This window comes from Clytia hemisphaerica, unplaced genomic scaffold, assembly GCF_902728285.1.
Source record: "Clytia hemisphaerica strain Z4C2 unplaced genomic scaffold, Clytia hemisphaerica genome assembly, whole genome shotgun sequence".
Taxonomy (NCBI): Eukaryota; Metazoa; Cnidaria; class Hydrozoa; order Leptothecata; family Clytiidae; genus Clytia; species Clytia hemisphaerica.
Window position 1 is genome coordinate 227374 of NW_027104047.1, and position 68605 is coordinate 295978.

The 68605-nt window shown below is 35.8% G+C and overlaps 3 protein-coding genes, 3 long non-coding RNA genes and 1 pseudogene across 6 annotated transcripts; 1 reads left to right on the forward strand and 6 right to left on the reverse strand.

The window, feature by feature from the left end:
* Positions 1-3295: 3295 nt before the first annotated feature.
* On the reverse strand, positions 3296-4687 carry LOC136811871 (uncharacterized). The gene is made up of 2 exons (XM_067068497.1): positions 4565-4687; positions 3296-3936 (listed from the first exon to the last, which is right to left on the reverse strand). The coding sequence occupies exons 1-2, from the start codon at positions 4671-4673 to the stop codon at positions 3380-3382; spliced, it is 666 nt and encodes a 221-aa protein (XP_066924598.1). The 5' UTR covers positions 4674-4687; the 3' UTR covers positions 3296-3379.
* A 21006-nt stretch (positions 4688-25693) lies between these two features.
* On the reverse strand, positions 25694-26224 carry LOC136811865 (SRRM2 protein homolog rsr-2-like). Its single transcript, XM_067068492.1, has one exon. The coding sequence runs from the start codon at positions 26222-26224 to the stop codon at positions 25694-25696; it is 531 nt and encodes a 176-aa protein (XP_066924593.1).
* Positions 26225-26809: 585 nt separating this feature from the next.
* On the reverse strand, positions 26810-28335 carry LOC136811866 (uncharacterized). The gene is made up of 2 exons (XM_067068493.1): positions 27465-28335; positions 26810-27138 (listed from the first exon to the last, which is right to left on the reverse strand). Exons 1-2 carry the CDS (start codon positions 28333-28335, stop codon positions 26810-26812), a joined length of 1200 nt encoding a protein of 399 aa, XP_066924594.1.
* Positions 28336-38965: 10630 nt separating this feature from the next.
* On the reverse strand, positions 38966-51325 carry LOC136811875 (uncharacterized; annotated as a pseudogene).
* Positions 41192-42156, forward strand: LOC136811872 (uncharacterized). Its single transcript, XR_010847287.1, has 3 exons — positions 41192-41333; positions 41524-41621; positions 41951-42156. It is a non-coding gene; the product is annotated as an uncharacterized lncRNA (long non-coding RNA).
* Positions 44321-45122, reverse strand: LOC136811873 (uncharacterized). Its single transcript, XR_010847288.1, has 4 exons — positions 45064-45122; positions 44696-44755; positions 44508-44567; positions 44321-44379 (listed from the first exon to the last, which is right to left on the reverse strand). It is a non-coding gene; the product is annotated as an uncharacterized lncRNA (long non-coding RNA).
* Positions 45901-47126, reverse strand: LOC136811874 (uncharacterized). The gene is made up of 4 exons (XR_010847289.1): positions 47093-47126; positions 46312-46353; positions 46046-46093; positions 45901-45916 (listed from the first exon to the last, which is right to left on the reverse strand). It is a non-coding gene; the product is annotated as an uncharacterized lncRNA (long non-coding RNA).
* Positions 51326-68605: the final 17280 nt, after the last annotated feature.

The window sequence follows — 68605 nt, forward strand, 5'->3', positions numbered from 1 at the left end:
GGCATGGTTCGACTCTGAAGCTACATATCCCTGCACCCTTTTTGAAAGTCTTCGTATATACATGCTATGATTTGGGAACAGTTGAACATATTTTTCATGTACCAGTTTGTTTCGTGATGGATGGACATAGCTGCATTTTTTACAGTGGTATGGATATGCTGCTGTAAGAAGAACTGTTTACATTTTATTTACGTTGTTAACTTGAGTGAACGTGGAATATTGTGACTGATGTTGTATGAAGTGATGATAAATACATATACTCAATGATAAAATTTTAAGATATTAAGAACATTTTCTGCTAAAAAAAGGAAGTATTTTTTCACCAACAGTTTTGATAAAATTTTATTTACTAGGCAACTTTTTTCCCTATGAAGTGCTACTGTGTGAAAAATTCTGAGGGTGCTTTAATTGAAAATTTTCTTTTGAATGGAAAGAAATATTTTGGAAGGCAACTTCAAAGAGGAGGTCATATTATTATTCAAATACTTTTGCATCACTCTTGATAAAAGTGAAGCCATAAAGAATTTGTGAATACTTTATATAGTTTTCAAAATCCAAATGTATATACAGGAATTTTGTAATGTGATTTTTTTTCAAAAAATGTTTATGCTTTATTTACTATTTGTTATTTTGTTCATCTGCTCTTGATGAAACACAAAGAACACAGGAAAACAAAAAAGAACTGTTTATATCTTCTCATCTCACAATCTCTTTGTGTATAGAAAAACTCTTGTGTAGTATTTACATTTGTGAATCAATTTTGGCATAGCAAAACAGAAAATTTCCTTCATATAAGTATGATACAAGACAGAAGAAATTACACGAAAGATTTTTCATTCCCCTCCCAACTTCGAACTTTTTTATGTCGCAAAGTATTTTTCGGTTTGTTTGGATTACGAAAACGAAAGTGAAAATCCCGTTCGACCAATCAAATTGTAAACTTTTATCGCGCTCGACCAATCAAATTCCAGACACGTGACCATAATATTTTGATTTGCGTAGTATTGGATTATCCCTTTAAATTTGTCATTTCATTCTTCTCTTTCAGTCGTACGGCCACTCGGATACGGCACGCCGAACCGGGCTCTAGGCCAACTTTTCAATATTGCGTCTTTGTTTCCTAATCTCTTCTCTTCTAGATTGTGCTTGGCGATGACTTAAGTAACAGGGTATGCTTACTCATGGCCACACCTGATGCCAGACTTGGTTTTCATCTATCCACATTCATCCAGCCATTTATGCCATTTTTATCAACTAGCCGTATTGTATAAAGGGTTGCGAAGCAATCCAGACTCCACCTCAATTCGCAAGTTGCTAGCAAAATAAGGAGAAACTATTTAAATTTATTTTTAGCGTTAATAAGAAGATAATTTGAAACATGGCAGAAACTCTCTTGAATCGTTAAATCTAATACACGAATCCTATAAAACCCACTGGAACCCAGTGGAAACCTTGTGGAACCCAATGCAAAACCAGTGGAACCCGATGCAAAACCAGTGGAAACCGGTGGAAACCAGACGAAAACCACTGGAATCCAGTTGTCAAAACCGGAATGCAAAACCTTTCTAGGCACATTTCGACGACTTGTTTTATCTAGTTCAGTCGACTTGTCTTAGGGTAGGGAATAAGAAATAAAGAAGAAATTTTAAAATTCATTGCCGTAGAGTGTCTGTTGTCATTGTCTTTTCTCAAATTTGATTTTTTTTTTCAAACAGACCGCTGCGATGAACTGTTGGTTAGAGAAGGGAGACGATAAGAGCTATTTATAAAGTCAGAGTGTACTGCGAAGCGATAAAAAGATCTCATAATTCTTGTCAAATTTGGTGGGGATTTAATATGGCGAACGTTTCGTTCTGATAGGGTCCCAATTTTCTGAAATTCTTATCTGACAGGTTGATGATGTTTAAACCAATGAAGTATAAGCCCGAAGGGCTAGAAGTCAATCTCCTTGGTAGGATTTGAAGCCAACAAATCCTACCAAAGTGGCCTTGAGCGGCTCGCCTGGTTTTTACACAAATGACAGATTGAAACTATAATTTACCGCTAGCTAATTTATCTAACTCTAGCCCTTCGGGCTTTAAACTCAATGGTTTAAACGGCCATGTACTAAATTTGGTAGAACGTTTCTCTTATTATCCTACTTAGGCCTTAAAAAGGCCCCTTAGAAGCTTATTCCCACATGTACTTAAATATCCAGAAAGTAGTAAAGGGAGCAAGATACAAGACAAATCAATTGATTTTATCTTTAATATAAAAGTTCCTAAATTTGAAATAAAACGGTAAATAAAAAAGTAACAATTTACAAAGTATGTACAAGTAAGAATAGGCATACATAAGAGCTTCGGAAATATAAACAAATACTGTAAAATGGAAATAGTAAAGAATATAGTTAAGTATGGTTAATAAATTAATAAAATAAACGGAAGAAGTAGCGTGTGATCAGAAAATAAAAAAGCCATTATATCATCTTACACAATTCAGATTAATATTATACTGAACTTTAAAATGGCATCAAATTACAAATAAATTCAACTTTCTTATCACTGATAATACAAAGCCTGTATTTTCCAGCTGCTTATAAGGACCCCATCTACGTGGAAAAGATTCAGAAAAATATGAAAAATATGATTTTTAGTTGGAAGGATAACTTTGATTCGTTTACCATCAGAAATAAAGAAAGTTTAACTAGGGTAATAATAGTTCACCACCAATGGTATACTAAAAAATAAAGAGCAAAGATTTACAAAAATAAACATAATGGGTATCGAACTTTAAAAATAGTTCGTTAGTCAAACAGTGTGGTTGATTACTCTTGTCTCCCGAACGGGGGTGGGGGGGGGGTCCGAATAAGCAGGGGTAGGAAAATTTTCTAAATTCTAATAAGCGGGGGGGGGGGGTAATTTGAAGACAGAATTTTTTTAACTCTTATCAATTTCAACAACAAAAAAGAAACTTTAACAAATGACTTCGTAAAACAAGAACCAATACTAACAAAAGGGAAAATTTTAATAAGTTTAAGGTCTATCTTCACTGTTATAAAATATTGAATTATTTGAATTTAATTAGCGGGGGTGGGGGTCTTACTAAGTGAGGGGGTAAGAATTTTTTCTCTTAACAATTAGCGGGGGGACGTCCATTCCGGAGACAAGAGTAAATGGCACAATACAAACAAAAGTAGCAATAAAAATCGTTTAACTAAAGATTTACAAAGAACACCAATTCAGTAGCAAATTATAAAAATTTACAACCTTTTGCCTTGGTGGCTTTCAAGTTTCCTTCAGAAAGTCCTCGCTGCGTGACTTTTGGTACCAATAGTTTATCATAAGAAAATTTTGGGTCAAACCCTTTTAAACACGAGGTGAGATAATGCAGGTAAATGTTACATTTGTTTTCGTTGAGTTTTAGTCTTCTTACAATAAAATTGCCTTTCGCCATAAGTCTTGACAACTGCCAATTCGCTTGTATATCGTTTTTCACAATACCCACACATGCTGACCTGTTTTGGGCAAGATTGATGATCACTACGTAACACTAGGGTCCAGTCATTTGGCCGATCGATATCTGGATCAAGTAGTTCCTGATCAGCAAAAGGATCTACCGATTTTTCACTTGCAACTTCCCACGAAGAATTTTGCTTTTTCAGTTTCAATGGAATCGTTGGCACTGTTTTCGCATTAAGGTTGGTGTTTTCAGCAAAAAGTTCGGGTTCCTTTGTGCGCCTTTTGTTGTTTTTGCGTGGCTTCTTCCCAGCCATATCAGGTTTCTTCCATTTGTCTTCCGGCTCTTCCGTGCTTTTATCCCCATCACCAGCGACTCTGTATTTGAGAAAGTTCTGTAGCTTCTTCTCTGTCTCTTTGTCGTCCAGCTCTCGGTATTCGCTTGGTTTTACTCCACATCTTTCATACCCACTGCTCAACCTGTATTTTCCATCGCGGCCTGAGAGAAAACGGAGTGTTCTTTTGTAGTAAAGGTAAAATTATGCATGGAAAGAAATACCATTTTTGCCCAACAATATTCACTGGAGAATACATGTTTTTTCTTTTATAAGCATAACGTTTATAAGCATACGCCGGCTCAGTTTTGGGTACCTAAACAATGGCTCTATTGTTTGAGAACAATAGAATGCTAAGCATATTGCGAGCCTGATGTAGGGGCAGAAACTTGCTTATAAAAAAAAACATGTATTGATTCACAGATTCACAAGAGATTTGGGTGGCAAATATATTTTCGTATTAGTATTAAAATTGTAAAAAATTTTCACAACCCCTTAAAAATTCATTCTCTTTTACTTTCACAAGTCTCGCGTTGTTGGCCTATTTTGAAAATTTTCCCGTGTATTTTGCGATTTCTTGTTTTAGAAAGTAGTACTAAATTTTGCGAAGTTTTGCCTAAAATAACTCGCGAAAATTTAGTATCCACGATAATATAACATATACACTTAATGTATTAGTTCTATTGCAACAAACCTTAGTTCTGGAAAAAAAACAAGGGGAAATCAGGAGGTGATAGAATCGAAACAAAAGTGAATTTATTCCAGCTAAAAAAATTTGAGGCAAAAGCATACCTCTAATGGCATGTTCCATTTCTTGCAAGTAGTTTTCCGTTACCCATTTTTCGAGGACGTCAAGGCATTTTTGAAGGTTGCCTTTAACCATACCAAGTTCCTCCCTCATTTTCTTTTTCTGTAGCTTATGTTGGTTTTCAATGTTATTATTGTAAAATCGATCAGAAATTCCAAGCATTTTGCGCGATTCCAGATTTAAACATGATTGGAAGACTGGGTATTGGTGCTTACGAAACCAATTTCCAAACCATGGGATGTAATCTTTCCATGTGGATTCAAGGCTCCGAAGTTTTGCTTCAAGATCTTCAGCGTCGTCTGCGTCAGCAAGACCATCTTTATGAAGATAATAATCTTGTGCTCCATATAAATCGGCCATTACATTATTTTGAATGCGCTGATTGGCACCCATTTTAGTAAGTTTAAATTCAGTTCTTTCTTGAAGGTGCTGTGTGCACCAAAGATTTTCAGCAGTTGTGAAAACACTTTTCATGCCGTTGACTGTTGCCTTGTCAAGGTCATGTCCAATCTTTTTGATTAGGGATAATTCAGGGTATTCTTTGATAATCTCGAGTCCAAAGCAGCGGAATTGCGGTTCATCTTTTCTAAAGTGCAGCATCATTGGTCCTGGAAATGACGGGTGATTACCCTTCAAATCAACCAATGCCAAATTGTGATAGGAGGTGTCTGTTAACCAAAGTCCTGGCACGATGTTAAAGGTTGTGTCTATGCAAAATATGCTGTTACCCTCAACACAAAAACGCTCTATGTCAGACATCATGTAGTCCAGGTAGAGAAAAGCCGTGTAGCGGTCGTCTGAGATATTGACAGACTTTACAAAGTTATTCTTTCGTCTAACTGCTCTTTTGAGGATATCAAGCTCTGACATCATGCCATCGTCTTTGTTCATTGAATATCTTAAATTTGTGATGCTTTTCAAGCTCAATATAGAGTTCGGTTCCTCGTTTTCCTTATTGTGCTGGAAATATACTTGTTCACACGATTTTCCTGATTTGAGGTTTTCTTCTACTTCGCGCAATGCCTGTGGATCTTTCCTTGCGTAGTTTCCTAAAGTTAAGAAATAATGAAATTAAGTAACAAAGATAGTTTGCTTATTACTCTGGTTGGCAGTTAGGGTTTGAAATATGTCGTTCTTTGATAGTTAGGGTTAAGGTTTGTTGTTCTTTTTTCAATATAGTTATTTGTAATTCTTCTTAGATTGTCTGGATAGTATTTATACTTTAACTACTAATATGGTAGATTTACAATATCTACACATTACTTTAATGGGATAAATTTTCGCGGGGATTAATTTTCGCGGATGGCACTATTGAGGGGCATTATTTTTTCGATTTTGTGACTTTTACTGTCAAATCATGCATATTGGTTGTTGAAATACACATTATTTGCGCCTCTTTGATGCAAGTAACCATTCAAATAGTATTTATTTGACATATTTTGAGTTTTGTTTAGAAATATTTCGCGGATGGGCCTTTTTCAAATTTCCAACGGGACTTATTTTCGCGGATGACACCCAAATCCGCGAAATCCGCGAAAATTAATCCCCGCGAAAATTTATCCCGTTAAAGTAGTAGATTTACGATTTTTACATATCTACACATATGGTAGAAATAAGTGTGAGAATGGCCTGCATCAAAATACAATGCGTGTGTCTAAAATTTTAATTGAATTAATCTTTTTTCAGGGGGACTTCTTAAGTTGATTGTACAAGGCATCTCATAAGGTGGGAGCTGAATAAGGTGAGGCCTACTCTCGCAGCACTATCCAAAATCCCATAATTACAGACTTTACTTGAATTTTTTCAAACGGTTAGGTTAGTAAATTTTCAAAAAAAATTAATAAGCAGAGGAGGGGTGCTTATTAGTTACCCGAGGTAACAACGCTTTGAATATTTGTGTTAGACTTGTTATCCCAGCCTAAAATAGGAAATTTACAAAAATTGAGTCAATTACCTAGGAGAGGGTTCTTTGTGTTGCCATGCGGTGATTCAATGAACTTCTCAACACCATTTTTCCATCGATAAAGCACATAATAAAAATCAAGCATATTACCATCCTTCTCCAGTTCGACAATTAAATGTGTGAAATCATTGTTTTTGTTGTATCGATAATGTCTTATGAGTTTATAAATACAATTTTTGTCTACATACTTTTTCTGCCATGTAGAAGCTGGATTCTGTCTAGTGTTAATATAAACATTCCCATTCTCTTCTTTGTGGGCATAAAAACAAGCTAAGCCATCAAAATAATACAACTTTTTATTGTTCCCCCATTTGTGATAGGCACCTGTCCCATCAGCTTTACTGGAAAGTAGACTGATCTTCCGCCGGTCAACTGTAAACATTGTGTTGTGTTGAGGTGGTTCTGTGGGTATTGATTCCCTTTCAAAATCTTGAGGTCCATTCACAAGTAAGGGAATGATGAATTCTGCCTTGTCGAAATCATTACTAAATGAATAAAGATATGATAAATGTAAGCCTGATGATAAGCAAATGAAATAACAAAATAAATGCTTATATACAGAGCAGGTCTTCCAACATTGAAGTGTTTCATCTGGTCAGAAGTGAATTATAGCCATTTTGTAAGTATTCAATAATAAAATCTTGTGAATCGTGTTAAGGATGGCCTTAAATTGTATGCAACAGCTGGACCTGGAGACACAGGGGTTTTCTTGTTGTATTTTGGTGTGGTTGTGTTACAAAAATACAAGCTAGCAAAAATATTGAATATTCAAGATCTCAAAATTAAATACAAACTAAAAAAGTTTACATTTCACTTCAATGTATTAATATCACATTAATATTTCTTTTACTACTTTAGATGTAATTTGGGTTTCAAGCAACATTTTTGATTTCATGTTCATTAGAGAACTGTAACGTGCTAAAGCACTGGGCTCAACTTCAGTATACGTGTGAAAATGAAAGGCCCAATTGTAAACACTTTTTTTAAAAGGGCAATGGGTACTAGGGATAAGAGAAGGCCGATTGTAAATCCGTGGTGAATGGTGATTGGAATAAGAAAAGGCTAAGTCGTAAACCCATAGGGTGATGAGTAATCAGGACTAGGGAAGGCTTAAAATTGTAATCCAAAAGTGATGGTTATTCAGAATAAGGCAGGGCTAAATTGTAAACTTTGGTTGATAAGCCTACGTGGTAATCGTTCACAGGAAAGGGAAGGCTCGATTGTAAACCCAGATAGATGGATACTTAGCAGGATAAGAGAAGGCTCAGTCGTAGGCAATTTAAGGAATAAACAAAAATCGGAATGAAATATCTAAATTGCAAAAATTCAAGTAGAAAATTTTAAGGCATTGAGACTTGATAAGTTAAAAAATGATATTTGACGTCAATAAATTCATTTACGTCAATTAATCTAAAAGAAAATTTAAAAAATATTTTTTGACGTCAATTATTTTGACTTTTATGACGTTAAATAAGCGCAAAATCCCGGTAAAATGGGAATAACTCGCGAAAAAAAGCGACATTTAAAAAAATGAAAAAACTACCCCTAAGTTTTAACATGAGGAGGGCGTGTGCCAAATTTCAGCTCCGTAAACCAATTATTCCGTTCTCTACGCTGCCCCAAAGTTTGTGGACAAACTCACAAACTCACAAACATTCTGAGATTCTACAGTAGCTCAACTGAAGTTGAGAATTGCAATATTTAATACAGAAGATAAAAGCAAGTAAATTTTTGGCTTTGAGACTTTTCATAAAACAGTAGCTTTAATTCAAATTTCAATAAATTTACCTTTTGTTTGTTTCTTTTTCCTCTCCAAATGGATATGTCTTATTTGTATTAGAATCGACATAAACACTGAAAAAAAAAAGAATTTAGTGAAAAAGTAACAAAGTTGAGCAGCATTATGCTGTAAAATACTGTAATTTACTTAAATTACGATTAAATTACACTTTTCAACTGTCTTCTTTAAAAAGCATTCCTTCTCCTAAATTTCTTCAAATTTTAACCCCCTCTAAAGATGATTCCCCCTCATCTCCCAGAAAAGGGAAAGGCAAAACTGAAGGATCAACAAATTACTGACTTAAAGTACCGTGGCTGATTTAGACAAGCGTGTTTGTGTTCTGTTTTAAACGTCCGGCCGAGAGTTTCAAACTACCGGCCAGAATTAATGTAATTTGAACTCTCGGTCGGTAGTTTGAAAATCTGCCAGGAAGCTTTGTCATGTAGTAAATTTACGTAGGACGGCCAACTTATGTACTATAATATCCTCATAGCATATAATAGACGTATTATGCAGGTTATATGTATGTTATTTCGTTTTGTTTGATTTGCAGATCGTTAGCAAAATATAAGTCAGTCAGTCAGTTGGAAGGAAGGGAATCAGGCTTTAAGTAATATTTTCAAATAATCTTGGTCGAAAATTCGTCATTCATCTTTTATGGAGTTTGTAATAAAATCTTTCATGCATAGAGTTCATGATTCTAGATTCTTTTCGGCTTTTTTTAAATGACTACATGTTTTTTTTTTTATAAGCAAGTGGGGCATACCCCTTGGTCAGGCTTGTGTATGCTTAAGTTCTCAAAGCATCCAAGCATAGTTTATGCTTATTATATGCTTAAGAATTATGCTTATGATTCACCCCGAGCCAAGTTTTTTAATGAAATTTCAGAAATTTTGTAAAATATTTGTTCAGATTTTGGGAGCAGTGGAATGTAGCTAGCCGTGGAATGTCTTATTTTTTACTTGACCTCTACCAAACCAGATAAAAATGAAACAAAAAAAGATAAAATGACCACTTGAAAAATATTTTAGGCTGACATATACGCTCATGTTATGCTTAGGAATTCTGCAAATCTGAGCCTTCATATGCTTATAAGCGTTATGCTTATAAAAAAAACATGTAGTATTAGAAATTTGTGGCACAGGAAATTCAATATTATCTTTTTGATTGCAGAAAATGCTGGGTCGGTCGCCCCTGTAGAACAACAAATGAAAATGGTCTCACCTAAAACGTAAAATATAATTTTAAATTGTTCACTATCATATTGACATTTTTTACCCAAACAGCAACATTTTTCAAATAAGAATTTGATTTCTTTCTTTTTTTAGAGTTTCATTTGATATTTTTTGCAACAGTAATTTTTAAGAAAATTACCAAAATTCACGAGAAATAATCCACACAAAACTTAATCCGCCTGAAGTATTTAGCTTGGAGGATCTTTTGATCCAAGGAAGATATAAAAAAACTAAAGAGCATATTTGAAATCAGCAAAGTTTTAGAAAAATCTCATCTTTTCAACAAGGTATTATTACTATTATTTTATTTTCTCCTTCAAGAGAAAGTATGAAAACGTATAGACTGCAAATTCTTTTGGAACAGACTTTAAATCAGAAGTTAAGGGGTGGTACAGGAAAAGCCACCCCCTAGTTCTGAACCACCCCTAAAAGCCAAAAGCCTAGTATAAATAGGACTTAGCACAAAGTTATAGGTAAAGAAAGTAAAGGTAGAAACGTCTGGAAGGTGAAAGTATAATGAATTTATAAATTTAGTTTATTCAGTTTAATCTATTCAGGCTAGTAAGCTAAACTTCAACGCCCTGAAAACAGAAAAAGTATTGTCACTGTTCCAATCTAAATGATATAAAAAAGTAATCTTACTGTGTGAGCTGATGGATCACTCATATAGTGCAAAATCACGTTAGATACAACAGCTGGGCATTCAACATCGGGAAATAAAATTGCCCATTGGGGTGATTGTTCTTCCTCATCATGCCCATATATTATCAAATTTGGCTGCTGTATTTTCAATTTCTTCGATGCGTCACAGATTATGCCAAAGTCGGCACCATTGTTGACAATATAATAATTAAAAAACTTTCCCAGCAATGACTTGTCTACATACTGGCACAATGGACCAATGGGTACTTTGGAAAGCTGTAAAAAATTACATAACATAGTCAAAAAGCAATTTCAATACTTCATGATTGTGACTTGTTTTAGAAATATCTTAGGCACATGCATGATAACTTATGGGAACTTATTTTCATTTGAGCAGGGCTCGAAATAACGGTTGGACATCGGACATTGTCCGACCCAATTGCTGAAATGTCCGACCCAAATCGATTCTAGTCGGACATCATGTCCGACCCAATTACTTTCGGTGCCTTCAAAAAATTTGTCCGATGCGTTGTGAAATTTCCAAAAGAAATTATAATTTACATAGAATAAACCAGCTGCGCTGGAAGGTCAGCCCAATAAGCTTAAAACGATCAGAAGGAAGTACAATCAAGAAACCTAATTCGTTGTTAAAGTCAAAGAGGTTGAAAAGCTCATTTTGGCTGAAACTTCAGACGAAAAAATGTTTAACACAAAGTTGGATTTGTCCAAAGTGGACATGGGATAGATGTTGGAATTTCACCAGGGGGTACTAGGTTTACGAGGTGACGGGTGTCTGAGCCGAAAATCGACCCTTTGAGAGACAAAATTTTGATGATTTTTTCCAAATTTCGGTTTGATTTTCACCAAATTTTGGTCAAAATTTCTGGAAATCGTGTCCTTTTTAGAGAAAAATTTTCGATTTTCGTGATTTTGGGACCCTTTTAGAGACTAACTCATGAATTTGTACCCCTCTGAGAGACTTGTGAGGCCTGAAAAAAGGTACCCTTATGGTTTGAATCCATTTTGCCTAAGTAAACCCCCCGGGAAATTTCACATAAATCTGTTCGTTAGAATGTCTTAAACCTGTTCGTTATTCTCTGAGAAAGTATATCCGAGGCGGTCGCTTTAGATGTTCACTGTTCACTGCAGCTTTCGTCACATTTGTCAGGGGGGGGGTTCATGGTTGGCGGAGGAGGGGAATCAGCCCTTTTTTCGGACGGAGTGGCGGAATTCGGCGAAAATTTAGACGGAATTACGGAAATTGGGTTCTCCGCAGACAAAAATTTGATTTAAGAGGGGTCAAAACCTTCCCATAGGCATAGATTTTTAGCATAATTTAAAATATTTGTAACCTATCAGCTCTGATCCCAGTTCTATTACTTAACACTCAATCCCCTAGCAAGCTAGCCCCAGTATTTTTTTTAAATACAGCCCCCAATCAAGCAAAAATGGTTTAGCTCCCCCTAAGTTCAGGGGGGTGCATTCTATGCTCAAGTAAAAAATTCACAGATGAGGGTGCAAACCACCAAACCTTACTGAGCCCTCTTTGTTGAATAAAGTCTGCACTCTTTCAATAAACATAGGCTTTTGTTCCAAATATTTCAGTGCAAAAATATATTTTAATATATTAAGGTCAGGTAGCTTACTACTCCCAGTTTGTTTTGACTTTAGTGAGAAAAAAATCTTAGTCTCTCGTCTGATTATACAAATATACAAACATAAGCAGCTACCGTCGTGCTTGATGAAGTTTTCAGATTTTAGGAATTTAGGAGAATTTGTGGAGTTTTAGGAGGATTTTAGGAGTTTTGACTTATTTTAGGATTTTTAGGAATTTTAGGAGGAGTGGGATCCCTGGCTTTTTGTTTTGATTCAACTTTGTATTTTAATGACCAGCCATTTATTTGAGGGCTATGTATGTTAGCCTCCACTGATACAAGTTACCCGATCTCACGGAAAATTTCTTGGTCCAGATCCAGATCACATTGAAATTATTATAGATATCTCACCCACAAGCATTTTTAGACAATAACTTGGTCTGTAAAATTGCAATTAAACTGTGCGATTGTACGAAAATGAGGTATCACAACATAGTTTTGCAACGAAACTGGTAGCAAAGTGTAGCCCTGAATGTATACCGTACACCAATTCAACATTTGATGCTTCAAAGAAGATTGAATCTTCGAGAATTGCCACTATAAACCTTATGACATGTCTAGGCCTTATATCGATCAGTAGATGTTATACTGCTGCACAAAAGCTGCTTTCTATCATGAATCTTGGGATATCTGTCAGTCAGTCAACATGTGGTCCAAATATACCAGACGTAGTTAATCGATATAATTGATAATCTTGAGTAATCGATAAGTAATCGATGGATTAGATATCGATTAACCGATAGAATCGATAGGTAATCAGACCTTCAAAAAATTTTGAGTATCGATCAGCGATCGATTATTTCCAAGCTATCGATTACTTATCGACTACTTACAACCTATCGATTACTTATCGATCACATATCGACTACTTACAACCTATCGATTACTTATCAATCACATATCGACTACATACAACCTATCGATTACTTATCAATCATGTATCGATTGTTAAAAATCATCAATTACTTATCGTTCATGCATTGATTACTTATAAATTATTTACTTATCTGCGATCACGTATCGTTATCGATTATATATCGATCGTGACCGACTATTGACTACATTACCGGCCCTTTTTACGCTGGGCCTTATTCCACCAACAAGCCCAAAATTAACGCTAATAAGGTCCTGCGTGAAAAGGGCCAAGATAAGGTATTTAATAAAGTAAAGAACATCTCTGGAATTCGCCAAATCTCATACCGATCGTATTACTTTGAATAAATGCCCGCTTTCGAATTAATAATGCTCCTCAAAAAAGGCAAACCATGCTTATAAAAAAATGGGTGTAGTAGCTTTTCTAGGCCATATGCTACCAGGGGATTGGATTCAATTCAAAAGTACATCCCAATCAAGATCAGCGAAAAATGTTGCTTTTAATTTTGCAAAAATGGCGAAAATTCGAGAAATTTAATCTTGCGAAGGCGAAAGTTAATCCAATTAAAGTAGCACTCCCTAAAATCTGATAAACTATTTGATCGATGATTAATAAATTTTTGATCGATATGTAAACGATCAAAAGCTGTGATCGATAGCCGATCGATTTTTAATTGATACTTAATTTAATCGAAGTATGATCGATAAACAATCGATGACAAAATTGATCGATAAATAATCGAGCTTTGAAATAATCTTGAGTATCGATTACCTATCGATTCTATCGGTTAATCGATATGTAATCCATCGATTACTTATCGATTATTTATTGATTACTCAAGATTATTGATTACATCGATTAACTATGCCTGGAATATACACCAATCAATTTCTTAAAAAGGCAGAAGTTTACCAGTTTGGTTGCATATACCTTGTCACGATACCTAATTTTCAAACAGTTCGATTGACATCCCTTGGTTTAGAGCATTAGCATGGGTGGTGCCAATACACCATTGAAAAATCAGCTAGGATTAATAATGAATAACTATGAAGTTTTGCCCCATTAGCTAAATAATTCTTTCATTCACTGCAAAAGAAAAACCCCTAACCCTGACAGAGCTTTACACTTAAGGAACAAACAACAAAGAGGAGAGCTAGCAACAAAAAAGAAACATTAACACAAGAAATTCTTGGATTTAGGTGGCACAGATTCTTGTCCCAGCTGAAAAAGTCAAGATTTTGTAAAGGATGTCAGAAATGACTTCCTAAACATAACATGTTTCTTGGCATGAGTGCAAATCATAAAAGAAATCAATTCACCTTTTCTTTGACAGCGTTTATAATCAAGTCCATATCTGTGACATCACCAGTAATAATACGTTCCATGATGACGTCTGATTCACGTGGTGAGGTCGAAGGAAAGGAATGATGACAAAACAAAAACATTCAAAACATTCTCGCCTCGTGTGCATCCATTGTGAAGTTTTCGGCGTCCGTAAAAATTTTGTTTATCTGATGTTACGCCTTACGCCTCGTTGGCGTGTTGGCGGCACTCCCAAAAGGGCGCCATAGGGCGCCCACGACTCGATTCCAGTGGTTTTCGTCTGGTTTCCACCGGTTTCCACTGGTTTTGCATCGGGTTCCACTGGTTTTGCATTGGGTTCCACAAGGTTTCCACTGGGTTCCAGTGGGTTTTATAGGATTCGTGTATTAGATTTAACGCTCTTGAATATCGCGGCAAAAGAACGTGCGTAGATACTAAACACCAAAACGGGTGGGAAACTAGTGGAAACGAATGCAAACGGGTGGAAACGAGTGGTGAAACGATTGGAAACGAGTGGCGAAACGGGTGGAAACGAATGAAAAACAACTGGAAACACATGAAAACGAGTGGAAACGAGTGCTAGGGGGTAAAGATAATTTGGCATTCGCGCTCTATTCAGGTTCTAATGGTGATTGGTGCCATATACTTGATGGACCTTTACGTTTTGGCGAAAATGTATTGTATTAAGAAGTATAAAAATGATGTTTGGATAAACAAATTTTCGTTACTTTTTGCTCACCGAAAACCAATATTGCTTTCCCACTAAAAATTGTTAAAACTAATTTTATCCAGTCCCCTCAAAACAAAATTGAAAATTCCGTCTTTTTTACCACCTTTTTTTGTACACGAACAGGTCGAAATTTGAACAAAATATACTTGACACGTTTTCGCGAATTTTCGGCCTTTTCGCAAAATCGTTTTGCATTGCTCTTTCACGAAATTTAATTACGCGAACAAATAATGAACAGCAAAGAGTTTAAAGAGACAATTTTATATGAAGTGAAAAGCAATATAACAGCACACTCATGGGATTTTGAATTTATTAAAAAGAGTATTGTTGCATTAAACAGACTGTACCTTTATAATCATAAAGGTTGGCGAGTCCAGTCAAAACACAGATTTGATCTGCAGCGTCACGCTTCACCTTGCCTCAATAGTTAACTCAGTAAATGCTATATTATGGCACACAAATTGTTATGTATTTTTTCCCAAACGAATTCCAGTTAGAGAAAAGCTTTATTTCGATTGGGATAAAAAATGTGATCTAAAATATATTAAAAAACTTACTGCTTACAAGACTCATCATTCCTGACAAACAACGTAAACAAGCCAAGATTGGTCGCTCTCGCTGGAGGTAAATTATGTCTCCTATATCGCAAACACTGTAGTGTAGTGTTATAGTTTGGAATGCAAAAAGTTAAAATCTTCCTTTTACATACTCTCCAGGTGTTAATTTTCATTTTGGTGCGAAAATGAGACCAGATCGATTGGAGGGCTTTACAATGTAATGGTCCAGATACACAAAAGGACGCCCAGAAAAGGAAGGGTTATGTACACCCTTTGATAAAAGGAAGGTTTTAAAAATTGGTAGCAAGCAACACAGACAGGTCTTATTAGGAAAAACTCTTCCCTTATATTTAAAAGACTTTGCAGTGATCATTCACATCCTAAGGATATATGAAGAATATATGCTTTGCAGCAACAACCATGTTTCTTTGTCATAAAAAACATATAACATCAAAACACAAAAGTATCCGAAATATATACTGGATTTGGTCTCAAATGAAAAGCTGCTTGTACTTACTACCAAAAAGAAAATCGCTTCCATTCTGTTATCAAAGCAGCGTTCTGTTTTTAACAATGTTTTAAGAGGCATTTGAAAAAAATTGATTAGTTTGATATGAACTCCTAGCACTCGTTTCCACTCGTTTTCATGTGTTTCCAGTTGTTTTTCATTCGTTTCTACCCGTTTCGCCACTCGTTTCCAATCGTTTCACCACTTGTTTCCACCCGTTTCGATGTTTAGTATCTACGAAGAACGTGGAAGTGTGTTCTCGATTTTGCGAGTTATCTTAGTTCGCTACGGGATCGTTTCGTTGCCAAGTCTCGAAAAAGGTATTATGTACACTGGATATGTTTTGTTCTTATTTCATTAAGTTATTTTGTCTTTCGCTTTTATTGAGAATATATAATAAATAAATAGACTATATGAACAATTTAAAGATTTGTACAAATTTATCAATATTTTGCATTTTGAAATTTTATTTATAAAGATAAATAGAGAATTTTATTTAACGTTTAATAAATCCAAAATCCCACGGAAAGTACCCAAGGTGAGTGTCGTTGTGTGTGAAAAATAATGATCAGGACTTGTAATTCAGGAATATCGATTCAAAAAGGTTTTTTTTAGAGGTAACCTTTATACTTCGACAGTTTCTAAGAGATTCTTTACCTTTTTTGGTAAAATTCTGCACAGCGGACTATCTTTAAATCAAACTTATATTATTCGAATGTCTTAACAGCTTGAAGAGGTTGGACATCTCACTCGAATACAAATTAAATAATTTAGAACCTCCAGCTCCGGGAATATAATTTAACAATATCTGTAAATAGCTTAATCGTGATAGTAACTATATATATCCTGAAGCAGAAATATAACAATAAAATTAATAATTTATTACTTGAATAAATTTATTACATTGAACAGAACTATTAGCATTGAAAAACAAAGCTGACAAAAAAGTGTAAATCGGAACGATATCTTTTCTTTTTGCTATCTTCTATCTGAAATGATAACAAAGAAAGAAATAGCGAAATTTTAGACTTTATAACTTTAGATATCGATAACGAGCTAAAAACTCCTTGATGAATCGCCGTCGCCGGAAGAAACGGGCTGAACGCCGCCACGACCTTGAGGGGAAAGTGGAGAACCTACAGCAAAAATTACAAATGACTATGATAGACGCGCGCAATAAATAGAATAATTTATTTCTAAGTAAAAATCCAACGATAAATATATAATTAAAACCATAATCAAAACTTGACTACTTCTTATTATAAAACCACAATACAGATTAACGCTTATGAGTGATTAGAATTAGATTTCTATTTATGATTTAAAAAAAACATGAAACTAGTGTATATGTATAAGAATTGCGAAGCGATTCAGGCAAGTCACTCGATTCGCAAGTTGCAAGCAAAATATTTATAGGGTCACTAGAATCGTAAATACAAACAACGTTTACTTCTACGAATTTGAGGAAAATTATACAAATTGTTTCACAAATCGTTGGAAAATCAGCAATTTCAAATGAATGTGACTTATATACCCTAAAAATATTTCTTTAATCCATTATGCTCTTCTCTACTCTCTAAGAATATTCAATAAAAAGTTCAAAAATTGTTTTTGCTCGGGAAAGTTTGTCTGCCTTAAGCATTGAGTATTTTTAGTTACTACTTTTGGTTTTGAACTTATTTTACTTCCAGTTTCGAATTCCTTGCGTTCGAAATCGAACTTTCGAGTTTCGAATCTTTAATTTCGAACGTTCGAATTATAAAAAGAACATTCGAAAACTTTTTTTCCAAATTGCAATTTTTTGATACACCCCTTAAAGAAAGAACTAACATAAACACCCCTGTGTCACATACCCGCTGGAAAACTTGGCAAAAATTTCGTCTCCGGTAGAAAAATACCCCTTAACCCCGTCTCGGAAGAGGACTGGGCCCGAATTTGCGGACGTTTTCACAGTTTCACTAAGTACAAGCAGCTTTTCATTTGAGACCAAATCCAGTATATATTTCGGATACTTTTGTGTTTTGATGTTATATGTTTTTTATGACAAAGAAACATGGTTGTTGCTGCAAAGCATATATTCTTCATATATCCTTAGGATGTGAATGATCACTGCAAAGTCTTTTAAATATAAGGGAAGAGTTTTTCCTAATAAGACCTGTCTGTGTTGCTTGCTACCAATTTTTAAAACCTTCCTTTTATCAAAGGGTGTACATAACCCTTCCTTTTCTGGGCGTCCTTTTGTGTATCTGGACCATTACATTGTAAAGCCCTCCAATCGATCTGGTCTCATTTTCGCACCAAAATGAAAATTAACACCTGGAGAGTATGTAAAAGGAAGATTTTAACTTTTTGCATTCCAAACTATAACACTACACTACAGTGTTTGCGATATAGGAGACATAATTTACCTCCAGCGAGAGCGACCAATCTTGGCTTGTTTACGTTGTTTGTCAGGAATGATGAGTCTTGTAAGCAGTAAGTTTTTTAATATATTTTAGATCACATTTTTTATCCCAATCGAAATAAAGCTTTTCTCTAACTGGAATTCGTTTGGGAAAAAATACATAACAATTTGTGTGCCATAATATAGCATTTACTGAGTTAACTATTGAGGCAAGGTGAAGCGTGACGCTGCAGATCAAATCTGTGTTTTGACTGGACTCGCCAACCTTTATGATTATAAAGGTACAGTCTGTTAATGCAACAATACTCTTTTTAATAAATTCAAAATCCCATGAGTGTGCTGTTATATTGCTTTTCACTTCATATAAAATTGTCTCTTTAAACTCTTTGCTGTTCATTATTTGTTCGCGTAATTAAATTTCGTGAAAGAGCAATGCAAAACGATTTTGCGAAAAGGCCGAAAATTCGCGAAAACGTGTCAAGTATATTTTGTTCAAATTTCGACCTGTTCGTGTACAAAAAAAGGTGGTAAAAAAGACGGAATTTTCAATTTTGTTTTGAGGGGACTGGATAAAATTAGTTTTAACAATTTTTAGTGGGAAAGCAATATTGGTTTTCGGTGAGCAAAAAGTAACGAAAATTTGTTTATCCAAACATCATTTTTATACTTCTTAATACAATACATTTTCGCCAAAACGTAAAGGTCCATCAAGTATATGGCACCAATCACCATTAGAACCTGAATAGAGCGCGAATGCCAAATTATCTTTACCCCCTAGCACTCGTTTCCACTCGTTTTCATGTGTTTCCAGTTGTTTTTCATTCGTTTCCACCCGTTTCGCCACTCGTTTCCAATCGTTTCACCACTCGTTTCCACCCGTTTGCATTCGTTTCCACTAGTTTCCCACCCGTTTTGGTGTTTAGTATCTACGCACGTTCTTTTGCCGCGATATTCAAGAGCGTTAAATCTAATACACGAATCCTATAAAACCCACTGGAACCCAGTACATACAACATTACGTTACGTTTATCTCATTAACTTTATTTATTTTTTATCACTTTTATAAATTCAATCGTGCGTCTCAAAAACTAATTTAGTCTCTTTCACCAAGCGGTCCCACTAAAACTTTTGGTAGAAATTTTTGATCGGTTATTGCGAAGCGAATATTCTACGGTACCGAAAACATCATTTCGATCCATCAGGCGGCACTTTCTCACACATTTCTATCTGTCGCTTCCGTAAATTTGGAACAATTGGTTTTTAGTGTAGAGGATGTATGCCAGATCTAAAATGTTGCGGAGATAATCTTGCCTTGAGTTTCTGTTTCGATTATCTCCCTCATGTTTAAATTAGGAAATTTAAAAAAGAGATTGGAAAATCAGCGCGGGCTGGAAGCGTTCAAACGCTCGTTTTTCAAGAAGTCGTTGCATTGACTCGGGAAAAGATTTTCGAACTTTTCCAAATTCGAATGTTGACTCTGAATTCGAATGTTGACTCTGTCTTTGAAAAATAAAATCATTGTTGTTTTGAAAAGAGACGTTGGTGCTTTGAAAAGAAACGGTGCTTGATGAAAAGAAACGAAGAAAGCAGCTGGAGAAAGAAAGAAGATGGCATTTTTTATTGTTTCGTCAACAGGACAGCAGCCTCAACGGAGTTGTTGCTTCGTTGCAAAAAGAGGTTCAAAGCTGGAAAATAAACTGTATTATGATGGTGGGAGAACCATTCCTTAGATGATTGGATCTTGGTAGTAGAGAGCACAACATGAATTTGGAATTTTAGTATGTTTTGAAATGGGAAAAAGATAAAATATTTTGGATATGTCTAACCTGGAAGAATTTATTCCTTCCCTTATTGAGTGGAAGAAGAACTGTTTCTCTGTTGTTGTTTTTTAATTTTGGCTTGGCCGACCCTCGATGATATGGACTCCGTGGTTGTTGTTTGTTGTTTATGAATACGCATTGGTGGTCAGGGAAATAGAACATTGAAATGGGATTGTATTTTAAAGGATTTTTTTGTTGGTAATGGTAATGTTAATGACTTGTAAAATGTCAAAATACATCGACAAAACTTGACATTATTTTTATGATGCACTTTAACTGTTTTTAATTTCTGTGCTACAATTAATACAGCCGAGAAAAAAGTCACAGATTTTTTTAACTTTTTTATGTGAAGAGTTTGCTCCTGTTTGTCAACAACTCAAGGGTGAAAGACTTGTCATACTTGTCTCCAACATACTTAAGATTAAGAGCCTTTAGATTTCCCAACTTTGAAAAAATACACAGCCAGTAAAATATAGAGCTTTTGCTTAGTAGCATCGTTGAAGAATTCTTTCAAAATCTCAGATCTTTACTTTTTATCTGGTTTTTCATAATTTTCATCTCAGGATTTTACAGCGCTAATAGTTTTAATATAATTTTAGAACGTTGTTAAATTTTTCAGAATTTATGATGCAATATTATACGATATTCCTAACTGCGTACGATTATTGAATTTTGAAATTGTATAAGTCGACTTATTAGCCTCTGTCTCAGAACGCGGTCAGAAAATTTTGCTGATAATTTCACAGCGAAATGCATCCAGTAAAATGTGAGTAATATGTCACGATTCAAGTCGACTGACATAATTATACACATAATACATTTTACAAGTTCTGCCTACGGATTCTCAAGCTCGGCTATAATAAAACTATTACATGTTAGTAGCAGACCCGACTGACCAATGTTATGTAGCAGGTTGAAACATGAGTTTCTGCTGGAAAGATGCAGTTTGTTTTCAAGTTAAATCTTCAAAATAAAACAAACTGTATGGGTTTCTTTACTTCCAAATAACCTACCAATAGGTTTTTTTTAGAGGTAACCTTTATACTTCGACAGTTTCTAAGAGATTCTTTACCTTTTTTGGTAAAATTCTGCACAGCGGACTATCTTTAAATCAAACTTATATTATTCGAATGTCTTAACAGCTTGAAGAGGTTGGACATCTCACTCGAATACAAATTAAATAATTTAGAACCTCCAGCTCCGGGAATATAATTTAACAATATCTGTAAATAGCTTAATCGTGATAGTAACTATATATATCCTGAAGCAGAAATATAACAATAAAATTAATAATTTATTACTTGAATAAATTTATTACATTGAACAGAACTATTAGCATTGAAAAACAAAGCTGACAAAAAAGTGTAAATCGGAACGATATCTTTTCTTTTTGCTATCTTCTATCTGAAATGATAACAAAGAAAGAAATAGCGAAATTTTAGACTTTATAACTTTAGATATCGATAACGAGCTAAAAACTCCTTGATGAATCGCCGTCGCCGGAAGAAACGGGCTGAACGCCGCCACGACCTTGAGGGGAAGTGGAGAACCTACAGCAAAAATTACAAATGACTATGATAGACGCGCGCAATAAATAGAATAATTTATTTCTAAGTAAAAATCCAACGATAAATATATAATTAAAACCATAATCAAAACTTGACTACTTCTTATTATAAAACCACAATACAGATTAACGCTTATGAGTGATTAGAATTAGATTTCTATTTATGATTTAAAAAAAACATGAAACTAGTGTATATGTATAAGAATTGCGAAGCGATTCAGGCAAGTCACTCGATTCGCAAGTTGCAAGCAAAATATTTATAGGGTCACTAGAATCGTAAATACAAACAACGTTTACTTCTACGAATTTGAGGAAAATTATACAAATTGTTTCACAAATCGTTGGAAAATCAGCAATTTCAAATGAATGTGACTTATATACCCTAAAAATATTTCTTTAATCCATTATGCTCTTCTCTACTCTCTAAGAATATTCAATAAAAAGTTCAAAAATTGTTTTTGCTCGGGAAAGTTTGTCTGCCTTAAGCATTGAGTATTTTTAGTTACTACTTTTGGTTTTGAACTTATTTTACTTCCAGTTTCGAATTCCTTGCGTTCGAAATCGAACTTTCGAGTTTCGAATCTTTAATTTCGAACGTTCGAATTATAAAAAGAACATTCGAAAACTTTTTTTCCAAATTGCAATTTTTTGATACACCCCTTAAAGAAAGAACTAACATAAACACCCCTGTGTCACATACCCGCTGGAAAACTTGGCAAAAATTTCGTCTCCGGTAGAAAAATACCCCTTAACCCCGTCTCGGAAGAGGACTGGGCCCGAATTTGCGGACGTTTTCACAGTTTCACTTTCGTTTTCGGCTATACGACAGCGTTTTCAAGTAGAAAGCAGAGGAAATCTGTGAAATTATGGCAGGGAATGCTAACCTGTTTTTCCAGTGTTTCTCAAGATTGGAGCAAGATTATTGTTCTAGAAAGTTCATAAAGGCCTAATAGTTTCAGATTAGTATGATTTCATCAGAAAAAACATTTACACCAAAGCTCCTTATTGATATGTGAAGGCTACCAAAAATAGCAATGTCCTCCATCAGAACAACTTTAACATAAGGGACAAGGACAGTCAAGAAGTCTACTTTGTTGAAAATTTGCGCAAAATACTTAGAGAAAATGGTACTATGGAAGCCCATTCTATATTCCTAAATGATAGTTGAAAGATCAGCAGTTGAGAGGGTTGATTAAAATAGAACACAAAGCACACAATAAAGTATACATATTTGTCCAGAAAAAACTGACATGTTGTTTGCTTTGTTTTGGTGTTTAAAAATATGTACTTATCAGTCCTAAAAAAATACAAATTCGAATATAATGAGGCAAATGAGTCTGGTTAAATGTTACTATATTTACAAGAAAGGATTACTGAAAAAATACTACTGTATGTACTACTGATGAACTAAACTCAAAAACTAAAACTTTACCATAAATTTACATTACGACAATTTAGAAATTTATCTTTAATAGCAACAAAGAAAAAAACATGGCTCAAAGTTTTAAAAACAGAACTAGTCAGAGCTTCAATTCAGTAGGTACCTTATAGAGCTTTCAAAATTTAAAAACAGACACTGCATTGGTTACTACAAGACATACTATCCACACGGTTTTTTCGATTCATGAAAAAAAATAAAGTATTTATCAAAAAAAGGTTCTCATTTTTTTTGGAAATCAATTCCAACAAACAACAATCAAGAAACAGTTTTTTGAAAACCATCCCACAGTGTAAACATTATCAACCAACTAAACCCACACCGCCAAAATTGTAAAGATAAGTCAAAATAACTTCTATCAACAATTTCTCGTAAAATGTTTTTTTTCTACATTCTGATACCAATCATGATGGCTGGAGGCATCATGTGTAGAGTGACTGTGTTTGCTGTGTGGCATTTCATTGCTTTTAATGATCCTGAATGATCACGATACCAAACATCAACCAAACAAAACTGACGCCAAGCCAAATCTGTCGATTAAAAATTTCCATGAAAATTATAATTGAAACTTATCTCGTAAAATGCTTTTTTCAACATTCTGGAGGTGTTCAAAGTTAGAGGTATCATATGTAGAGCCAAGCAATATATGAAAAGTCATTTGCTATCCCATTTGCCATGAGATATATGAGTCAACAAATCAAACAAAAACCAACAAATCATGTCTCTTCACTTTCATGTCACATCGTGTTTATATGGGGAATCAGAAAGCCAATCCACAAGAAGAGCCATCTTCCTTTATTGTGGAGTGTTTCAAAACTATTGGTAGGTTATTTGGAAGTAAAGAAACCCATACAGTTTGTTTTATTTTGAAGATTTAACTTGAAAACAAACTGCATCTTTCCAGCAGAAACTCATGTTTCAACCTGCTACATAACATTGGTCAGTCGGGTCTGCTACTAACATGTAATAGTTTTATTATAGCCGAGCTTGAGAATCCGTAGGCAGAACTTGTAAAATGTATTATGTGTATAATTATGTCAGTCGACTTGAATCGTGACATATTACTCACATTTTACTGGATGCATTTCGCTGTGAAATTATCAGCAAAATTTTCTGACCGCGTTCTGAGACAGAGGCTAATAAGTCGACTTATACAATTTCAAAATTCAATAATCGTACGCAGTTAGGAATATCGTATAATATTGCATCATAAATTCTGAAAAATTTAACAACGTTCTAAAATTATATTAAAACTATTAGCGCTGTAAAATCCTGAGATGAAAATTATGAAAAACCAGATAAAAAGTAAAGATCTGAGATTTTGAAAGAATTCTTCAACGATGCTACTAAGCAAAAGCTCTATATTTTACTGGCTGTGTATTTTTTCAAAGTTGGGAAATCTAAAGGCTCTTAATCTTAAGTATGTTGGAGACAAGTATGACAAGTCTTTCACCCTTGAGTTGTTGACAAACAGGAGCAAACTCTTCACATAAAAAAGTTAAAAAAAATCTGTGACTTTTTTCTCGGCTGTATTAATTGTAGCACAGAAATTAAAAACAGTTAAAGTGCATCATAAAAATAATGTCAAGTTTTGTCGATGTATTTTGACATTTTACAAGTCATTAACATTACCATTACCAACAAAAAAATCCTTTAAAATACAATCCCATTTCAATGTTCTATTTCCCTGACCACCAATGCGTATTCATAAACAACAAACAACAACCACGGAGTCCATATCATCGAGGGTCGGCCAAGCCAAAATTAAAAAACAACAACAGAGAAACAGTTCTTCTTCCACTCAATAAGGGAAGGAATAAATTCTTCCAGGTTAGACATATCCAAAATATTTTATCTTTTTCCCATTTCAAAACATACTAAAATTCCAAATTCATGTTGTGCTCTCTACTACCAAGATCCAATCATCTAAGGAATGGTTCTCCCACCATCATAATACAGTTTATTTTCCAGCTTTGAACCTCTTTTTGCAACGAAGCAACAACTCCGTTGAGGCTGCTGTCCTGTTGACGAAACAATAAAAATGCCATCTTCTTTCTTTCTCCAGCTGCTTTCTTCGTTTCTTTTCATCAAGCACCGTTTCTTTTCAAAGCACCAACGTCTCTTTTCAAAACAACAATGATTTTATTTTTCAAAGACAGAGTCAACATTCGAATTCAGAGTCAACATTCGAATTTGGAAAAGTTCGAAAATCTTTTCCCGAGTCAATGCAACGACTTCTTGAAAAACGAGCGTTTGAACGCTTCCAGCCCGCGCTGATTTTCCAATCTCTTTTTTAAATTTCCTAATTTAAACATGAGGGAGATAATCGAAACAGAAACTCAAGGCAAGATTATCTCCGCAACATTTTAGATCTGGCATACATCCTCTACACTAAAAACCAATTGTTCCAAATTTACGGAAGCGACAGATAGAAATGTGTGAGAAAGTGCCGCCTGATGGATCGAAATGATGTTTTCGGTACCGTAGAATATTCGCTTCGCAATAACCGATCAAAAATTTCTACCAAAAGTTTTAGTGGGACCGCTTGGTGAAAGAGACTAAATTAGTTTTTGAGACGCACGATTGAATTTATAAAAGTGATAAAAAATAAATAAAGTTAATGAGATAAACGTAACGTAATGTTGTATGTGTGATGTTCGTTGTATCGGTCTCGGCGGTCATGGTAAGTGCGGTGGCGGGAGTCGTGGTAGGGGTGGTGTGAGCGGTCGTCGTAAGAACGGTGTGAGCGGTCTTCGTAGGGGTGGTGACGACGGTCGTTTGTGTGATGTGTGCGATTGTCGGTGTGTCGATTGGGGCGTTGTCGGCGGTCGTTGGAGCGTTGTCGGCGGTCGTCGGGGCGTTGTCGGCGGTCGTCGGGGCGTTGTCGGCGGTCGTTGGGGTGTTGTCGGCGGTCGTTGCTGTTGTCAGTTATTTGCTGCTCTCTAAGCTTGTTGCGCGCGTCTATCATCGTAAATTTTAATTTCTGCTGTAGGTTCTCCACTTTCTCCTCAAGGTCGTGGAGGCGTTCAGCCCGTTTCTTCCGGCGACGGCGATTCCTCAGGGTGTTTTTAGGCACTGCTGTTTCCTCGTTATCGATATCAGAGGAGGCTGACAGACTAAGTTCACGTGAATCCATAGGTGAAGCCATAGTGTTTTATTTAAATATTTATACTGAAACGAAATAGAAAAACAATAGATAACAAGCATGGTCCTTAAATTACCAACCTTACTACAGGGAAAATACTTAATACAACATTCTCAAAAGTTTAAGACGGAACCCTTGTCACAAAAGTTAATTTGCTTTAATTTTGCAATTTCTTTATGCTACCATATGGAAACTATTTTTTAAGGGCTCTCATTAAAGTACGCTGGTTTCCACATGGTATCAAAAAGTTTACTTACTTGGAAGTTTAGCATGTACACAAAACTTAATAACCCTTTTAACATAAAGTCAATGTGGAATTGTTTGAGGGAGTCCATCCTGCTTTACAAAACACAAGTATGCGATTGCATTCCCAGACTTTGGACAGGGCTTAGGTGAGTTACCTCCCTCAAAGCATTCCACTCCGGTATATTGAGAATGGGTTGCATTACGTATTAATGATGGTTATTTTTACCAGACTAAAAACGCTTCCAGGAGGTACACAAGTAGTAATTCTAAGGAACATGAATTTCCTACTAAACTACACATTGTGATTTGTCTGCTAGTTTGATCCAATGAGACATGTTACATTCATTGATAGAAGGAATGCAAGACACAACGACATTGAACAGCATTTTTGTAGCATCGAGAATCTTGAATACCATCATCACAAAAGGCGTCAATTTCCTGGATCAAGAGGAGGTACTGTTCGATTGAGCATGGATTTTCACGAATCGTTTTTTCAGAAAGTGATTTAAGGCGTTTCTCTTCAGCTTGTCTAACTTTCCTCTTAGGTTGTCTGTTGAGATACTCTAGACGTTCAAATGGTATGGGTTCAGCGATACACCAATCGGCATCTTCGGTTACACGCGAGAATGTGGTATATGCAGTTCCATAGTTTTTTGCTTCCATCCCTATTTCTGGTGACAGTTTTATAATTTTATAATTACATTAGAGATCTGTTGGTTTCTTCCTATTGTCATACCCTGGCTTTTTGTTATTGTTAATGCATAACCAGTAATCAAAGGAAATCCTTCACGATGACAGCATTTTGCATCGCAAAAAACTTTATTCAAGGGTATCGGCACCCAGGTGGGATGGTCCGGGTGCCACTGTGGACCTTTGTATTTAGGGAAATCAACAATTATAACTTCTGGGAAGGCAGGGGGTTTTACACCCTCTTTGTACACGATGCCAACCACAGTACCCAATGCTCCATTATTTAAACCAAGCCTAGTAAGACTACCTTGATTCTTAGTAAGAATGACCCGACAGCCAGCAGCAACGATGCTCACATTTGGGATTTGACCCATAGGTTCTTTTTCTTTGGAATGATGTATTCCAACACCAGTGGAAATTATTTCGGCAGACACAGCACGATTCCCATTCACATACTTGCTATTCAACGCATTCTTATTATACATCCTTGCTTCTTTCCATGTTTCAGTGAGACAAATAACGTTTGATACTTCACTGTCAAAATTTCTCTTCTCTTCTTCGCACAATGAATTAAGGCTCCGAGCATTGATTTCCTCCCAGTCTTTCCTTGTAACATTTCCAGTTCGTAAATTATCAAGTCTTTTTAACAAAGCCATCTGATCAGGCTTTTGTCTCATAATCTCCTCTAAAACTATAACATCTTGAAAATTACTATAAACTAAATTACCAGCAGCTTCTATTGGAGTAGTAGAATCTACAATCGGATCACCTAAATTGCTTGAACTAATAGCCCCTAATTGAAATATATCTCCAAAAAAATTAAACGCTGGGGTACAACCAAATGGGATGACACCTTCTCTTTTCAACACATGAATAGAAAGCTCCATAAACCTGTGATGAAACCAAGCAAGTACGTATTCTCCTACCATTCCTCTTTCATCAGCATTAATACACATCAGCGAGAGATGTTCATTTTCATCAAGAGTAAGATCCTTTAACTCTTTGTACTTACCAGCAGACATGGGCTTGTCAACTAAAGTTGCAGTGTTCGAACCTGTATTTCGAGGAATATGAACAGCAGAATGAATAGTACTGCCATCAGGTAGAAGTACAGCTGCAGCCCCAGTTGGTGCAACATTCAAAACAGAACGGTTAGATTGAAACATTCTCCTGACCATTCTAGTAAGAATCTTGATGACTTGGCTTTTCCCTGTACCTGCACAACCCTGGACAACCAAGCGTTTACAATTGTCATAACTAATGTCAATATTCTCTCTAGCATATCGCAGTAAGGTTTTTAGATTGAAATAGACAATCGTCATTTGAAGTTCGTTCACAAGCTTGGGGTCGACGTCTGGGAGAGTACAAAGCCGACTCGAGTTTTCAAACTCAGAGATGCCTCACCAGAAACTTGCGAGAGCCAGCCTTTCATTGCCTGATACTGGTCTTCAGAAATCGTATCAATGTTTAGACAATCCGCCCCATGCTTATGCTAATCAAAATCATTTGTACCAGCATAAAGAACAGGCTCGTCAGCCTCAGCATTTGACATTTGCACCCTATGGTTTCTAGCTATGTCTCTCAATAAATCATTTCCAAATGAGTCCAAATTTGATCCTTGAGAAGATTGCTGACTATTTTGTGTAGACTGTGAGAATGGAAAGCTTCCCTTTGGGTCAAACAAACGAAAACCACTCAAGCCTATCCTGTTAAATCTTCTCGAACATTGATAAAGTTTACCTCGCACATTAATGTAATCAGCACTGGATGAGGGTGTGTCAACTATACCAACAGTTTTCAAAATCAACTTCTGCGCTACTGATCTCATGGTTATATTTGGCTCTGATTTAACAAGAATGTGTCGATAGATTTGATGCAGTTCTGCTGTTGTGGCTGCTCCTTTACAGCAATAACCGGTTATATATTTGATCAATGCTAACAAATCTTTAGAAACAATGGCTTGTGTGTCACATTGCCCCATCCATGACAATGTACCATCCTTGGGTGATCATTTCTTCCTTCATAGCGTGGGACTTTACCTTCAATGAAGCGTGGTTTAAATGGATTTGTTTCTTTCCCAACAGAGCGTTTTGTGCTTTCATCATATTCACCAAAGTGATGGCGGCAATACCGTACAACTTTTTTCTTTCTTTTTCCTGATTCATCCCTTTCTTTAGTTGTGACAGTTTTTCGTCTCAAACAATACTTACTGCACTTGTGAACCATTACTTTATTAACAACACCCATCTGAAATCGGTTTAAGCTGTCGTTGGTAGTTTTACATAGCAGACAATCCTTCAAAATATTTGGATCATTTTCCTCAAGCGTTCCATCTGGCTTGGGCCAGAGATTCTTATTAGGAAGGCAGGTTCTTTCTTCAGTTTCTTCGTTAACATCAATTGATCCTCCAGCAGGGTGCATTGAAACAAAATGGGGCGAGAATGTCTCGTTTGTGTTCAATTCAGTTGATTGTAGTCATTGTTCAATATCACTTGCAATATCAACATTGGGATCTGATGTATCTTGGTCCAATATGGATTTGACAATATCATAATGAGATTTGGAAAAGTACAACGCATGTGTGTGAATGGCACCCCGACTCTTTGCAAACTCATATCTGCTCCAATCATCTTCATATTGAAAAATACTTTTTAAAACCGTGTCTTTATAATTCAAATGTCTTGCATTAAAGTAAGACGTAATGAGATCAGACGTCAAATAAAAAGTGGATAGCTTCTAGTAGAAAATACAGTAAAAACACAAAATTTATCAAGAAAATCAAAAAATCTGTATTTTTTCCACCTAAACTAGAGCTTTTTTCCACACTTTAACATCGATTCCTGATGGATGAGGACACATCAGTTGACACTTCCATAGAAGACCATCCCAGTCAAAATTTCGACGATCTCCGATGCTCCGAAGCGAAATGTTACGGTTTCGAAGAAAACATCTTAGTATGTATGGCATGTGAACGTTTCGTACATTATAAATGCTCCAGACTCCCACTATACCAAATTCAGGCTTTTTTGAACGCGAAAGCGAAAAGAAATGGACGATGGACCTTCTGCTGCATCAACTGTGTTGAAGTACCGAAAGATCTCCCTGCTCTTTGTGGTGCAGTTGAGGACAACGCCCGGGACAGCGACTTTACCAAACTAAAAAATGATATCTCAGAGCGTGATCGTGCTATCGAAGTATATGACGATAATGAGAGGAAGTTAATCAAGTCAGTCCAGACACTAAAGTCCCCCAATGCAAAACTCAAAGACAAGTCAATCGAGAGATGTACTGTCGAAGAAATGAACGATAAAATCCATGAGAAAATCACCGAACTTGGTGCAACCATGAAGGCGTCAATTATTGATGAAATCAAAGCGACACTCTTGAGTGTTGAAAACCAGATGGCTGAGGTAAAATATGTGGTGAAAGACCCTTCACAGGATGAGCCCAATACTTCGATCAAAGAGGTGATTAAAGAAGCTCTGCGGGAAGAAGAAGCCGAGGAAACGAACAAACAGAAGCGTGCTTCAAACATTATTGTTCATGGAGTACCAGAACAAGATGCCAACACGGACATGAGCTGGGTTGAGGATCTCATTCAAACGTTACCATTAAGCGTATTGCCCGTTTGGGTAAGATCTCGAACGATAAGAAGCGTCCCATTCTGATCTGCCTCTTGAACGAAGACGAGAAATTCAATCTTCTTGGAAATTTACCAGCTCTGAAAGGGAATGAAAAGTTTTCTGGAGTGAGCGTTACTGAAGATCTTACACCTGAAATGCGTAAGAAATTGCGCCTACTGTCTATTGAAGCTAAAGAACTTAATGAAACCGAAAAACCAGCAACAGAAATATATCGCGTCCGGGGTGATTTAAAAAACGGCTTCACTGTCAAGAAGGTACCACTCAGAAAACCGTCAACCCCCGACCAGTCACCAACAATGAAGAATGTCTCCTTCTCGAACAACCTAACGGAGACAAATATCATCGACCAACAGGAGCCAACTTTGCTCAAAAAGAAAAATTAATCAAAGATATGAAAGTTCTGTATACAAATCCTGATCAGTTGACTTCATTTAAAATTAAGGAATTACAGTCCTTGGCCCATGAGGAAAAGCCTCACATCGTCGCTATCTGCGAAGCGAAGACAAAAGTAGGTACGTTGAGGGAATTACATGAATACGAATTCGATGATTATAAAATTGCTAGTCAAGTTAACTTAGACACAGATCAAGGGCGTGGCGTTGTCATACTTGTTCACACCTCGATAAAACATTTAGTAGCCGATGTCAAACCTCCAATCACTTTCAACGAAGTATGCATGATTGAAGTACAATTATCTGGAAGAGATTTGCTTGTTGTCGCGTGCATCTACCGAAGTCCAAGCAGTTCTACATCATCAAACGAAAATAACAGCAACCTGAATTGTCTGATCAAATCTATTGCACTGAACAACAAGTATTCCCACAAATGTTTGCTAGGAGACTTCAACTTCCCAACGATAAATTGGGAAAATTGGACAACCCCACACATAGAAGATAGTAAAGAAGAAACGTTTCTAGATGCTTTGAGAGATGCATATCTTCATCAACACGTTGACGAGCCAACTCGATGTCGTGGAACAGATGACCCATCTCTAATCGACCTGATATTGACAGGGGAAGAAAATCAAATAGTGAATCTAGATTACTTAAGTCCACTTGGTAAAAGTGATCATAGTTCGTTAGCGTTCAAATTTGCTTGTTACGCTCACCCCAAAAGTGTACAGACAAGATATATCTTTGCGTCGGCCAATTTCCAATCGATGAATAACGATCTTAGCTTAAGAGACTGGAAACAAAGTTTCAAGAAAGCATCCGTGGAAACATCAGTGGATGATCTTTGGAAAACTTTCAAAGAAGCTATACTCGACCTCAGAAATAGGTTTGTACCACTGAAAGAAGTAGGTAACAGCTTTTGGAAGAATAAAGGCAAAATCCCTATAAAAAAGGACCTGCGAGATGAAATCAAGAGAAAGAAATTGCTGAATAGAAGGTGGTTAAGATCTTCACCTCTCTACCGAGATCATCACCGCGCCAACTATGTACTCGCAAGGAATAGAGTAAATCGAATGCTGGTGAAGGCACATCGGGCATATGAGAAGAGTATCTGTGACAAATCCAAAGAGAAACCAAGATCTTTTGGTCTCACGTAAGAAGTAAACTCAAATCAAAAAGTGGAGTTTCGCCACTTCTTCAGAACCCTGAAGATAAATCGTCTCTTAAACATGACGACCACGAGAAGGCAAACATCTTGCAAAAGCAGTTTTGTAGTGTCTTTACTGATGAGCCAGAGGGTGAATTACCAGACTTCCCTGCACGAACAGATAAGAAGATTAGTGATCTATTCGTCACAGAGGAGATGATGAAGAAACAGATAAAACTGATTGACACCAACAAATCCTTTGGCCCAGATGAAATTCATCCCAAAATGTTGGTAGAATTGGTCGACCACGTAGCCGAGCCTTTAGCGATCATAATGAATAAAACTTTTTCGTGTGGAATCATACCGAAAGAATGGAAGATGGCTTACGTTTCGCCAATTTACAAGAACAAGGGTGCTCAAAATCTAGCAATAAACTATAGACCAGTCAGCCTGACATCGGTTGTTTGTAAATTGATGGAATCATTTCTAAGGAGGCATATCATGAATCACCTACAAGATCAAAAACTATTGTCAAATAAACAATACGGCTTCATCAGTCACCGATCAACACTTACTCAACTACTGAACTACTTGGATAAGTGCTGCGAAAGCATTGCTAATGGTAAAGTAGTTGATACGATATATTTCGATTTTGCTAAAGCCTTCGATACTGTTCCCTACCGTCGCTTGCTGAAGAAACTTGAAGGATATGGAATATCAAGTAACTGTCTACGATGGATAGAGTCTTTCTTGACAGACAGAAAGCAACTCGTAAAGGTCGATCAAGCTCGATCAAGTACAAACCACGTTGTAAGTGGTATTCCTCAAGGAAGTGTCCTTGGACCACTTCTCTTTGTTATCTATATCAATGACCTCCCGGACAACGTCATCTCATCTATTTTCCTATTTGCCGATGATACGAAGATAGTCAAAGAGATCAACTCAATCGAGGATTCTTTGACAATCCAACAGGACATCAATGAACTGGAAAATTGGTCGAGAAAATGGCTTTTAAAATTCCATCCAGATAAATGCCATGTACTAACTCTCGGGAAATTCGAGAACATCATCCATGCACACCCATACTCGTTAGATGGAAACCAACTTGAACACGTTTCCCTTGAAAAGAATCTAGGTGTGCTGATCGACTCCGATATTACTTTTGAAGAGCACATATCGAAACAGGTCAAGAAAGCAAACTCAATTCTCGGTGTGATCAGAAGAGGCTTCGAGGAATTATGTCCCAGGACACTTTACACACTGTATACCACCTTTGTTCGACCTCATTTGGAATATGCTCAATCTGTATGGTCACCTAGATTGCGTAAGCACGTCAACCTACTTGAAGGGGTTCAAAGGCGTGCAACAAGAATGGTACGTCGTCTACGAAATTTAACATACGCGCAGCACCTGCGAAAACTGGACTTACCATCTCTTGAATTTAGGAGACAATTTGGCGACATGGTTCAAATATACAAACACCTTCACTTCTATGACAAAAATACCATCGTCAAAAAGTTTTCTCGCCGAACTCGTCCCCATCGTAAACATGATTACGAATTGATCCCTAATTTCTCAGATGATGGATTAAGGGGTGTGCAAACAAAATCATTTTATTATAGATGCATATCGGCGTGGAACCAGCTCCCAAAAAATGTTGTTAATGCTAAGTCAATCAAAGCATTTAAAGAAGAACTGACTCAGGCATGGATAAAGCACCCGTTACGTTACGATTCAAGATCACTTTTGTAATCATTATGTAGATAGACCGGTTTAGAGGCCCTAGTGTGCCTGGACTGTAAATCCTTTAATAAAATAAATAAATAAATAAATAAATGATATGCTGATTTTGTAAAATAACTTGATGGCGAAATTGTGCATCTATTTGAAATCTTTCTTTGATGGTGTGAATATTGTCGCCTGATGTCTTTGCAAGATATTGGATGATAATATCATGAAGTGGTACCCAGTGGTGTTCAGCACAGGATGAAGTATCAAAATAGGATGGATATACGTAGTCCTCTTTTAGCTTAAAAAAACACAAAGAGTCAAGTTCGTGCTTTCTTTCCTTCCAGTATGGATCAGTATTGACTAAATTTGAGCTCATTGAAATAAATTTGTTTGGAATACTGTCATCTTTGTCTTGAACAGTCAGGAACAGTCGCCTTATTAGGAGACGCCTCCTGATTAGGAGACCCGTCTCCTAATCAGGAGGTTCACGTCTCCTAATCAGGAGACGGGTGTAATTATCTCTTGAACGAGTAAACTGCGCATGATTTGATTGCTCCCAATGGAAAGAGCACAAAAAATTGATTCCATATGGTGATTTTCAGAAAAATCCACCGGTGGAGTCAATCACAATTCTAATAATCCATAAGAACCAATCAGAAGTAAGAATCTGTCTTCTGAACAAAAGCGTCTCAAAGAGAAAAATGGCGGACACGAAAAAAATCAAGAGGGGCTTCCTTGTAGTGCTTTATATTAGGATTGTGATCGATTGCACCGAGAAATTTTGATAATTTTTTCAAAACTTTACCAATTCGAGGCTGCTCTTTCCATTAAAACTAGTTTCAAAATGCGCGGAAAAGCCTAAAGCCCTTAAGATTGAGATCAAAGTTTTATGTCTCCTAATTAGGAGACGGGTCTCCTAATCAAGCGACCCCAAGCAACCTACATGTCTCCTAATCAGGAGACGTCTCCTAATCAGGAGGCGTCTCCTAATAAGGCGACTGTTCCTGACTGTTGAAGTCTTTCTAATAGTTCGTCTCTGGTAAGATGTTTTTCATTAACCTGCTGATTAACACAAAAGCTTCCTTGATTTAAAGCTTTCTTGCAGAGTCCAATATTCAGAAGATTAAATTTCAAAAATCTATGAGCTGATACACGGTTATCTGCGCAAAAATATATGTGATCTACCCACATGTCATAATCAACAGCCCTTGTTGATGGAATAGTTATGTCACACGTTCCATTAATGAAAATATGTGGATAAGCCATTGTGAAAAAACCTTCAGTAGACAGCTCAGGAAGAGGCTTCTCTCTGTTTTCACACTTCAAGTTTCCAAGATCAGCTACAGGACCTTGTTTGATTATGTTTTCTATTTCACCACTGTTCTCTCCAAGAAATAGTTTCAATCAACATCAATGTTTGTTAGCTGGGCTGCAAATCCTGATGTTGTCACCAACTCTTCTTCAGCCTGCAGGGAATCGAACTGTTTTGGACCAGGCCCTAAGTCCTCCTCTTCAGTAGCTAAATCATTTGCTGTCGATACAACTGGTAGACCTTTTAGCTGTCCTTCTTTTTCTGGAATATGCATCAAACGATCAACATCAATTACCACATCCCAATAATATGGATTTGGCTGGTGCAAAAAGAATTTCCCATTTAGCCCAATACCAGACACATGGTCTTTACCTGTATAACGGGTAAATCCTGGTCTTGGTGCACTTTCACCATATCGTGGAACACCAAATATTAGACCAACCAAAGCCTGCTCAATTCTTTGCCTACAAGCCATGTATGATTTTGAGCTGTTTTTACCACCTCTTATAAGAAGAATACTAACTTCAGATGGCAGTTGTGGTAGTTTGGTAAATTTTCTTAGGTCATGTGGTATAGCTACTGCATGACGTTTGGAGGCTGACATCCCACACTTCAGACAATGCACATAAATGGCAATGGATATTTTTCTTATCAAAAGACTTTCGACAAATGTCAGGTTTTGAAGAAAAGGGGTGATTCCCTTGAAGTGTTGGTTATTGTGATAATGCATGCCATTTTCCAAGAAACAATCTTCAACTGGGGAATACAATCCTGAGAACATCAACGACCTATTGATGTGTTTCTTGTATTTGTTCTTTTTTATCTCATCTGTGCATCTTTTACATCCACCATTGAGAAACCCTAGGCCTAGTCTCATAACAACTCATACAATGTTCCACTGAGTGCAGCCTCTCAGCATCATTGAATTCTTGAATTGCTCTTTCAACAGCAGGATTTGAGTGAAGCGGGACCTCTCTTTGAATATGTGAATGTTCAATTTGATCAACAGTAATTTCTCGGTTTCCTTCAATATGTGGATGTTCAACTTCTTCAACAGTGTCTTCTTGGTTTCCATACTGCAAATTTGTGGATGGGTGTTGGCTTTCGGTCGGCTCAACAACAAAATCAACACAGTGAGATTTTCTAGCAGCAATTTTGCGTTCCACATAACTTTTATCTTTAAAGATACTCCTCAAAATATCATCAATCTCTTCTTCAGTCTGCTTACTACATTTCGCCTGATTTGCTAATCTTACATTTTTCCGACGTGCATAATTATGCTCGTCAGTTGTAGAATGTTTTCTTTTGAATCCTCTTTGATCTTCTCTGGAATCCCTACGGGGCATGATATTTTGATCCTTGGGTATTTCCCCATGCTTAGGCAAACTACTTTTACTAAAGACATGGTGGGTGGATGTACTCTGCAGAAGATTAGCTGATGATGTTGCATCATTCAGAAAGTAAAGACTTTGAAAGTGCTTATATTTGTGAGATATTATAATTTTTGGACCATCAAAGTTTACGATGATTTCACTATTCATTCTACCAGCTGTAGCTGGGTGATGAATATTTTCAGGCCAAAAAGTCAAGTATTGAAAATCACGGTTGCTGTTATATTTTGTACAGAAGATAATAATTCCAAGCTTTTTAGCAGCAGCTAGAATGAATAATTCTGAACCATACTCCGCATTACGATACTGTCGCTGAATAACATTATCTAAGCTTACAACTTGTCCATCATCATCTGGTTGATCTATGTTCGATAGGACCCATTGTTCAACAAAGTCTAAGTGCCTATTATGATCAACAAAACTAACAACCTCATTCCGCAGATCCAAATGGCTGCCCCAATATGGTCTTTCAGTTATGGAAAGGCATTCAACAATGGCTCTATAAAGGCAATTTCCATCCCCAAGTGTGGAACATACAGCGCCAACATTAAGCCCGATTGATCGGGCTTTGCGTACCATGGCCTGCCATGATGTATCTTTGGCTTCATCATAGACTTCAGCCATTATTTGAAAAGAGTATGTGAAAAAGGGTACATGCGTAGTCTGGGTGGTCAGTGGGTATAAACAAACAAATTCATTCTTAAAACCCACCCACCCCCACAGGCCTACAGGCAAGTAGCTGAGTACAATTAACTGTGTTGTGATCAGACAGACAGATCACAGATAAAAGCACCGATATCAGAAACAGAAAAGTAAATAATCTTAGATGTTTAGATTTCAAATCAAACACAAGACAACACCAGAATCAACATTCAGCAATCCAAATATTTTTTTTGAATGAAATAAAATTATTCGAAACTTTCGCGGGTATAAAATTGTCATTGGCAACTGTGACCCACAGTGCTTCAGATTTCTGATTGTAGTCCGTGTTTCGGCTTCCGGTAAAATTTTGATGTTCACTGCTAGGGTACACCATTTTAAAACAGCCTTTTTTGCAGTCCTATCTATCAAACCGAGAAAAGTTCCGTGGTTTCAAGCAAAACCGTTCAAGGTCATTTTAACATAATCACCGTTTTGAAGATGTGATTTATATAGCAAATTTATAGCAAATTTTCGCTTGGGATAGAAGTTAAAGGTACGGGCACACTATAGCAAAACTGCCATAGTAAGAGTTTATTTTATTGTGTTTTATTTCACACTACTGTGCAAGCTTACTGTATGCTGTATGTACTACTGTTCTATCTAAAATGCTCTGGCCTGAGTCGTGAAGAATTCCAAAACCTTTCTGACCCAAATAACCAGCGGATGTCAATCGAACTCAATCGAATTCGATTTGGAATCGAATCGATCGAATTCAATCGAATTCAGTGATTGATCGAACAATCGAACTCAATCAAAGTGGAAAAAAGATGTAAATGTTCGATCGTTTCGATCGATCACTTCGATCGTTTCGATCGATCACTTCGATCGGTTTTGATTGCTCGATCAATCACTTCGGTTTACTTCGATTGAATTCAACCAATCACTTCGATTTACTTCGAATGAATTCGATCGATTCGATTTTCTTCCATTCACTTCGACCACTGAGATCTTCGGGCTTTATAAATCTATGCTCGAGAGATCACACGCCGATCTGAGATTACTCGCTACGGAATATAATCTATACGGAATATGATAATCTTGGTCTGCGTTTCGTGTTTACCTCTAAGGCTGATGGAAATTAATGATATGTTTACCGTAATGACGATTTTCAGAATTCGATGCGGCTAAGTTTTCATTATTCATTATTCATTATTCATTATTTTACCATAAACATTTATTTTTACCAGATTTTTCGTTTTTCCTTATAGATACACAATCCGAAGTCTAACATTGAGTTACGGTGATTGGAAGAGTTTACGCTGATAAAGACCATCGTCTATACCCGGAAAACTATACTTTAGCTATAAAAAACTTGGACGTATATTATAGAGTTGGGTCACAAGACCACAAACACAAAATCATTATCTTGAACTTTTCAAAATATCTTAAGGTTTAATCGTAAGGAATCGTTAGTTAGGAATCGTGGAACGAGGTGATGAGCGTCGAGTGTAGAACAAATTCATATCGAAAAGAGATGATAGGAAAAGAAATAAAATTGATGACATCAAGTCAAAACTTTGTAAAGTGTTTTCAAAAGTTGGTCGTAAACTAGTAAATACTGTTGAAATAGAAGAAATAAAATAAGAATAAACATTAAAGTCTCTTTTTGATTGGTTCCTGATCACAATCTTTACATTGGGGATGTCTTCATCATCGTCATCCACACCATGCAAGTACTCGGCACAATATACGCAAATTGGCTCATAGCCGCACTTTTAATACAGTTTTTCGATGGGATCAGCACAACAGTGGTCTTTTATGAACACATCCTTCGGAAGATTTTTGACTTGCATATCCTCAAATACTAGACCACATGTATAGTCGATGTCTTCAAAAAGTTTCCAACATTTGTTTGGTATTTTTGGTTAGTTTTTTCTTAGAAAAAACCAAACGCCACTTTCCACATTCGGCACATTCGACCATCACATCCGTGTTCTTTGCGTGTTGCACTGAGGGAGAGAATGGCATCTTTACACGCTTCGATTTTGGTTTCACTTTACTGCTTGGTCGGTTCTGAAACAAAAATCATAATAAAAGATAAAACATAGTCAGACTTTTCATCTAGTTGAGATATAAAATGCAAGCCTTAAAATAATATTTTTTGTGTTAATTTTTTTTTATCATTTAACTTGATCATATCAATCCTTTACCTCTTTCGTCTCGGTCCCATAAACCTCATGAAACTTTTTATAATGATCGTCAACTGGAACTGGATCCGGAAGCCATTTCATGTCTTTCGTTTGGTCATCACTTCTTGGTCTACACGATTGAAAGAAGAAATAATTTTAAAACTAGACTGTTATTTGCCTTTAGAATGAGCTATCTTTGATTTTAAATTGACTTTTGATGTACAATGATTTGTTCAAATTCCACAAGACAAAACATATTGCGAATACATTTTTTTTGCTTTAACTTACTTGCAGATGGTACATGTGGCAATGCCACACTTCTTGATCTGAAACGAATAATGCGTCTCTTTACAACAATGCTTTAAGAAGTTTTTTAGGTTTTGACAGTTTTTCACATCCTTCTTTGTAGTACTACCTCGCTGAAATCAAAGTAAGAACAATATTTTAATAAGTAATATGGGGTTATATGTAATACAACTATAAGACAGCACAACAAGAAACTACCAAAAGCAATGTAGGGGCTACACATGAAAACAAGATGAGTACAAATTCTTTCATAAATACCAAAAGTGTATTGTCAACTTCGAGACATTGATTCCATATAGCATCGATGGCCTCTTCATCTGCTGGAAGGAAAGTTTCGAACTGTTTGTCCTTTAAAGCGAGCCGTTTCATTTGAGACTGGAGCAGCAATAACGGGCTTTCCATCGAATCAGCATAGGTAAGTTTTTGTTCAGCATCCAAACCCTCTCTGATTTGTTTCATGTTTTTGAGTTTCGCTGAATTGAAAGAGGAAAACATAGCTTATTATAATAAATTCAAAACTACAAATTATAAACGCATTGAGGGTTCTGTTAAAATACCATTTCTAGTTAAGATACGGCTTTGGTTTAAGTCTTGAAGAAGATAAAATCTATACTAAGAGAAAAAGCAATTCACACTGTATAATAGACTGTATGATGATATAATTTACCTAAAGTTTCCTCGAACTTGTCATCTATTTTTCTACGCATAACACCAACACCCTGGAGCCCGAGATTCAAAATACTCATTATTCGTTCTACAGGATTTGCCCATGAATTGCTAGGAGCCGTTCTTAAAGCCACTAAAGGTCGTTTCCCACTCAGCTTTTGTTGGTCGCAGACAAATGCGCACGGCTCAAATATTGCATAAATTAAATAAATTAAGCCTTAAAGGCTTGTCGCTTCCCAGCCGGCACACAACGTTTTCAAAACGTTTTTTTTAGGTTTAAATTACGTTGTGAAGAAACGCGTTGCCAAAAAAACGTTTTAAAAACGTTTTTCAACGTTGTAGAGAAAACGCATTATTTCATAAGGTTTATAAAACGTTGTTGAAACGTTATAATCCAAACGTTTTTCAAAAGTTTTGCTAACAACGTTTAATAAGCGTTTTTTCTAAACTTGATTTAAACGTGATTTTGATCAACGTTTTTTAAACGTCTATAAAACGTTCTTTTGAGACGAAAGTGTAGTGCCCAAGATTTAAATCTCCCCGTCCCACTCGCCGCCCCCATCGTCCGCCGAATTAACAATGGAATGGCTTCTTTCCTGGACAGTTTTCGAACGTTCGAACGTTCAAACGTTCGAATTCGAAATCACTTGTAGTTCAAAACAAAAATCAAACAAAGTAAAGGTTCTGTAAAAGTTGGTTGTTTCATGCACGAAGAGTGGAAGAAGCTGGTTCTCTTACAAAAATCAACTAGATAATGTAAGTAGTTTACATTAAACTGAAAATGCTTTTGATATTTAAGTTAATTCTTAGAGGCTTTATCGGTGTAGCTTATTTCAGGTTTCAATTTCTGATGATATTTATTTTTGAGAGTAAACCCTGGAAAAAATTACATAATCTTCAGTAAACTTTATGTTAAAACTTTTTATTTTAACTTCTTTTCCCTCAGATTCAAGCTGGAGTGTATTATTGGTTTCCTTATTGCGACTATCCTCAGTTGACTTTGTGTGGTCGCCAGCAGAAAGTACCGAAAATATGCTAGTAAAGGTAGGTGAAATGTAACCAGATTTTAATAATATCTTTCTAAAACTATGCTAATTTCTTGTTAATACCCCTGCATCACTGAGTGAGCTTGGTACTTCAAACTACTGAAATTTGACTTGGAAACACCCCTGTCTCAACGACAATAATTTAGCAAAGTCCTTGGTAGAATACATTTCGTGAAACTTAAAGTTCGGCCATGAAATTTAAGAAGTTTTTTCTTTATCCTTTTGGATTCTTTTTTTCCGTGGAAAGAAAAGGTAGTTTTCAACGTCTCAACCGCAGCTAAAAAATCTTTAAACATCAAATTTACTATTCGTCTTTTATTTTTTCAGGATCGCAAATGTGTGAAGGAGACCAAAGAAATCGCAAGATATCGTTTTTTAACACTTCGAATAGCAATCATACTGGAAACTTTTGGAATGATTATCACAAAGATGCCAGAAAGGAAGGACGGAAGAGAAAGAACATCAAATTTTTGATTTCATTGCGTTTAATTTATACTGATTGTAGATTTTCATACCCAGAAAATTATATGGAAAAGAGCATTCAAAGAAAATTCAAATGTGTGTACGGTCTTTCTCATAATAGTGCAATGAATAGGAATTATTTTGGCAAAGAACGTATAGAGACGTGTTAAAACCAATCTAAAATAACTTTTAAAGACGTTTTTAAGTCGTCTCTATGGAATACATTTGTCACATGAAAACAATAAACTTGGTATATCGATCGTTCTTCTTGGTATATCGATCGATATACTTAGTATATCGTCGTTATTCTTAGTTTTTCATCGTTATTCTGAGTAAGTCGGATCGAAATACTAGGAATATCGCGCATTTAAAAAAATAATCAACTACGGTAGCCGATTATCTAAATATTTTAAGTGTGTCCATGCATTCAGAAATAAAAAACTTTGGCGGGAAAGGGAAAAGGACTCTGCTGAACAATAATGATGGTTGCGCACATGTACATCAGTCCAGTGTTGTTAATATAGTTTAGTTTATCTATATATTAATAGCCGTAGTCTGTATGTGTGTTTGTTGGTTGGTTGGTTTTTTGTGTGTCACTTTCGTTTTCGCAAGCAATGTTTTGTTCTTTTAAAAGATGACTTTTATTTTGTTCTTGCTCCACAAATTTGTTTAACGATATTCGCGCCGTTTTATAAAGACTTTGATTTGATTGATAGATTAGACTTTTTCTTTTTTTTTCTTTCTTTTCTTTTGTTTTATGTTTTCGAATGTAATTAACGACCTTATTTGATTTGAGACATTCGAATTCTTTTCAAAACAAAAGAAATTTTTTAAACAGAATCTGTTAAAGAAAAGATAACAAATATAAAATAAAACACAAGAATCACATAACAAGTTTAACTAGAATTATTTCTTCGTAAAAACGGATCTTTAAACATGTATGTCGATAATTATTTTGCTGTAAATCTAAGTCATTGTTGAATTTGAAAAATTATTGAAGTTATGACGAAGTTATTTTATAAAAAACAATATAAAATTGCGCTATCTATCACGCTTTTTTGTCTGCGTGTCCTAGCTGCCTTCCGGGGGGGGGGACTATGGTTGCGAGCTGACTTTCGGCCCTGCCCCTCGGACCCTTAGCAGAATAAAGAGGAGAAGAAACAAGGGAAATTGTTTGAATTTTAATTCACTTTTTGGAACTAATTTGACCAAATTTCTATCTTTCTGGGGGCAAAAAGTTGAAATTTTCCTATTTTTCCGATTCTTAGTGGGACTGAAGTTTGATTTTCCGATTTTTCAAACTGCCATGTTTCAAAAAGGCACACTTAAGGCCGGCACATACCCATACCCATACCCTTCTCTTGCCTAAGTACCCCCCCCCCATCGGGCTGCCTTTTTTCGACAAATCGCGTGTCATGTCTATTATTTCACTCCGCTTATCTTGACATCAAAGTTTTCCTAAACATCAAGAACTACGGCAAATATAACGCAAGCGAAGCGAGAAAAAAAATCTAATTGCAGAGCCGTCTCGGACGTCGCTGGTCGCCGGTATGGTGTAATTTGGGAATGATGCCCTTTCTGTTTTCTGATCATTTTTGCCACAAAAATCTTTTTCAAAATATGGTTAAAAGATACGTCACCCGGGAGGGATAGAGTAAAACTTTGACGAGAATTCTTCCCTTAAATTTTGATTTCATCGTGTTTAAGCCACCTTCCCAACATCCCAAAGGACTTTAAATGCGTTCAGCAAACAGCTAAACCGGCGTGCGACGATCTTTTGTGTATCCTTTTCAAACATTGTTGATCGCATTCACAATGATAATGGACAAGTTAATTATGTAAAAGGTTGTTTACTTACTAGATGTACTAATGAAGGGCAAGCCCACTTGTCGAGTTTATTCTCTCTGTGTCTGTGTTGCTAAAATGAGGAAAGTTGAGCATTTTATACTTTATTTTTAGATTATATGCAGCACCAAATTCTTACAGTGTTGATCGCATTCACAATGATAATGGGCAAGTTAATTATGTAAAAGGTTGTTAACTTACTAGATGTATTAATGGAGGGCAAGCCAACTTGTCGAGTTTGTTCTCTCTGTGTTTGTGGTGCTAAAGAGAGGAAAGTTGAACATTTTAAACTTTATTTTTAGATTATATGCAGCACCAAATTCTTACAGTGTTGATCCCATTCACAATGATAATGGGCAAGTTAATTATTTAAAAGGTTGTTTACTTACTAGATGTACTATTGGAGGGCAAGCCAACTTGTCGAGTTTGTTCTCTCTGTGTTTGTGGTGCTAAAGAAAGGAAAGTTGAGCATTTTAAACTTTATTTTTAGATTATATGCAGCACCAAATTCTTACAGTGTTGATCGCATTCACAATGATAATGGACAAGTTAATTATGTAAAAGGTTGTTTACTTACTAGATGTACTAATGGAGGGCAAGCCAACTTGTCGAGTTTGTTCTCTCTGTGTTTGTGTTGCTAAAACGAGGAAAGTTGAGCATTTTATACTTTATTTTTAGATTATATGCAGCACCGAATTCTTACAGTGCTGATCGCATTCACAATGATAATGGGAAAGTTAATTATGTAAAAGGTCGTTTACTTACTAGATGTACTAATGGAGGGCAAGCCAACTTGTCGAGTTTGTTCTCTGTGTGTTTGTGTTGCTAAAGTAAAAAGAGGAAAATTGAGCATTTTATACTTTATTTTTAGATTATATGAAGCACCAAATTCTTACAGTGCTGATCGCATTTACAATGATAATGGGCAAGTTGATTATGTAAAAGATTGTTTACTTACTAGAGGCAAGTCAACTTGTCGAGTTTGTTCTCTCTGTGTTTGTGTTACTAAAATGAGGAAAGTTGAGCATTTTATACTTTATTTTTAGATTATATGCAGCACCAAATTCTTACAGTGTTGATCGCATTCACAATGATAATGGGCAAGTTAATTATTTAAAAGGTTCTTTACTTACTAGATGTACTAATGGAGGGCAAGGTAACTTGTCGAGTTTGTTCTCTCTGTGTTTGTGTTACTAAAAAAGAAAAGTTAGCCATTTTATACTTTATTTTTAGAAAACTTTTGCACCATTGCTTACAGTTGAACACATTCAAAAAGATAACAGACAATATACTTATGTAAAAGGTTATTTACTTACTAGATATACTAATGGAGGTTAAGCACCATTTTCTTACATTTTAACACATTGAAACAAGTGATACTTTTATGGCCCTACCTGATTATTAAAACCAATAACAAACAAAGAACAACTAAAATAACATGATGGACATTCAAAATTTAACCTATAGAATCTTAACTACTTAAAAATGTTTACCGAAAAAAAACAAGCTTTAATGAATATTTGATGACATTCTTTTAAAAGAATTCAACTCCTAAAATATTTAAATTTGGTATTTAACCCTTTCTGGATGACTGAAAGACTTGAACTTCTTATTTGCAGCCCTGATCACTAAAATGTAAATTTTCTTGACTGCTGTCTCACAAACCTTGGTTTTCCAGAGTACTAATGTAGATATAACTTCAGAGGATATGCGAAGGCAGTGTCCACCAAATTGGACTCGCTTTGGTTTCATAAATGGTATTTTTTCTGAGTGGTCACGCCAAGGTTTTTGACTCTTCTGAGGAGTCTTGTATATGTGCTTTCTAGTTATTTTTCTAACTTTCTAGATCAAGTCACTGAACCATAAAAAAGAATAAGTACAATAGTAATTTTAAAATTTATAATTTTAAAGTTACTGTAAAAGGTTGTTTACTTACTGTTGGAGGGTAAGCTAACTTGTTGAGGTGTGTTCTGGGCAGTGGATGAGCTATCAACAGAAAATTGAAATAATTTTAATTCGGAGGAAGCATTATGGTTTAAAATTGTATTTGTTTTTTTGCTGTTTTAATTTTTTTAAATCCCTGCAAAGTATAAAATGAGAATGGGGTAATATTACCTAAAGTTCTTGCCACCATTGGTGGTAGGCCCAATGGAGTGAAGGTTGCTAGAATAGAAAGCAATATACTATCATTCAATCAGTATAAGCAATAAGAAAAATAAATTATGGTAACAAAGTAGTTTCATGGCAATCTTTAGTTCCTTGATTACTGATAGAAAGTTGAAAGTTAATTTTTGTCCCCAAGTAATTTTACACAAGTTGCTTTTTGGTCTCCATTTCAAACTGTCTGTCTCAATAAAGAATGACCTAGAAATTTAACTTACATGAGCCAGAATTGGTTAGACATATTCTTGGTCTGTAAGTAGCTGAAGGTGAAATATGAAAATATCATCAGGTTTTAATAGCAACTAGATTCAAAATGTTGAAAAATAAAGAGGTAAAATATTAGAAATTGTTTGATTATCCCTTTCTCAGTGCATAGTATTAGCACGACCCTGCCGACGTACCCGCAATGGGGTGCTGAAATTTAGAAATTTTGCAACCCGACAGTTGGGTGTTAAATTGTCGGGTGCTCAGGCTCACCACTGCTGAAAAGCCCCTGGCTGTTGCCCAGTTTCCAGAAAAGGGTTTTCCAATATATATTCAGTCCAATCCAACAACTCAATAAGTACGATAAAAATTGGCAATAATAAATAAAAACAGGGTAGCTCAGTTCAGATTGATTGCTTATGACAATTTGCTTGTGTCGCAGAAAAATAAATTTGAGGGGCTTGAAAAACGAGCGTGGTTCATGATTTTCAGATTATTCGTGGTTACACTTACGTAACCTAAATTAATGTATAACTAAAACGGCACCATTAGGCACTCTTTACGAGGCATAAGCAGGTGATCACCAAACTCAATGCGGTCATGTGGATAAAAGTGACAGAGAAAATACAGGGCGGAGAACCGCCCAACGCCCCGAAGGCGGTGTCGGGTGCCGATTGTTGGGTTTTTTCGAAAATTTAGAAAATTCAGCACCTGACACCGGCAGTTCAAGCACCGGACTGTCCTGGCAGGGTCGCATTATTAAAAAAAAAAAAGGCCACTTTAAACGCAACTTACTGGTAACTGTTGTTGTTGTAGGTAATGTATTCCCTAAAAACATTAAATTTAGATATAATCTATAGTAAAAAATGTTGGTTTGTCGTAACCCGACACTAGATTTTGTAGGAGGGTTGGTCGGTCAAAAAAAAAAATGTATTTTGTTGATTTTTGAAATTTTTAGTTTCTTTTTGATTTTTAGACCATAAAAAAATTTTCTTTGCTAGGAAGTTTAGAGTATATTTCTAAAATATCTTATACACCAGCCTTTCCCATGCCGGGACTCCAGATTTGCTCTCTACTGTTTTTTTAATAGACCATTTTTTAAAGACGACGCCATTATACCTCCAATAATTAAGCGCGGAAAGATTACGTAATGAAATTCCCTGAAAGCAGATTATCAGCCCCGCGAGTTTTTATCTGCACGGCTGTTACCAATACAAGTTTCCGTACAGCAAGCTAAAAAGTACACGTCATACATTCATTAGGTTGTAAAGTCCAAGAGCCTAATGATTATATCTCTACTTTCTAGCTTGCCTCCACGGACACTTGTATAGGTAACAACTGTGCAGATAAAAACTCAGCGTGCGGCTAATCCTTTGCTTTCAGGGAACTTTATTACGTAATCTTTCAGCGCTTAATTATTGGAGGTATAATGGCGTTATCATAAAAAATGGTCTACGGTGAGCTGGTTTTCGCTTGAATTTGCTTAGCTAGGTGGTTTTTGAACTTTAAATTTCATTCCACACAAAATTGAGCATCCAAAGTGTTAGCACATACAATTGACTTCCCCTAAACAATCTCCAGCAAGACAGATTTGTTCACCTCCCCCAAACCTTTTTAAACACAGCGATGCAGGACAAATCTTCCCCTTGCAAAATTTGAATTACAGGAAAGGTGTATTGGGCTTCGTAGTAGCAGATTATCAAATCAAACAAAAAGCATCCAAGATCAAGAAGAAGAGAAGAAGCATACCATTCATATTAACCATTTCCCGAAATCTTCCACCTGGGCGCGCCAATGTATCTGTTCTTCCTCTTTTTCTTGGCATTTTGCATTTGCTGGCTGTACTAAATAAATTTCAAATTTATCGCTTGGGTTAAAGAATAATCAATTTTTTTTATATTCCATTTAGCCAAGAAAATTGAAACATAAAATTTGAAATTAAGAGGTTTTCCTCACAGGACCATACAGTATTGGGACTACAAAATGCTAGTGTTTTCTGCAATAACTCTACCATTAAAATCTTTAGGAAATCTAACTTATTATTTGGCTAAATCACTCCCGAAACATGTCTTTGGATACTTCTTAGACATTTTGTCACATTTTTTTCATGGTTAAACATGCCATTTTTTGTGTTAGGGTACCACAAAATGCTAGTGACGTTTTTTGGTGAAAACTCTTGAACAAAACTTTCTGATGAAAAATAAACAACTGGGACTTATTTTCAGGAGCAAAATACACCTCTGATTTGATTTGTAGTGTTATTGGAAAATTCTTTGTGGTGTTATAAGCATTTTGATGGTTTTGGGTCTACAAAATGCTTGTCCAGAAATGCTTGATTACGGAACTTTAGGTAAATTTGTAATCGTTCTTTTTTGATGTTTTACTAAAGGGAATGTTCAGAGAAACAAAATAAAGTCATAACATTGCTAAAAGTAACGGGTAGATATAAAACTGTGATGATATCTTTTATAGTCATTTTTCCGAAATCTACTTCTGTGCAAAATAGCCTAACATCAGTTTTATTTTGTCAAAAAATCAACAATTTTAGACTAACGTCAATTGTCTTTGAGTATTAATATCTTGTCGCTGCTTTTACTTATTGGAATCAGATCTTTTTAGCAGTCATCTTCATGTTCTAGTGTACTAAAATTTAAATAATTAACCGTTTTATTTTTCGATTAGGCGGCAATCACAAATATCTTTATTTCGCTTCCTTGTTGGGTCCAAATAGTGAGTCGGTCGGTCGGTCGGTCGTAAAAATTTCCGGGTGTCCATTTTTCCATCCATTTTAGGTGTGTATTCCTGAAGGAAACTACCAGAGCCAGCCAGCAGCCAAAACAACCGCGTGTTATGGGTGGTTTCAAATTTTAACCTTTGAACCATGTGACCTCCGACAGCTTGGTAAAATCCTAGTGTTTTCATTATGTAAACGAAAGTACTCACAACATAGTTGTGACGTCGAGAAAATCAAAACGATAGAGAACATCGTAAATTCCTTGCCAATTAAGTAGTGTAAAAAACGATTTTTTAATTAATTGATTTTCAGTTCATTTACTCCCAAGATAATTACTTTGCACTTTTAACGACTTTTGATCAACAATCATCGATCGTTACAATTCATTGCACATCGTCTTTTAGACGATTTCAATTTCAGATAACTTGAGCTCCACCGCAGATGATTGAAAAAGTCAATTCTGGTGGTGATAAGATTTATATGAGAGTAATCGTCATGAAAAGCGCTAATAACATATCGAAAAATGGAGATTCCCAAGATTGGCGAAAGTATCTTAAATCTTGGTTTAAAAAATCTCTTTGATCTTTCTTTTTTTCTTTTGTTATTTGCTTAAGTCATCGATGACTTGTGAGGCATTTCTCATAATGAAAACACACGGATTTTACCAAGCTGTCCGACCCCAAAATGACGCATGTAATGAAAGAGCAGCTTCTTTAACCAGACAATGAAACTCTCCTTTGTTTTTTCTAATCTTGTAAATATCTCTTATCCAAAACCGAGATTTTCTTTTTTTCTTTTTTTCTTGTAATCTTCTTCTTAAAATCAGTAGAAGCAAAACTTTCATGTTGATTGCCGCCATATTTAAAAAAAAATTTTGTTTTTGTTTTGATTTTGAATTTAAGCGCGCCGCTTTCTTTTTTTGAAAGTTTCAATGGAATGAGAAAATTGGTCGCCGACCAATGCGCTCGAGCCGTGCGCATTGGTCTGCGACCAAAAAAAGCTGAGTGGGAAGCGACCTTAAGACGTCAAAGTCCAATTTGCGAAATAAAGCAATCAGGGACAATTTGACCGAAACGTAAGTCAGGCGATGATCAGGTCCACCATCTGTGTAGATCAAAATTACAGGTGGCACATTATCTAAATAGGGAAAAAGTAGACAAAAAATTCAATTAATGTTTTTCTACTACTCATCAACTTTTAGAAAATCAAAAAAAAGAATCTGTAAACAAAAGACAGCTTATACTATCAATGTTTTATCGCCTCATTTTTTGTTCCCTTATGTGTAGATACTAATAGCAACTTTTTAACATCTTAATTAGAATCCTGTATAAATAAAGAGGTTCCCATTCAACTTTTCTTTAGTATAGATTTTTAAATTCCTAAAGTCATTACCATCATATCGTTTATTGATCATCTCAGTCAGTTCAGCCATGTGACGATATGGAGATGAGGGTTGGAAAACGGTATCTTTGAAACCAACAAAGACTTGTCCTCGGTGGAAGCTCTCGTCAATTTTATCAGGAATATCAATCTAAAAATATATTATACGTACAAGTAACAAGAGAAAGAAAAGGTAAATAGAATGAAAATTGAAAATCAAAAGAAAAAAATCAAAAAGAAAAACTTCTATTCCCTTTCAATAATATTGAAAACAGGGCTTACTATCAAATTAACTGAAGGAGTAATTCCAGATTTAGTAAAATCATGATCTCCAACTGCCATGGTCTGATTCTCGCCAACGATCACCTTATTTCCTTAAAAGGAAGAACAAATTTAAGAATTTTGTTATTTATCTTTTTACGAGTAACGAGTTTGTTCAACATTAAAAATTTCCCATTTAGACTGAATTTAGCTGAATAGGGAAGATATACCTCTCTCAGCTGCAGCCACTGGGTAGCCAGGTTCGCCAACTTTAACCTTGTGTTTGTCGTCCATGCTTATCAGCAGAGATAATTCCTTGAATTTGATGGCATACTCCCTCAAGTATCTCCAGGAAGCAGCGCAATAGTGGGCGTCTATATGATTCACTCTGACCTGTAGTATAAAATAAATCTGTAAAAAATATATGCAACCCAAGGATGCGATAGATTTTCAAATTAAAAATGCTTGCCCAAGGAAAGCTTTTAACAAAAATTGTAACTTTCACTCTGATCAACAATTTAAAAAATCAAACACACCAATATATTTATTACCAAAAACAAAAACTGCAGGGAAAATTTTGTATGTATTGAGGAGGAGATCGATAAATCTTGCAGCAGAATAAAAATATTTACCTGCCGTTTTTGTACCATCATCTTTATTTTCATTCGACCTTTATAATATTTCTTTGTTGCAGCATTTTGATTCAAAGGTTGGAACTGGTAACGTAACCATTTTACTGATGGGATTGCAGTGCCTGCTGGAACCAATTCCTTGACTCTCTGATTGAGGTCTCTGAAGCTTATTGCCTTTGCTATATACAGCATCTCTCCATGACGACGATCTTGACAAGCAACACCAATGGACTCACTAAGATATTTTTCAGTTGCCTTAAAGAAATCAGCATATTTATCCTCCTTGCTCCCATTTCCAGACCTAAGGTCGACTACAATGTCAGGATCTTCTTGGATGATTGCAAATGAGAGACGTTCATCAATGTCCTGAGTACTAGATTCATCATTTGTTAAGTCCTTAAAAATTGCTCGCAGTGCTACCTTAGACCCAACAAAACCATAAGTATTGATAAACTCCCGCTTAGTGATTCTGCGTTCATATTTTCGGAGGTCTTTCTCGATTCTTTTTATCAAAGTGTTACAATTCGTTATTTTGTCCTTATCTTGGAGGTTTGGATCTAGTTTCCATATAAAACTTTGAGATGGTTTTGGGCCCCCTGGAAGGTGTGTGTACAAGCAAAATTTCTGTGATAATCCAAAAGATTTCAGGGAAACCATACAATCATAAATTTGCTGTCTTGTCAGTCCTGAAGGTAAATGCTCTCGAATTGAGATAATTTCATTATAACCAATACGGTTTAGTTCTTTATCTAGTTTGGTAAGTTTTGATCCGACTGGTCTTGTGCTTGATTCTATAATCATAATTTTGCATTTTTCCTCTACTTCACTTCTAGGAGTTTCATGTACAAGTTTCATTTTCTTGCTTTTTCTATTGATAATAGAACAGTAATTATCCACTGAATCGCACAGGCCTGAAGAAAACTGCTGAAAGTTTGACGGCCATTTTGTTTTATTGAAAAGAATTTTTTCTTTCAGAGTCACAACTAGTTCGCTAAGCTTGGATGAGGACATGTTGACCCGTTTCCTGTGTTTGGATTTTTCAGGGACATTGAATCCAGAGAACACTTCTATTCTGATGGGATCCCATCAATCAACCAAAAAGCTTTGGAAATCGCTTCATCTCAAGGTGCTTCCTCGTGGCTGACCACTCTTCCACTGAAAGAAGAGAATTTTGTATTGAATAAACGTGAATTCGCTGACGCACTCCACATGAGGTATGGCTGGGAAATGAAGCGACTGCCCATCAAATGTGCCTGCTCAGCCAACTTCACAATCGACCATGCGCTATCTTGCCATCTTGGCGGCTACGTTATCCATCGACATAACAACGTTCGCGATACTCTGGCAACCATGATGAATGAAGTCTGTCACGACGTGTCGATCGAGCCCCAGCTTATGGATTTGTCTCGTGAACAGGTCGATTTACCACGCTCATCTGTTACTGGGAATGAAGCTAGGGCGGATGTTAGTGCTAATGGATTTTGGCAGCGGTATCAAAGAGCATTTTTTGACGTGAAGGTTTGCAACCTTTTAGCTCCGAGCTATCGCATAAAATCTATTGGCACTACATTCACTTCCCTTGAAAAGCAAAAGAAGAGAGCATATAAGGAACGGATTCTTCAAGTTGAGAAAGGGACTTTCACCCCATTAGTATTTGGTGCTACAGGTGGTGTAGCCCGAGAATGCTCGATTTTTATGAGCAGGTTAGCTGATAAAATCTCGGCAAAACAAAAATGCTCGAAAAGTGAGGTTGTGAATGGCATACGACGCAAAATTTCCTTCGTTTTGATCCGATCAGTGGTTGCTTGCCTGAGAGGTGAACGATCGAGTCGTTCGTTTACCCCAGAACAAGCGGCACTGAAGGACTCCAAACTGACGGAAATTTTGACGTCCTTGCATGTTTGAGTGTTGTGGGTTAGACGATTACATAGGCTACTTTTTCGAGGGTTTCTTTTCAGTTTTTCATCATTTTGGTCTTTTCAGGTGTTTCATTGTTCTCTTTTTTTACAATTTATACAAAAGTATGTTTGTTAATATATTTGACTCATGTAGTATATCATTTTGATTAAAAAAAAATTTTATCATTGCAGTGTAAAAAAAAAAATTCTGATGGGATAGCAGTTTCTCCTTTTATTGTCTCGTGATGACTACCAACATACCACAACAAATCAACAAGAGACAGATTCTGTTTGGCATCAGTGACCTGCTGAACATTGAACTGTTCAATGACTTTATTAAACAGCTGGTCCTTGTTGTTTTTGGGTTGTGCGATAAAAGAAATCTTTTTTGATTGCTGGACTCTTGCAGACATCATCATTTTCTGAAAGATATTGGGACCTGGTGCTGATGGTTTTGTTACCAATGAATTATCTAATGCATCATTACATTCTTCACAATCACAATCAGCCAAATTTTTGACAATCAATGAAAAATAAAGGATTCCAAAATTGTTTACCATTTCCAGTATACATAAATTGTTTGTCATTGAAATGTTCAAATTTGTTTCTGACTTCCCACATTTTCCACCATCAGGTTCAAAATTACGACAATCTTCAATATTCAAAACAGCATATTTGCTTAAAGATATGTCCTTCAGAAGACCCGTGGTTGTATATGTTTCCTTGTTTTCCACAACATTTATAAAAGTCCATTTTAAAATGATGATGCCATCTTTTATTAGGCGTAAAGCTATCATGTTTTATTGCGCGCGCAGCGCGTATCTCGTTTGGTAAAATGTGTGCGCGATATACTAAATTGCCCTATATGGCTAAACTTTTTTGAAAATTCAGTGTTTCGTGTATGACTACATGACACCAAAATCTCGTGTTTCCTCAGATCGCTCCGTTTTCGCACTAAATCCTCATATTGCAGCAAAAGAACTCCTATGATTGGTTTGTTTTCCCCGTTTTCCCGTGCGTTTATTTATTTGAACCGGTTGCTATTGCCTACCTACAAAAACCTTCTCTTCTTGCCAGCACATCAGCGTGCTGTGGATTTGATTGGAATGACATTGATTTGGATCATCTGGCCAGATGATTTGGTTATTTAATACTGTTGGTCTTCATCATAGATTTTCTTCTGCTGGTTACAACAAAGAGAGTTGTCTACACTTTCTATACATGATGATTAAACTGCTGTTGCCAAACTATAGCCTAGCTAGGAAGTACCACTTTTTGTACAACAACTATCAATTAACTGTTGCTCCTTCACAATTTTTCTTTGGTTTTTGTGCTTTATAAAGAGTTGAACTGGATCATGACGATTTTTGTGTGATTGTCATAAGAAATGGTTGACAATCTTATCATTCCTTCCTGGTTTTGATGTTTTGTTTCCATTCTGTTGGTTGGTTGAAAAAAAAAAACAGAGCAGGATGGACACAATATTTGTCAACTTTCAGAACAAACTAACTGCAATTTTGCCTGTATATTTACATAAATTGTAGTGAAGAAGAAGAGTCGTTTTTGGTGGTTTGTTTCCAAGTTATCCAAGTAAGTAAGTAAGTAATAAAGATTTGAACCAGAAGCAAAACTTTTGTCGTGAACTATTAACTTTTCCTTCGATTGCGTTTAAAATGAGGAAAACTTTTGTTGTGAAAAACTTTTTGTTGTCATGAACTATTAACTTTTCCTTCGCATGCGATTAAAGTGGGGAAAACTTTTGTTGTGAACTGTTAACTTTTCCTTCGCATGCGTTTAAAATGTGGAATAATTTGTGTGAATTATGGACTTTCCTATGCATGCGTTCAAAATGTGGAATACTTTTGCTATGTATTTGGAGAGTTTCTTCAACGTGGAAAACTTTTGTCGTGAACTATTAACTTTTCCTTCGCATGCGATTAAAATGGGGATAGCTTTTGTCGTGAACTATTAACTTTTCCTTCACATGCATTTGAAATGTGGAAAACTTTTGCCGTGAATTATAAACTTTTTCTTCGCATGTGTTTAAAATTTGTAATACTTTTGTTATGAATTTGGAGATTTTCTTCAACGTGCGCTTAAAATATCGAACACTTTTGTCATGAATATGAAGATTTCTTTCAACATGCTTTTAAAACTTGGTAAACTTTTGTCATGAATTATGAACTTTCCTTCGCATGCATTTAAATGTGGTTGAATACTTTTGTCGTGAATTTTCCTTTTTTGCATTCTTTTGGAAAAATGAAATTGTGAGACCAAATTAATTTGTTGTTCTACAGGCCTGACCGACCCTATTTTTCCAAAATAGAAAAAATAATGATATTAAATTTGCAACTGGACAAGTTAAAAATTAATGTATTTGTAAATTCATCCCAAAACTTGATGAATTCAAAATATCACAATGGAAATGACACAAATCATTATGAATAAAGAGGAAAAAGTCTGGTGCTTCAAAATGTCACAAATTTTTAAAATCTTGACCTTCTGAGATTTGATTTTATTATATACTGACTTGCTGACCAGGACTGACCCATATTCTTCGGAAGGCCTTCCTGTAGAACAATAAATAAATTTTGGAAATAGACCTTTTGCTATTTACGATTTCATATTGAACAATAATTAAAAACTCTAACATTAAAACAATAACTCCATAATGTATAATTAGTTAATAAATTGGATTCTAAATATTGTCATCTCATTGTTTGATACTGAAGTATGCTTGAGTTTTTTGTTCATTCAACATGACATTGCGAATAAGAAAAGGTCTGTACTATACTTTTCTTCCTTTTGTTCAGTATTTTTAGCTACACATGATAGTATATATGCCAAAAAAAATCAATCGCTCAGAAATTTTGACATTTTCCTTGGTTTATTGTAAAATTTTCTCCATTTTGTAAAGTAAAGGTGTAAGGTAAAGCATGACGCTACAGATCAAATCTGTGTTTTGACCCGTTTGTACGAGCTTAAAGAGATCAATCTTTTTCTTCCCGCTAGAGAATTATATAATGTTATCTCCACAATATGACAAAATTAAATTCACACGGTAAAGACTACTAGAGGGCCGTTCGGGTTGTTAACAATCTAAAAAAGCCACGGGCCGTTTGTTTTGATATCAACTTCGAAAATTTTTGTTCTCTGCTCAAGTGGGAGGAAAAATAATGACAACTTGATGCGGCAGGTTTTTGAACACGCGCGCGGCTTACAGTAAACATAACATTAAATTCCATCAGCCGAACAATCCAAAGTTACTTCAGAAGCGCGAAAATCACAAATATTCGGATAAGTGCTATAGTCGCTTTGTTGCCATCTTGGCGCCGGGAGAAGACATAACTTGGACTATATGGACCCCAATATGGACCACATTATGCACCCCCTCAAAAATGGCGGGAAAGCATTTTGGTTGATTAAAGAAGCTTTATATTTGACCATCTGATCATTATTTTGTAAAAAAAAAGTCATTTTGTCAACATAAGGAAAAAAGAATAATTGATGAGAATTGTTTCTCTAAAACTGCGCTTCCCAGTGTTTGCCTCTTGACAATATTTATCTATTTATATCAAAGGCATCTCATTCGGTACAATTAAGATATTTGGTGTAAATAAAGCTTGCAGGTATCCCACTTAAGTGCCCTGTCAATATTTTTGTCGAAAAGTGTCACTTTGTCAAGAAAATGACAGGTAACGTCTTTCACGTGGAAGAAACACGTCCTTTCAAAACTTGAAGTTATGTAATGCTCTGTTCATACGAAAATAGAAGTACTATTTTCATATCTCTAAAACTTGGAGCATTTAATGTTTTCATTGCATCACAATCTATATGCATTTGCCCGCCAGCATCCTATATTGAGCATGAAAAAAACACTTGTTGTAAATTGGTGTATACCCCTCATATTTTTTGATAATGTCCTTATTTACATAACTTAAGTGTCATTTTTGTCAATATTTGGGATTGATGATTTGTCATTGAAATCTTCTAAATAGCATATTTTGTATAAATCATTTCCATTGCATATATTATTTTCATGTTAAGTGAACAAAAAAGTAAAATCAACACAGTTTGTTTTTTACGATATTTCGTTCTATTTTCAGAACTTCATCAGGTATAATACTACACAAGCGTTAACACATTTTTAAATGCTACAAAAATCAGTGATGCGTAAAAAAAGGCGAGAAATAAAAAAAAATTCTAATGAACAAAGGAAAAAATTCTATAGGGAATAAAACAAAGAAAATGTTAAAAAGATTTAATAAAAATAGGTGCGTAGCGATAATATTTACAACGTTAAAACAGTACAATAAAATTGATGAAAACAACCCCGTGGGGAATAATCGTCGAAAACAATAAAACTAAAAATTTAACAAAAAAGGTTTCGAATTAGCACAGTAAACGCAGTGGAAATTAAAACGGAAAATTAAATGCTCGTGTCCCCTTCTGGTTTATTCAGGACAAAAAGCAAAACAAAAAGAAATTACGGAACAAAACATGGGAACACCTGATACTAGTAGAGCACACAACTGTGCTGTAGGCATGCCCGTAGGTCATACCAAGCAGTCCAAAGAAGGGCGTTCTCCCAAAAACGACCGGTCATAACCAAATGACCGCAGTATAAGCTCAATACTAGCATCAGTTATCCCCAGAAAACTGAGGAGTTCAAAAAATGGCCTAATCCGGAACAACAACTTCACGATCGTTCAACCCGTGAGGAAGGAACGTATTAAGTTTATATTGCCAAAAACGTTCTCTCTTCCTGACATCTTCAAGGCTATTTCCCTGGTCAATAAGAGTGTATTCAAAATCTGCAAAACCGGAATGACCAGGTAGGTCAAAATGTTCGTGAAGTTCTTGTTGTGGCACAGTTTTGTCCTTGTGATATTTGTTACACGATTTATAATTACTGAACCTAGTTCTAAAAGGAGTCGTGCAACTACCGACATACTGAATACCGCAGGTTTTGCATCTAAGAAGGTATACAACATTGGATGAGCTACAGTTCATAGATAACCCACGAATGTTGTATATCTTTCCATTCCTAGAAGCAAACTCTGATGTATTCTTAACTGAAGGACAAACACCACAGCGTTTTCCAAGACATGGTTCACTCTGGCCTTTGTTATCATCCCCCAAGGTAGGGACTTTCGCGCGAACCAACATATCTTTAAGACTTTTCCCCTTGCGAAAGCCCACTAACGGCACGTCTTGGAAAACCTTTTGGCGTTCTTTATCAAAAGCTAAAATAGAGTGTGCCTTCCTTACAATCCTATAAAGGTTCCGGAACGCAGGATGGTAAGTTATCATAAGAGTGAGCTTATATTTCTTTGCACTCTTTTCCTGCAGTAACAGATCCTTTCTATCGAACTTATCACCTTCTTGCGCACCGATCTCTGGCAATATCCTCGCTTGAGTAGCCACTTTTCCAAATCATCGCATCTTTTGTCAAACAACTCGGGCTTCGAACAGATACGGTTTAGCCTTAATGTTTGACTATATGGTATAGACGTCTTACAATGATCCGGATGGCAAGATGTTGCATCAAGATATTGGTGCGTGTCAGTTGGTTTTACATAGAGGTCGGTCTCTAACTTATCCCCTTTACGACTGACCTTAACATCCAAGAAATTGATTTCTGAGTCGGAAAAGTCTGCCGTAAATTTGATAGAAGGATGCTCGGCATTCAGATATGTCAGAAATTCGTTTAAAGACTCTTCCCCGTGTTCCCAAAGCAAAAAGACATCGTCGATGTATCTCCACCAGACTAAAGGCTTAAGAGGGAAATTGTCCAATAAACGTTTTTCCAACATGTCCATAAATAGAATAGCATACGAAGGGGCCATTTTTGTCCCAATCGCTGTTCCTCGCTTCTGTTTGTAAATTTTACCATTGTGCTCGAAAACATTATTTTTGAGCACACAATCAGCCAAATCGAGAAGACTTTCAGTCGAAATATTTTTGTCTTCTCGTTCATCCAGAGCGAGTTTTACTGCCTGCAGTCCTTCATCATGAGGAATGTTAGGATATAGGCCAACTACGTCTACTGTGCATAATAAAACATCTTGTGGCAATGAAGAAAGAGAAGAAAGTTTCCTCAAAAAGTCATTAGTGTCTTTTATAAATGACTTAACCTTTTGAGCCAGTGGTTGAAGATGAAAATCTAAAAAAGCCGAAATGTTCTCCGTGTAAAACGAAGAATTAGAAAGAGCCGCTTGTGAATTTTAGGTAATAAATAAAAGCGACCTAACTTGGGATTGTTGACAAGAAAATAGTCCAGTGTCTCATGAGAAATGTCACCTCTATCATTGATCTTGTTTAGACAGGATTTTATTGTCTGAACAAGAGGACCGACAGCATCATCCTCGAGTCTCTCATAGACGTTTTCGTCACTAAGCTGAGACTCGGCCTCTTTAAGATAATCTTCCCTATCCCAGATCACTATCCCCGAACCTTTGTCAGCCCCTTTTATAATAATAGAATTGTCATTTCTCAAGCTAGCAATCGCTTTTCTCTCCTCCCTTGTCACATTATGATGTTTTATTTTTGTATTGATGTTGAGAATTTCCTCTTCTAATCTACTTAAATAAATTTCAATGGCAGCATCTTTGCCCTTGGGATTGAAGTTGCTTTTTTTCTTAAAAGGATTATGAATATAGGGTCCTTCATCCCGAAAATGCCAAGCTAGACGCAGCCTCCTCCCAAAACGCTCCAAATCGGTCTTAATGGCTGCTCTATCAGAAAAGGATGGGGTAGGTACAAACTTCAATCCCTTGGACAATAAAGAAATCTCAGCATCATTCAGTTCTCTCTTAGAAAGATTTAAAATATTGTCAGATATAAAAACACCTTCAAGACGTGTCCCCTTTCCCTCCCCTAATTCTAATTCTACTGCAGTTTTTTGATTCAGATTAGTTTTGTTCAAGCGTGAATCAGAAATAACAGTAGAATCCCTCCCTTGAGAATCCTCATTACTAGACGTATCCCCTTTGTCCCCAGATGACGCAATCCCTTGAGAACTCTCCGTAGAATCCCTCCCTTGAGAACCCCCTAAAACCGTCTCATCAAGAGACAATAAATTAAATAAATTTTCAAAATCAGGATAAATACCTTTAATGTGTTCATTTAAGTCCTTTTTAAAAGAAAATTCATTCAAATGTTCATCAAACCTTTTCATTCCATGACTATTTTCATGTTATATATAAATTATATGATACGAGCGCGTTACAATTTTTCTGGTCGGTAATTTGTATGACCTGTGCCCTGTGTCTAAGACACGTGTGACCTTATGTTCTAAAACATAATTTCAAAGTCATTTTTGATAATGAAATGATTTTATTTCAAGAAATACAAATAAATAGCCGGTCTATGAAATTAAACATGTGGTAACCATGATACAATTCGACCGCGTGGTGTCGTGATGCAATTTGCAATTTTTGAGGGGGTCCATTTATTGGGGTCCATATTAGGGGGTCCAAGTTATGTCTTCTCCCTCTTGGCGCCTTTGATTTTATAGGAAACTTTTGGATTGTTATAGGTATGCACGGTCAGTTGTGATTTGCTGCGCTTTTACGGAAAATGAGTAAGGTAAGGTCAGATTCCGGTCTTTCTTGGGTGCTTCCAATAGGAAAATGATATGTAAATCTTGACATGAGAAGAATTGGTTGTACCTTATATAGGGTTTTCGACTTTAATGCTCGCGGCCAGCACTCTTATTTTTTAATGCGTAAACTCAAACGAAAATAACTTTATTTATCATTTTACATCTCTTCTTATCACGTTAGTGGGTCGTCTAGACAGTAAAGTAAATATAAATGTATATTTATAAATGCTATTGACAATAACACTTCTTTATAAATCAATACCATATAATCCAATATATTTAGTAATATATCAATACTATGGCACTAAAGCGGTCAAAGACTCTTTGAAATTATAGAGACTGTAACAATGTAATAGCTCCACAATAAGGCGAGTGGGCGTGTTCGTAACAATCTAACAACCTGTGAATAACTTCGGACAGCCGCCCTTTTTAAAGTCTAACATCACGTGACTATGAGAAAAGAACAATAATAAATTCATTTTTTCAAAGGATGCCCTTTTACCAAGAAAACGCTTATGATTTTCGCGAACGACACCTAAACCCACAAAAATTAAATTTCTCGAAATAAATTCTGCAAAAATTTCCTCCAAAAGATAGTAAAGACACAAATGTAGACAAAGTGCTATAAATGTAGACAAAGTGTTTCTACAGGTGAGATTATTTTTACCCAAACATAGGCATATTATACATCCATGCATACGCAATTTGAAGCTGAGCAACTTTTTGTATTACAGAATATCTTGAAAATGAAGCCAATAAGTGGCCCTTCTAGCTCTTCTTTGCTCGCTTTCACTCTATAAGTGACATCTTTCATCTCTTGTCCATCGGACAGCAAAACAAATAGCTTTCATCCTTGGCTAAGGATTTGAACGATAGCCCGACACATTCTTGATGATACCAGAGATGACAAACTTGACATCCGATCCACTTGCTTTTCCTTTGCAATAAGTTCAGTTCTTTTCGGATGTTTTGTTTTGATTTACCCATACCGCTTACCCAAATGTTAGCCAATTTATATTTGAAGTCGTCCTAAAGCCCCGTAACACCCCTCTCTCATTGCATTCTCGATAAATTTTCCGATCCAAAGAGGGCTTAGCCATTTCAAAACTCCTTTCCAATCTCGAGTTATCATGCCCAAAAATTCAGCCAAATTTAAAAGTCCTACTCAAGCTTTAAAACCCCTACTATCTCATTCCCCATTAAATTCCCGATAGAATAAGGGGTCAACAACCTCCTAACTCCTCTTCAAACTCGAGATATCGCATGTTTTCTATTTTTATGACGTCATCAACTGAAAATGCCCAAATATATAGCCAAGTTTGAAAGTCCTTTTCAAGCCTTATCAATCCTCCCATCTTATTCCCCATAAAATTCTCGATCTAATGAGGGGTCAACGACCTCTCAACTCTTCTTCAAACTCGAGATATCGCATTTTGAAGTTTTTCCCAAACCCGTAACGTCATTGGGTCCCTTTACCCCTAATGTTATCAACGGTCAATTCGCAAATTAAGGAATTTTTGCGGTCAACAGGTACCTTATGCCCCAAGGGTCCCAAAAAACAAAAAAACGTCAATTTTTTCCACGGGAAAGTGGGTTTTTAAATTTGCGAAAGATTGACACTGCAACGACTTCTTCTTTAAAACGCTAATTTTCACGAAATTTTCAAAGTTGAACCATCCAGAGTCTAAACACAGCGGAATAGCGGCTAGACAAAAAATAAGGTGAACAAAAACTTCATTTTTTGGGCCCGCATATTATTGTAAACTTTGCTTACATGCATACAATTGCCAAAAGAGTCACTCTCCGCTCGCTCTGTGCTTAATTAATTTGTGTTTTAAAAATGAATTTTATCAAGGTAAGCACAGTGATCTTTCAATGGAACTTTTGTAAAATCGGGATTATTTTGGCTAAGTTCCCTTGTATCTCCTTAAGTAGTGCTCATAAGGAGATGAAATTTGGTATATAAAGTCTCCTTATAGCAATGTAAAAGTTGGGAAAAAAGTTTTCGATTAATCAATTGTAAAAGGGGTTACGCACGATACGAAAGTCTTGTGTTCGCAAGCGAAAGGTTTTTTACACTACATACCGTAGGATTGCTAAACTTCCTCCATTCCCAGCGAAACTTTCCGATTGCTAGTGTACAACGGAAAATAACCAAAACGCTACAAAAGTAGATTTAACAGAACACCGATTTTTGCCGGAGACGCCTAGATAAAACAGCGAAAGATCCCGGAAATGGGGCAGGTATGTTTTCCCGGGAATGAGAAAGCTAGCCATTCTATGATACAATTTTAAAAAGTAGTACCCAGCCGTTTGCGTTATGCATGATCGGGAAAAAATTCGAGATATAATTTGGGCATGATGAACAAACCTTTTTTGGTAATTTTCATGATCGTCACGAGAGCAAGGAAAATTTCTATCAATACATTTTAAACATGCACAAACTCTGGTGAACCAAAAGAAAGTTGATATTCTATTTTCAAAACAAACTGCTTTTTTGAAGTTTTTTTAACTCAAATATCTTTTATAAAATTTCGACCTAAAATAAGAACATCATAAGGATTTTTTGGTATAAAAAATAAGACTGCGAGGCGCAACATAAATTTTTGGAACTCAAGCATGTGGTAAACAATAAAATTGTAATCAAATAAAGGATATCATTTTTTCGTGAAACTCATAGGTAGGCCTAGGATTGAGATATTAAGCAATTAAAGAATCGAACAGTTGAAATCGGGTATTGAAATACGGCTTTAAACACAAGCAGTCATCCCTAGGGGAACCAAAGAGAGTTGAGCAGAGACATGGCATATCAGTGATCATATCAGTTTTTCGAATAGGAATAGACTACAAAAATAAAAGGTAAACACTGTGAAAAGACTAACATAAATGACAATTAAAACACCAACCTATAAAATGAATATACCTAATCAAATTTAATTAATTTCCTGACAATGAACGTCTAAAAGCAATACATATGTAATAAACCAAAATATAGGAACTAGCATAAAGTCAAACTAGAATATAATTTGAATATTGGACATGTGTGATAAATAAAAAGCTTTCCCCCATGTTGATGAAGAGGGCTGACAGAGCAAATCATAAAAGCAGCAGTACAGGTAAATGAAGAACTGAAAAGAAGGCTTTAAATGGGAAATCTGAGCCCAACAGGGCAGACACAAATCAAAACAAACTGAAATATCTAAACTCTGATATATATATATAGAAAATATATATATATAATTTATACATAATATCAGACACTAAATTAATTAATTGAATTTGCACCGTCAAAATAAGAGCAGGACAAGAATAATTTGTGGTTAAAAGAGATCAAAAATAAGAACAGCCAGGTAACAACAAAAAATTACTGTTTCAAATAAAAGAGACTGTAAATTAAATTAAACACATTTATACAAGGTGAGGTATTTTAATTCACATAAGCTAAGAAAACTGCATCTGCATAGTTAAACAGCATTGAAATATTTTGCAACGTTGTATTTTTTCACAATACTTTAAAAAGGTGTGTTGCTACATGTTTTTTTATAAGCATTGCACTTGTAAGCATATCTAGGCTCAGATATGGGGAAAAATTAAGCATATGCTAAAGCATTACCTTGAGCCTATGAAAAAAGTATAAGCTACTTTGTAGTATAGCTACTTTATTTTTTTGTGAAGCCATTGCAAAGGTAATCGAATGTTTAAAGTAAAAAATTCGAATGTTTCATAAGAATTCGAATGTTTATAAAAACTTCGAATGTTTACTGTATGTAATTTATGTTAGGATTAAGCAGCCTTCAAGCATTCTCTGAGCCTGTTTTTGGATTTTTATATGCCTATAAAAAGACAAATTTATTCTATGCAACATTTCAAGTTAAAGCTTTTGATTTAAAATTGCGATTCAAAATAGTGATTTAGGTGTACTTTTTTGCTTGACGTGTTGATATGTTTAGTTGAAGAAACACAGTATGCAGTAAGATAAAAATTAAACGCTAAAAAGTTGCCACTATCAAGCTATTGTGCTGCTATTTTTTGGAGTCATTGCGTGAAGTTTCTCCGCTGCCAATAGATATTTTGTTATAGATGCAATGTCATGTTCCGAAAATCCAGTGTGGGGCCTCATAAACCAAACAACAAAACATCGAATAAGGTTTACTTGAAGTAAACAAATCATTTAATTCACATTTATTGATTGTCCGTCCAGCTGTCAGTTATTGTCCCTCAAACATCAATAATAATCATATCCAGATATCATAACATACTTTTTTATCATGAAGCATATAAATGTACGTGTACCGTAATTAATATATTGTACTTGAACAAGTTGTTTTTCCATACACTTGATTAAGCTGGGTATGGCTGTTCTAGCTGATCCATTCCAGAATAATCTTGAATTTAGGAAAATCAGTTCTCAAAGTTCAAAACAGCGAATTTAGTAGCTAGCCAGCTTCAAAATTTGAAGAATCACAGTTCCTGCATATATCTATTCTGTTTTACTCTGTGTGTTTTTGGCAGCTGCAATGCAAGCAGTCACATCACAATCAATTCTGATATCAATACAATCAATAAAACCATCATGATATGGCTGGTGCTGGTGGGAGGGAGGAGTTAGCCTATTTTGAATATTCTGCTTCTTGATATTTGTCGGTTTGTTGGATGAAAAAACACCAGGATGAAAAACAGCAGTACTTTTAATGTTATTGATAATTTCAAAGCAAATTGAATCAATTCAATCTAGTTAGTCAAGGCAGCAAGAAAAACCCAGCAAATCAGTGACACTACAAATGTTTCCAGATTTTTGGTTTTGTTGACAAAAATGTTTTGTTTACTTTCTTGTTGTCGGGGGGAATCCCGATTTTGCCGATAACTGACTTTCCCGCCTATTTCCCGATTTGCTATGGTTGCACTTACCATGTTAAAATGCTAATTCGTAAGTCTAAACTTGATTTAGAACGTTCGAATCGTTCGAAAAGTTGCAAAAAAGTGAAAGATTTGAAAAATGCAACACGCATAATAATTTCGGTACCCGCCCGCCGTTGCGCATTTTCGGGTTAACTTTTCGGGCTCCTTCCTTTTCGCGCGTAAGCCCTCCAAGTTCCAAATTTAAGATTCCAAGATTAATCAAATCAAAGATCGCCGTGAAGGAAATTATATCCAATTTTGTTGGTAACCTTACCTTTTTAACAAAATTGATGAGCATTCATCGCTTCTGCGTTTGTTAAAGATAGCCAGTCGAGTTATCAGGGTTTCTGCCAAATGTCTCCAATTGTCGACTGTGCAATTTGTGAGCAGCTGTTCTGCGAGCATCGGTATTTGTGTTATGGTGAATTGCCTTCCTATAAGTAGGTCTTTTGTTGTTGGAAGAACATTTATCTTGTTGAAACTAAAATAATATTATTTCAAAAGCCTTCAAAAATTTGTTATAAATTACGAACTTTGATATGTATAAAAACGAATGAAGAACTGAAACAGACCATGTTTTCGTCAGCACAGGGAAACAAGAAGAAGCTTTAATTTTGCACCTTGGTTATCTTCGCCATCAGCATGAAGTCAAAAAGATTTAGAAGATTAAAGGGTAATTTGTTATTCAAAAATTTGTGAACAAAAAATTATATATAACATTTGACAAGGTCAAAAACTTCAGAACGATCAGAAGAAGATGAAAGTGAAAGACATACCGATTGTCAACAAGCGTCCGTAGAGCTGCAGACGACACCTTGAATGGCCATTCGCTGGTATACGAGCTGGAAAGGTTTCTTGCATTCATAATTATCGTGTCGTTACTTTCTCGCAGTCCAATTCCTAGTATTAAAGAAAAGATGGCGTCCAATGCATACCCCATTTTCAGAGGAAGCGACGCTACAGAATAAGTTGGGAGAAGTTCCCCATCATCGTTTGTTGCCTTATAGCCTGCCAGTTCCCGAGTGGTTTCAATGATCAGATAGAAATTACTTGGGATGAAAAGGTCCAAGCAAGAAGAATTCGATAAACATGTGGAATTCATTGATAGTGCAAGTCGGGCAATCAAATGCAGATTTTGCAGGACGTTTTGAGGCTTTTCGGCACCCTTTCTGTACATTATTGATTCGCTGTATCAAACAAGCAGTCCATCGTTACGCACAAAATTACCAATCTCGTCGCTTCGCAATTTTTCCAAGAGATGGTTAAATTCCATTGAGGCAGGTAAGGGGGTTTTCTTGCTTCTAAGATGATTATCCGAATGGTGGGATGCTGTTTCATCGCAGCCATCAAATCGGATTTTATGAGGGCATGATCGCAAGTGGCGCCATAGCTCCGACGATACAAAAAAAAACAAAAATTCATGGTACAAACTGCAAACTTGTCGCATCTTTTCAAAACTTTATCATTTTTGGATTCTCCATCTTTCAAAAGATTTGATAGAAGTTTGTCAATATTGTCTTCAAGTGTTTTACATTCACAACCTATCATTTTGAGTGCGCCATTTCCATCATAATACTTCTTTTTGCTGTAAAGAAAGTTCGATAGAATTAGGAAATAATAATGATCTAAGGTTTTCTTGTTATCTTTATTGTTGTTTCTTTAGTTTTTATTCCATTCAAAAACAGTGTTTTATGAATTCATTTTTTAGAGTTTATTTAGAGTTTATATTTTACACTGATAAAACTCATTTTCGTTTGTTAACATTTTAAAATGTCGAAAACATCACATTTTCAGACGATTTTTTATTTAGGTTATTTCGCATAGGATTTGCACATACGTATCCGTATCACTTACGTATTCGCCACTTGATAAGCGCCGGCGGGAATGGGGAGACTGCCGGCCCTGTTATATTTTACATTTTAAGCATAATTTCATTTAAGTAAAAAGACTTTTAGCTGTACAAAGAAAAACTTCTGTTTCAGAAAATATACTCAGGAAAAGAGCTTTAAAGATGTTTCGAATTAATATTTACCTGTTGAAATACCCTTCGTATTGATAAGCCAAATAGTCGTAACCAATGCTCCGAAAACTGCTAGGTATCATTGACTATTGTCCTCAGAAAGTGATAACCACGAATAGATATTTCCACAGATATCTATGATGAGCAAGGATACAATGCAGTCCACATGGACACATAGCTTGGAAGATAAAGTTGCGAAGTAGTGGCGGGGCCTAAAAGAGAAACCATCAGAGGAGCTATAGTTTAATTGATACACCCCTGTGGCACAGAGCCTGTGGGAACCCCTACCTACTGGAAAATTTGGCTAAAACATCCTCCCGGTGATCCCGGTGATAAAAATGCTCTTCTTTCCGTTGAAAAACACTATTAATTTTGGGAAGAACTGTAAACTGTAAACATAAGAGTCTGAATTCCCCATCCATGAAACACTAGATATTTTCTATCCCTATTGACATCTTAGCTTCTTCATTTCAGCCCAACTGGTCGAAAAATTTTCACCGGTCACTGAGACAGGGGTGTACTGATAATAAACATTTCTCAAATAACTTCACTCTAATTCGAAATATAGACCAATATAATTATAAATACAAAGGACTCTCTGTATCTCGAACTCAATCTTAAATTTATCATCCTTTACAAAATTAAAGTCTTGTAAAATTTATTTTTCCTTTCCTCTCAAATGTTCGCCAATTTTGGACCTGAAAAAAAACTTGCCTGATAAATTTCCTGCAAAGATTACCTTCACTTCAGAATATTTACGGTTTAGGTTACCTGCTTGGACCAAACACTGAAACAAAAGAAACCATGAAAATACTTTGAAAAATGAAACAGGAAAAAATTCCTATGCAAATATCCTATATCCATTAAAATATAATAAA

Coding starts and splice junctions, on each gene's coding strand:
- LOC136811866 (XM_067068493.1), bottom strand. CDS start 28,335: ATGGTCAGGAGAATGTTTCAATCTAACCGTTCTGTTTTGAATGTTGCA. Junction 27,139..27,464: donor CATTCTTACTAAGAATCAAG/GTAGTCTTACTA, acceptor AACTGTCACCAG/AAATAGGGATGGAAGCAAAA.
- LOC136811865 (XM_067068492.1), bottom strand. CDS start 26,224: ATGGCTTCACCTATGGATTCACGTGAACTTAGTCTGTCAGCCTCCTCT.
- LOC136811871 (XM_067068497.1), bottom strand. CDS start 4,673: ATGAGGGAGGAACTTGGTATGGTTAAAGGCAACCTTCAAAAATGCCTT. Junction 3,937..4,564: donor AATGGAACATGCCATTAGAG/GTATGCTTTTGC, acceptor GTTTTCTCTCAG/GCCGCGATGGAAAATACAGG.